Source organism: Peromyscus leucopus, chromosome 10, assembly GCF_004664715.2.
Source record: "Peromyscus leucopus breed LL Stock chromosome 10, UCI_PerLeu_2.1, whole genome shotgun sequence".
Lineage (NCBI taxonomy): Eukaryota > Metazoa > Chordata > Mammalia > Rodentia > Cricetidae > Peromyscus > Peromyscus leucopus.
In genome coordinates, this window is record NC_051071.1 from 89,839,752 (window position 1) to 89,902,510 (window position 62,759).

General features: G+C 41.1%; 1 protein-coding gene across 3 annotated transcripts; it reads right to left on the bottom strand.

The window, feature by feature from the left end:
* Window positions 1–550: 550 nt before the first annotated feature.
* Window positions 551–55,503, bottom strand: LOC114691802 (ATP-binding cassette sub-family G member 3-like). Of its 3 annotated transcripts, XM_028867328.2 has the most exons (16): window positions 55,120–55,503; window positions 44,040–44,257; window positions 41,540–41,599; window positions 40,800–40,914; window positions 40,123–40,275; window positions 36,957–37,093; window positions 33,352–33,503; window positions 31,180–31,281; window positions 29,496–29,746; window positions 28,592–28,674; window positions 20,875–20,964; window positions 19,322–19,446; window positions 15,916–16,070; window positions 4,202–4,291; window positions 3,311–3,396; window positions 551–709 (listed from the first exon to the last, which is right to left on the bottom strand). In XM_028867328.2, the coding sequence occupies exons 2-16, from the start codon at window positions 44,240–44,242 to the stop codon at window positions 556–558; spliced, it is 1,956 nt and encodes a 651-aa protein (XP_028723161.1). In that variant the 5' UTR covers window positions 44,243–44,257; window positions 55,120–55,503; the 3' UTR covers window positions 551–555. The 3 variants fall into 3 exon arrangements, with proteins under 3 accessions (XP_028723161.1, XP_037065149.1, XP_037065148.1); XM_037209254.1 differs by lacking the exon at window positions 44,040–44,257; XM_037209253.1 differs by lacking the exon at window positions 4,202–4,291.
* Between the last annotated feature and the right edge of the window lie 7,256 nt (window positions 55,504–62,759).

Consider the following 62,759-nt stretch of genomic DNA (forward strand, 5'->3'; position numbering starts at 1 on the left):
TGCCCCAGAGATCAGACTGGTGAATACCCTAACTGTCATCACAGAACTTTTCTTCAATGACTGATGGAAGCAGATGAACAGATCCACAGCCAGGCACCAGGCCGAGCTCCAGGAATGCAGTCAGGGAGAGAGAAGAAGGATTCCATGAGCAAGTGCACCAAGATCATAATGGGGAAACCTGCAGAGATGACCAAACCAAACTAGTGGGAGCTCATGAAAGTTGGGTCAAAGGCTGTGGAGGTGGGATCAGAATCCATCTCTGGTGCCTGAGTGGGCTTTTTGGATCCCACTGCCTGTGATGGGACACCTCTCACAGCCTTGAGGGGGAGGGGCTTGGACTTGCCTCTTCTGGATGTGCCTCCTCATGGGAGGCCTTGCCTTCTTGTGGGGAGGAGTTGGGTGTGGATTGGGAGGGAGAGGTGGGGGAGGGGGAAGAGGGAGATCTTTGATTGGTGTGTAAAATGAGTGGAAAAATTTTCTTAATAAAAAAATAAAAAATAAATAAATAATACCAAAAAATAATTTCAGATTAATTCAAAGAAAGTGGAAAGTGATTTAAAAATGTCTCTTTTTCTTAAGAGCTAATAACTGCACATAGGTAATTGATAAGAAGATAATCATTATACAAGCTAAGGCCACATGATTCTTCCAGAAGCCCCATGACGAGCGATCGATGCCCTGGATCATCAAAAATTCTTCACCAGTACATCTGTAATTCAACACACACAAAAATAATGTCAAAGCATATTCAGTACATTCACTGTTGCTTCTTTTTAAAACCTCCTAGTTTCAACACATCATTAAAAATCCCTCTTTATATTCAAGTAATGGTACTAAAGAAGTACTTACAATTTTGTTACATGTTATGTCAATCTAACTTACTTATATCAGGTCACTTTGCTAATTTCAAAAAACCGGCTGGAGAGATGGCTCAGCGGTTAAGAGCACTGACTGCTCTTCCAGAGGACCCGGGTTCAATTCCCAGCACTTACGTGGCAGCTCACAACTGTCTGTAACTCCAGTTCCAAGGTACCTGACATCCTCACACAGACATACATACACTAATGCACATAAAATAAAAATAAATAAATTCTTTTAAAAAAATTCAAAAAACCATCCAAAGAGGTGTAGCTATCACATCTATTTAAAAGCATAGAGGAAGTAGGCTCAGTAAACTAGGCCCAGTTTAGAGAATCATACTAAGATGCAACTTTGTTGTCTTCAGTGTGTCACTCATTTCTAAATTTACAATGCTGCCCTCTCTTCAAAGGGCAAAGGCATGGATGAAGGACTAGTTTCTTCCGAAGCAGAAAACCTCAGCTTCCTAACGACACACAGACACTCTAAGAGATCAGTCTTTGTGCAGTTCTGCTGACTCAGTAGACAGTTGTGAAAAAGAACACAGCATTGAATTTTAGAACCAGCACTGGTGGAGAGTAAGGATTTATGACAGGAGTCGGTGAATTGCCGTCAGCTCCTGTTCCAAGACAGCAATGACAACCACGACTGCTCAGCTATGGAACATCCCCAGCAGCCCATGGCTACAGACAGAGCCTGGGTAGCAGTTGGAGCACAGCAGGATGCAGGGGCCCTGACACGGGTTAGAAAAGCTGCTGCTGCTAAAAGTTCTGGATACACTACAATCACAACCTGTGTGTCTCCATATCTGTGTGTCTCCATCCCTGTGTGTCTCCATCCCTGTGTGTCTCCACCCCTGTGTGTCTCCACCACTGTGTGTCTCCACCCCTGTGTGTCTCCATCCCTGTGTGTGTCCATCTCTGTGTGTGTCCATCCCTGTGTGTCTCCACCCCTGTGTCTCCATCCCTGTGTGTGTCCATCTCTGTGTGTCTCCATCTCTGTGTGTCTCCATCTCTGTGTGTCTCCATCTCTGTGTGTCTCCACCCCTGTGTGTCCATCCCTGTGTGTCTCCATCCCTGTGTGTCTCCATCCCTGTGTGTCTCTATCTCTGTGTGTCTCCATCCCTGTGTGTCTCTATCTCTGTGTGTCCATCTCTGTGTGTCTCCATCCCTGTGTGTCTCCATCCCTGTGTGTGTCCATCCCTGTGTGTCTCCATCCCTGTGTGTCTCCATCACTGTGTGTCTCCATCCCTGTGTGTCTCCATCTCTGTGTGTCTCCATCCCTGTGTGTGTCCATCCCTGTGTGTCTCCACCCCTGTGTGTCTCCATCCCTGTGTGTCGTCTCCATCTCTGTGTATCTCCATCCCTGTGTGTCTCCATCCCTGTGTGTCTCCATCCCTGTGTGTCTCCATCTCTGTGTGTCTCCATCTCTGTGTATATCCATTTCCTTGTATTTCTTAGGATTTAACAGTTCTCAAATGTACTGAAAGGGCAGATTTCTTATTCCTCTTGTGAGAACAATCTTTTTGTGAGTATGAGGTCTGTTGAGGACCCACCTCTGGTTTCACATTACCATCCCCATCCTTCTGACAAGAAACTGGTAAGGAATTTGTATTAGAAGGATGACACACCACACCAGGAGAGAGGAGATATCAGAAATAAGATATCCCCCCATACTTGTCTTGTTATCAGTAATCCAAACATAATTTGGGTTACTATTACTCATTATTATTTTGAACATCCAAGAGAGATTTAACATATCAGCATATTCCTCTCTCACTTATATATCAAAATTAAAATCAATGAGAGAAATTGTAGAAAGAGAAGGTATTGTAATTTTAGAATAATACACTTTAATTTTATTAAATTTTTTGTTGCAATTTTAATGGTATTAGACCTAAATGGTATTTCCTTCTTAAGATACTGAAATATGTGTTTCTTTCATTGCAGGACATATCCTCTGCTAGGACATTTTACACACACACATACACACACTCACACACAAACACACGCCAGACTTTGATTTCTTGAAGTGATCTAGAGTGTGAGGCATAGGGAAGACCCTGAATGCTGGCAGGCAAAGTTCAGTCGCTTTAGCCTTGCTACCCTGACATTCTTGGGCTCTGCTCACAAGTACCATAATCTATAAATGTAGAAACAGTATGCGCTTGTTAACTATCAGGGCAGCCTAAGTCAAACTCAAATGTTCTCAAACAAAGAAGTCTAATCCGCAATCAAGACACCAAAACCATTTTTAAAAGGCCCAAAGAACCATTTCTGCACATTCTACACCATAGAGCAGTGGGATTAAAACACATCCATGTGTTCACTGGTTACAGTGATTCTCTCTGGGGAACCAGGAGAGGACAGAGTGTTAACCCTGAAAGCATGGGTTTTCCTTCTGAGTCTAGGGGCATTCTATGTCCCCATTATGACACTGAACTCCAGCTTACATCACATAGTTCTGACATCTACTGACTTCTGCTGTGTTATGTTCTGTACAGAAGTTTTGTCCCAGGAATTCACTGTGCTGCAAAGCCTGTAACACAAACAGGAACAGGGAAAGGCAAATAGTTTAATATTCCATAGGTTTCCAAAGAATAAATACAATAATAAATTCAAATTCAATCTTGACTGTAATTTGCAAAAAAAAAAAATTAAATAAACAAAACCCCACCGAGTTCAGTCTGCCCAGCAAAGCAGTGCCCCTCCCCCACACTCAGGAGGTTTAGGATTGAAATGATGGGGCCTCCCAACTACTAAGAGGTGGACCCTCTAACTAGATTACCTCAGGCACCTCCTTCTCTGTGCAGTCCATAACCATGTAAACACTGTGATTAAAACAATACTATTGATTCACAGTAACAATATTTCTTGCTTCTTTTCATCAAAACCAGTTGCGATCATGGGAATAAGAAAGTCTGTTAAGACACACTTTACTGCACAGAAAGCTTGGCAAAGCCAATATGGCTATGGCTATCACATGATTTTTATTCTTTTAATTTCCTGATATAAACTATATATCTTAGTCCCGGATCCTTTCATTATTACTGTATTGAATAGAGTCACAACTGCATACTTCTCATTATATTATCTATCTTTCCTCTTTACCCTGGGGTTTTTCTCACCCTTTATGTCTCTCAAATAACACGTAACTGGGGAAAACCCCAGATGACTCACTGAACTTTGGATATTAACAGGAAAGTTCTCATCTTTTGCTCCTGGAAGGAAAATCCTGGGTAGCTGCTGGTTAGAGATTACAGCTGGGGAAAGGACTTGGCTGGGATTCATTTTGGTTGCTAAAATTGGAGACCCCAAGTACAGTGACAGACAGGACAACTTACTATAAATCCATAATGAGGAATGTTGAAGTACTGAATCCATGAGAGCCCAGGTGCTAAGCTTCCTGAATATAGTGACAGAACTGAGAAAAACTATGAAGAACAAAACCATGAATTAGAACCAGTCAAGTGACTAAGAATTCTAGACAAGATCCTCCCTCTCCAAGACCCCTCATCCTTCTGACCATTTCTCCTCAGACCAGCGCTTTAAAACATTCTTTCAGTAAACTCTACACAGAATTCTTAATCTGCAAAGCCAAGGTTCTTTGTGGTATTTAAAAGAAAGACCTGCGACCCCATTCTATAGGAGCCAAAGCTTACAGATATTATGTTGTCTTTAAAATGGCATGCAGCCTATGAACATTCTTTATACTTTAAATACTCCCATCCAAAATATTTAAAATCCTCTTTAGATTCCTTATAATATCTAATTTGTATAGCTATATAGTTTATACTGTGTAATTCAGGGGATGATGATATTCAGAGCAGAAGTGTCATTTGTTTCCTAATTTTCAATATATGAGCCAGGCAGTGGTGGCGCACGCCTTTAACCCCAGCACTCGGGAGGCAGAGGCAGGCGGATCTCTGTGAGTTCGAGGCCAGCCTGGTCTCCAAAGTGAGTTCCAGGAAAGGCGCAAAGCTACACAGAGAAACCCTGTCTTGAAAAAAAAAAAACATATATATATATGATTGGTTGAATCTTTGACAATATGACAGGCCAACCGCAGTGTCTGTACTAATAAAACTCCTGCCATCTAGGAACACATGCTAGAAGAACACCACAGTCTTGTCTCATTTTATATCAACTTGATACAAACTAAATTCACTGGAGAGTGGGGAATCTCAAAACACAAGGAATGTCTCTAGGGAGGAGATTGGTCCTACCTCCACTTGATGTACCAAGTTTTGTTCAAAGAGGCCTGCCCTTTTCTGAATGGAGGAGGGGGAGTAAATGTGGAGGGAGGGAGAAGGGAGTCAGGGGGAGGGAACAGGAGAAGTGGAGGGAGGAGAAACTGTGGTTGGTATGTAAAATAAATAAAAATTAATTAAATAAAAAAAGAAAATGTCTCTATAAGATCATCTGTAGGCAAGCCATTGAGGTGACACTGCCTAGCCCAATTGTGGGTGTGACCATCCCTGCTCTGGTCATTCTAGTTTCTAGAAGAAAGAAGGCTGAGTGAGCCATTAGAACAACCAGTATGCAGCACCCCACCATGGTCTCTGCATCAGCTCTTGCCTCCAGGCTCCTACCCATTTGAATTCCTATTCTGACTTCCTTCAATGATGAGCAGTGATGTGGAAGTGCAAGCCAAATAAACCCTTTCCTCTCCAACTTGCTTTTTAGTCATGGTGTTTCATCACAGCAATAGAAACCCAAAGTAGGACATGTGCTGGTCATCAAATACCCACTTCTACTTCCAAGGATCAATAAGTCTTGTTATTTATAAGAGTTTTGACTTTCTATTCATGACTTTAGGAATAATTTTTGGATTCAGTTAAAATACCACCTTAAGACAACTTCAAGCTTAGAACAGATAAACCACACAATGTGGTGAAGAGCAGCAGAAAATGTGCCCAATCCCCATTTAAAAGCAGTACAAAAGTCAGAACCACAATGGAGATGACAGAAAGCACTGATGGGGAGGAACAAGAGGCAGTTATGAGGTTCACATAAAACTTGTCCTGACTTAAGTACAGTAGAATTTGCAAAGCAATGACTGTGTGTGCATGCATTCAGACTGCACCTGACAAAATGCTTTAAAAAATACATTTGGCATCATAACTAGTTTTTAAGGTCTCATTTAGAAACTTTGTACAATAACCACTTGTCTTAGTTCCTTTCCTGTGGTTGTGATAAAACACCATGACAAACATAGAAAAGTTGGGAGCTTTTCTAAGTACAAATTACAAACATATGGAAAAGAAATGAAAGAAACAATCTCATTCACAAAAATCTCAAAAGGAGGGGTGTGGGGGGGGGTCTTGGAATAAATCTAACCAAATGTAATACTTGTTCAATAAAAATTTTAAGACACTGGGGAAAAAAGATTTTGAAGATAATGGACAATAGACAGACCTCCCATCCTTATAGATTGGTAGGATAAAAATTATGAAAATACACATCCTACCAAAAGCAACAATCTTGTTTATTGCACTCTTCATCAAAATTTCAATACAATTCCAAGAAATTGAAAAAAATACTAAATTTCATATGGAAATACAAAAGACCCAAGTTAGGGGAACAAACCTTAACAACAATAAAACTATGAAATAATCCATCCCCCTATTGTAATAAGAATAATTCATCTTCTCTATGGATAAGAGGCTTTCAGTGTGCCTGCCTGCACATCTGGGAACAAGAGCAACAGACTCTCGCAAACTTTACCACCCCATGTGTCCTTCTCTCATAAAGAAGGTAACATGCCATTTGCTCTGGTAGGGCCAGGGTCCCATTCAAACAAAAAGGATACTTGAGCTTAGGGATGTGCTGTGGGATGCCCTTCTGTATGTTCTGAATGTGTGTTGCTGTCATTGTTAATAATAAGACTAATTGGCTGGTAGGTAGACAGGAAGTATGGGCATGACAACCAAACTAAGGAGGGAAGAGAGTGGTGGGGTTGGGCAGATACCAGCCAGCCAGTGAGAAAGACATGTAAAAAATGAGGTAACAAGTCATCAACCATGTGGATAAACATAGATAAGAATTACGGGTTAATTTAAATATATAAGCTAGTTAGAAATAAGCCTGTACTACCAGCCAGGCATTTATAACTAATGTAAGCCTCTGGGTGGTTATTCTAGAATTGGTGAGCAGGCAAGAACTGTCTGTTTACAGAAATGTTCTGCCACATGCTGGCATAACTGGATATCAACGTGTAGAAGGCTGCAAATAGATCCATATCTGTCACCATGCACAAAACTTAAGTCCAAGTGGATCAAGGACCTCAACATAAATCCAGCTACTCTGAACCTGCTAGAAGAGATAGTAGGAAGTAGTCTTGAATGCATTGGCATAGGAGATCACTTCCTAAATATAACACCAGTAGCACAGACACTGAGACAATCAATCAATCAATGGGACCTCTTGAAACTGAGAAGCTTTTGTAGAGTAAAGGATACGGTCAACAAGGCAAAGCGGCAGCCTACAGAATGGGAAAAGATCTTCACCAACCCCACATGTGACAGAGAACTGATATCCAGAATATGTAAGAAATTAGAAATCAAAACGACCAACGGTCCAATTGAAAAATGGGCTTTAGAACTAAACAGAGAATTCTCAACAGAGGAAACTCAAATGGCTGAAAGACATTTAAGGAATTGCTCAACATCCCTAATCATCAGGGAAATGCAAATCAAAACAACTCTGAGATACCACCTTACGCCTGTCAGAATGGCTAAGATCAAAAACACTGAAGACACTTTATGCTGGAAAGGATGTGGAACTAGGGGAACTCTCCTCCACTGCTGGTGGGAATGCAAGCTTGTACAACTACTTTGGAAATCAATATGGCGCTTTCTTAGAAAATTGGGAATCAATCTCCCCCAAGATCCAGCATATACCCAAGAAATGTTCAATCATACCACAAGAGCACTTGCTCAGCTATGTTCATATCAGCATTGTTTATAATAGCCAAAACCTGGAAACAACCTAGATGCCCTTCAACTGAAGAATGGATAAATAAATTGTGGCACATATACACAATGGAATACTACTCAGCAGAGAAAAACAATGACATCATGAGGTTTGCAGGCAAATGGATGGATCTAGAAAAAAATCATCCTGAGTGAGGTAACCCAGACTCAGAAAGACAAATATGGTATGTACTCACTCATAGGAAGATGCTAGATGTGGAACAAGGATGACTGGACTGCTACTCACATCACCAGTGAGGCTACCTGGAAAACGGGACCCCAAGAAAGACATGGAGAAATGGATGAGATCTACATGAACAGCCTGGACATGAGTGGGAGCAATGAAGGGTGAGGGTCGAGGGAAAGAGAGCGGGAGATCCTAGATGGATCAAGAAAAGAGAGGGAGAACAAGGAATAGGAGACCATGGTAAATGAAGACCACATGAGAAAAGGAAGAAACAAAGAGCTAAAGAGGCCCACAGAAATCCACAAAGATACCCCCACAAAAGACTGCTGGCAATGGTCGGGAGACAGCCAGGACTGACCTACTCTGGTGATGGGATGGCCAAACACCCTAATAGTTGTGCCATAAACCCCATCCAAGGACTGAGGATTTTGGATGCAGACATCCACGGCTAGGCCCCAGGTGGAGGGTTGGGAGTCTAATTAGTGAGAAAGAGGAGGATTTATATGAGCAAGAATTGTTGAAACCAAGGTTGGATAAAGCACAGGGACAAATAACCAAATGAATGGAAACACATGAACTATGAACCAAAGGCTGAGGGGCCCCCAACTGGATCAGGGCCTCTGAATAGGTGAGACAGTCGATTGGCTTGATCTGTCTGGGAGGCATCTAGGCAGTGGTACCAGGTCCTGGGCTCATTGCATGAGTTAGCTGTTTGAAACCTGGGACCTATGCAGGGATGCTTGGCTCAGTCTGGGAGGAGGGGACTGGACCTGCCTGGACTGAGTCTATCAGGTCGATCTCAGTCCTCGGGGGAGACCTTGATCTGGAGGAGGTAGGAATAGGGGATGGGCTGGGGGGAAGGGGAGGGGGGCAGGAAGGGAGAGAACAAGGGAATCTGTGGCTATTATGTAGAACTGAATAGTATTGTAAAATAAATAATAATAATTAAAAAAAAAAGAAAAAAAGAAATGTTCTGCCACATAAACGTAGCAGTCACTCTTTGGGCACATGTGCTGTACAGTTAACACAATTTACCCAAGTATTCAATTCTATACATCAGCTTTATAAGCACATTATCAAAAGTAAAAACAAAATGAACTCTAACAACAATATGTCCTTTAGGTAACGGGGTATTTTTAGGTTCCTTTTGAGAATTAATTAAAGACTGCCTGGATGATCCAAAGGGGACAATTTGGGACGCATGTACCTGTCCATCAGAGAAATCATTCTGGTTTTATTTTGTTAGTTTGTTTGTTTGTTTTATTTTCTTAGGTCTTTGTTTTATTTCCTGAGAGATGCTGGTAGAAATGGCTTTACCAGAGGCAATTGCAGTATACAGCAGGTAACAACTAGTATTCAACAGGTCAACCTAGCAGATGAATAACTCTCTGATGGGGAGCCCCACTTGGCAAAGCTATGGAGTCACTGACTGTAAATGACTGGTTGCTTCTGTCTGTAATTTTTCTCATGTGCCACTGCATTGCTTACCTAAAACCAAAACAAAAAAAACAAAAAAAAAACACAGCTGTGGGGGTCCTTCCATAGACCATTGGTAGTGTGTTTTACATCTTTTGGGTACACATATAGCTGTGGATGGTCAGGAAGATGATTTCTGCTTAAGCTGTATAATTCTGATGAACAGAAATAATATTAGGATATTTTTAATAACTGATATAGGAGAATAACAGTATTCTCAGCTACAAAGACAGCTAATTTTAGACTTTAGAACAAATTCAAAACAGACTAGCTGACCCTGCAAATAATAATACTCAAGAACAAATTCCCAAGTGTCTATTAAACCAAACTCAGGCTGACATCAAGACATAACCACCTGCTGCAGTATTTGGCTTTCTGCACCTAATCCCAGCCTCAGTTTATGTTACAGGCTAAAGGTTAAGTCAACTGACCATTTACTTTCTCACTGGCTGCTCAATGTGACCTCGCTAGCCTGAGGAAAACTGTGTGACTTATCACATGCTATGAACATGAGTTAGATCCAGAAAATGTAACATATTGTCCAGAGATGGCTGTTGTTCTGTGTGTGGGGGGGGGGTGTGCTGAGTGAGGGGTGTAGCTGAATGTGCAGAGAGAAAAGTATGAGAGATAGAAGAAGAAATGTGAGAGAACTGTTAGAGAGTGAGTAAAAGAATGATGTGGACCAAGTGTGTGAAGGAACTATGTAAAGAGCTATGTGAGGAATTGTGTAAAGTGCTGTATGATGAGAGAGCTGTGTAAATGAGATGTTGTAATGGTGTTTAGAGATGTATGGCCATGTAGGAGAGAGATATAGGTATGTAAAGAGAGATATATAGCTGTATGTAAAGGATGTAACTGTGTAGAGACAAAGAGATTTTTATAGGGAATTAGAACTTAGAAAGAATTAGAAGGAATTAGAAACTAGTAGGAATTAGAAATTAGGTAGAATTAGAGCTGAAAAGAAGCTATAGAATTAGAGCTAAAGAAACATAAAGAGCATGACCTGAACAGGTTGTATGTGACGTTATTAAAGAAATCCTTCTATCCAAGCCGGGCGGTGGTGGCGCACGCCTTTAATCCCAGCACTCGGGAGGCAGAGCCAGGTGGATCTTTGTGAGTTCAAGGCCATCCTGGGCTACCAAGTGAGCTCCAGGAAAGGCGCAAAACTACACAGAGAAACCCTGTTTCGAAAAACCAAAAAAAAAAAAAAGAAATCCTTCTATCCTCACTCTTGAGATGTCTTCTCTGACTTGCCCTGGATAGTGGCTTGGGAGCTGGACTCACAGGCTGCAAAATTTCTTACTTATCAAACTGAACTTTTAGTAGAAAAGCTGATTTAGTTATATTAACAAGTTTTAAATATCATCTTTAAAATAATAAACAAGACTTTTAAATCTTAATTTTAAATGTTTTCCTTGTTCTGAGCTTGTCCATTTCCCCTGGGCAATGATGTCAGCAGCCTTGAACTTGGAAGTAATATGTCCCACCACTGTAAATCTGAACTGTGCACTAGAATAATATCACAGGAAAGGGGCCTCCCAGGTCTGTTTCAATTTGTTTCTGTTTTGTTTTGTTTTTCAGCTTTTTAGCAGTATTTTTCCCCAAGCTGGAAAGCATAGACTAGAAATCTTAGCAGAGGAGTTTGGGTGAAAGCTTTGTAACCTAAGAGAAAGCAAAATGGAGAAGAAAGCCATAATACAATTGAGAAACTGATTTTAGTTTCCCTAGTTCGAAGGGCTGTGGACTCCCTAGATAGGATACGTGTAACATTCATGTGGAGAGAGGCCCTAGCCCTTCTGAGAACAACTTTAATCTTAAACAAATCTCTTTAGTTCTGAGTTACTCTAAGATAGTCTTCATTATTCTAGCAGCAGCATGGGGAAGGGAGAAGGCCTGTATACATCTGAGATGAAGTGCATTCCTACCAGTGTATATTAAAGTTTTCTTTCATCATTTCATTATAAAGTTACAGAGAAACCACCTAAGGTTTTAAAACAGCCAACCTTAATTTATCCTGTAACCTTACAGTAACTGCCAAATGATACATATCCCTCAGGCTGTATAAGAGCTGAATGGACTCCTATGCAAATATTAGATCTGAAGAGATTCAAAGAAGCGATAGTCTCATATGGCATCCACTCACTGTTTGTAAAGCAGATTTTAAATTTGTGGTCAACTTGTAAGAGAAATTATCCCTCAAGAGTGGAGAGATTTGGTTACAGCAGTCTTAGAGGCTGGTCCCCAATAACAACGGAGGAGCTGGTGGAAGAATGAGGATAAGACCAATGAACAACAAAGCAAAGCTAGAGGTCTTGAAATCTCCTAAGAACAGATTCTTGGGGAGGGCGATTATGCTGATATACAAAGACAATCTTTATATGATGACCACACACTGGCTTTGTGCTGCACAGTAGCCTTGAATGCTTGGGACAGAATTAAAGAAGTATGAAAGAAAATTGAGTCATTTGATAAAGTTGTACAGGGCCCAAAAGAAACCTTCACTGATTTCTTACAAAGATAGACCACAGCGGTACATTGAATGATACCAAATTCAGAAGTTAAACAAATAATAATTGAATCTCTGGCTTCTAAAAATGCTAATTCACAATGCAAAATTATAATTAGGCTGTTAAAGGCAAGATTAGCACTCTAGGAGGAATGGATTTGAGATACAATCAATATGAAATCTAATGATCATAGTGATGTTTGGATAGGAAAGGTGACTTCCAGAGGTTTGAAAAAAATCGTAATGTCAAATGTTTCAATTGTAGTTAACAAGGTCACCTAAAAAGGAACTGTAAACAGTAGGCATCCCTAGAAACAATATTTTTTCAAGGTTAATTCCAACAGAATGCCCCTCCCTTCTGCAGAAGGTGTGGTAAAGGCAGACATTGGACTAATAAATGTAGCTCAAAAATGGGCAGACAAGGCAATCCCTTGCCTTTGCCATCTTGAAACAGCCTGAGGGGCCTCTTGCAGGCCCCTGGTCAAATTCCATTTAGTCATTTCCTGTTATTGTGGAATAAACTCCCCCCACCCCCTGACCAAGTAAAGATCCTAATGCTTATTGTAAAAAAAAAAAAAAAGAAAATCATACTGCTTTGAATGATAGAACAGCTATAGAAAAGAAAACAATAAAATCAGGAGAAACTATAAATCAGAATTGATAAAGATTAGATTGGGAATTTCCCCAAAATTAAGGTTGGGGAAGAATTTTGTTTTTGTCTTTGCAGGAAAATAAAAACAACCATCTTGAGGAATTTAAAGACCTTTGTACAAATAAGCATCCAAAGAAGAAGGGAGAACTACCTTGAAAAAATTACCAAGAAAAGGAATAATTTGACCTCATGAGATCTCTGAAGTTTCAATGATAGAATCCCATAACAATAACTCCACATGGACAATGATAACGCCATTAAGATGACAAAGATCACCTAAAGATCAGCTTTGGACTACAAACTGTTCGGGACAATTGTGAGGTGGATATCTGAGATGATCCAGCCTCACAGACTACTCCAGTAAGGACTTGAGACAAGCACTGCACTTTCTCATTATGCAGAGACTGGAAAACAAATGATACAGCCACCTCTCCCTGGACTTGACAATTAACCCAAATTTTTTCTTTTTAGGATCCCCTAAAGATGCCTTCTCCCCCAAACAGCAGGAAGTAATTTTAAGAACATGATGCTCACATTCCAAAGAGGTGGGGTGGGTAATTTTTGGTCATTCAGTGGGTTACGGATAATTGTCATTGTATAGGATGGCTGGTTACAAGATGTTAATTGTTAAAAGTCAAGAGAAAAGCTAAACAAAAGAGATTAGAATCAAGGTTCTTGGTTGAAAAAATAGAGGATATAGATATGAAAAGATAAAAGGTAGACTATTGAATCTACTCTGAAAAGAAAAAAAGGGAATATAGATAAAAGATTAAAAAGGTAAATTATTGAATCTACTTTTTAGAAGCAACTATTTGTTTTAAATATTTTACATTGGATTGGATTTTTGTACGTTATATACAAATTTTGTATATTGATACAAATTTGAGATTATTTTTGTTAGAACATACTGTATATACATTTCTAATCTTGTTCAAGGTATTATACCTATACAAATCACTTAACAATGTAATGTAATTTTCTAGTCCTTGAAAGTTATTATTACCAACTATTTAGGATAATAAAGAAATGAAAGTTAGTAGTTAGTCATTACAATGGAACCTATAGTCATGTTAGGTATGTTTTCAGGGTCAAAAGGAAATATATTTTAGATAGTCTTCAAGCACTTCAGAAACCTGCAAAATATGGCATTTAAGATGTTTTAATAACATAGATTCTTTTTTTATGACAATGAGACATGTCTGCTCCAGGCAGCACCAATCTGCTTCAGAGAAGATGATGGGCACTGAAGAAACTCCATATGGAGTTTACTTCCTTTGTGACAAAAGCTAGCCACTGAGCAAGAAAATGCCTTTGCTTCAACTGCTGACAGTATGCCATCCAAATGGGACAAGCAGGACACAAAAGAAAGGACTGCTGAACTTTGCCAAGACAAAGTAGAAAGTCCCTTTAGAAAATCTTACTTCATGGATGAGTCTGTCAGATATGCTAGGCCTGTAGGCTAAAGATGGATGTCCCAACATTACAGAGGAAACTAGGGTGGCTGTCCAGGCAGCCAGCTGTTTCTGTCATTTCTCACATATTTTGGAAGTCGCTTGCCTGCACCTTCCATTTACTTAGATCTCTGAGGGAGTTGAATATTAGATAGTTATAGTTTTCCTTGTTAACAAATTCAGAAAAGAAACTCACTAAAGAGGTATAAAGTGTGTAAATTTGAAAGACATCAATGGTTTTCAGTTGGTAATACAAGTTACAATAGATGGTGAATTAGGTACAACATTTTGGATTCACCAAAATAGGATAAATAATGGAATATTTTCTCTGAATCTGTAAAGTGGTAATGGACTGGACATTATAGATACAATTTTTGGCTTTATATATTGTATACAATTATTGTACTTACTGTATATAGTTTTTCTTATATTAGTTATAACCTTTTATTATTTTAGAAAAAAAGGGGAAATGTGGTGATACTTTGTTGTACTCTAATAAAAAGTTGCCGGAAGATCAGAGGATAGAGTCAGGCACTGGATTAAATATAGCAGTCAGGAAGTGTTGGCACACACCTTTAATCCTAGCACTCCAGAGTCAGAGGCCCATCTGGATCTCTGTGAGTTCAAAGCCACCCTGGACTACAGGAGATTAATCCAGTCTAAAAGAAACAGCACCAAGCAGTGGTGGTACATAATCCTAGCACTTGAGATCTCATGCCTTTGCTACCAGTATTTGGGAAGCACATACACCATTAATGCCACCACTAGGAAGGTTGAGACAGGAAGTGATTTGGCTGGGTGGAGAAAGAAATACAAGGCAAGAGAAAGAAACTGAGACCGTTTCGGCTGAGGACTCAGAGGCACTCAGTCTGAGGATTCACAGAAAAAGGATTGGCTGAGAAGTTGGCGAGGTGAAAAGTGGCTGTGGCTTGTTCCTTTGTTTCTTCTGATCTTTCAGCATTTACCCCAATATCTGGCTCTGGATTTTTATTATAAGACCATTTAGGATTCATGCAACAGGTGACTTATGTCTTGACTGGGTGATTGGGTGCCGTCACTATGTTCAATGACCTAGAAATGCTGAAATATGGAGGAAGGGATTCAAGGAGACTTGGAGTGAAGTTACAAGTATGCTCAAAGACAGTGACCACCCTACCCAGATGTTTTCTGCTTTTCTTTTTCCTGGGGTGAAGGTAATACATGGGGGACACTGGACAGACTGCTATAATGACAGTGACCAGTGACTCATTTTCTGATTGTATTTATGACCTGCTCTATGAGATGGAAATCATGCCTGATGCTGTGGCTAATGAGGTCCTCGGTTCCAGAGGAGAATCTACTGTTATTCTTCTAAATAGATATGGTATTAAACTGACATTTATAGATTAGTACATCTCAGACCTTCATCAGAGAAGCTTCCTTTTGCAGGAGATGGCGATTAACACAGACCCACCACAGGCCAACATACAGAGAAGAGACTACAGAGAATCCAGCTCTGAATGAATATCTGTATATCACACCCCTCCTCCCAAGGACCAGGGATCAGATCCTGATGAAAGAGAGGCTACAGATATTGTAAAATACCTGAGAAATGTCTGGTAAAAGCTCAATAGAAAGTTAACTACATCATAGTACTGACATCAGGGCAGTACCCACAAAGCCTAAGAGGAAAGGCAGCTCCTTCTCTCCTACAGACCATAATAAGCTTTAGCATAAGGACTCATGTCCCAAGTACTGATGTGTCAAGCATGCACATGTTCAAGAAGGAACACAAGGAAAATTCCCTCTCATAAAAACACAATTCACACTCACCAGCATGAGCACAAAGTAGATGGTCACTACCAGTGTTGGCACAGCCACTGCATTCTCTCCTGCTTTGAAACACAGTGGCAGGGAACTGGCAGAATAAGCCAACATCATGATGGTAAATGACATAGCTAAGATGCTCTTCACATCTGTGTTTACTCCTTAGAAAGAAAAAAGTGGTGTCAGTTCATCTACCTGACTCAAGAGAATTGTACATATTTCAAATAATACTTTAATAATCAAAATGACTAGTTACAGCTTCACAGACACCCAACATCCCTGGGTTTCCAACTGCTACCCAATCATGTGGATGCTGGGAAACAAATTTGGCGACTTTGGAGGAGGAACAGCAAGTGCTCTTAACCAATGAGCCTCTCTCCAGCCCCATCATATGGCTTTATTTTTATACTTTTCACAAAAAATCTTTCCATATAATACCTGTTCTCCTCTATACTTAATTGAGCAAATGAGCAATTTAAGGGATCCTGACATGGAGAGCTACAGGCAACACAACTAGCCAAAAAATGACCACATTCTCTCACAGGAGAATCAGCAATAGAACACCTTCATCTCCTCATTTCCCTGTGTTTATTACAATTGCATTAGTCATGAAATTGGGATCAGGACTATGCTGGTTAGTTTTTGTCAATTTAACACAAGCTAGGGTCATAAGGGAAAGAAGAACCTCATTTTTAAAAAAAAATACTTCCATTAGATTGGCCTGTGGGGCATTTTCTTGATGAATTATTTATGTAGGGGGTCTTAGACAACTGTGGATGATGCCATCCCTGGGCAGGTGGTCCTGGGTTCTATTAGAGGAAGCCATTAAGAGCAAGTCAGTAAGCAGCACTCCTCCATGACCTCTGCTTCACTTCCTGCTCCAAGTTCCTGCCCTGAGTTCCTGACCTGACTTCCCTTCTTGAAGTACATTGAACAGTAAGATGAAATAAACTCTTTCCTTCCCAAGTTAGTTCTAGTCATGGTGTTTATTACTAGAAACTAGCACTAGAAACCTAAGGCAAGGATTAAACAACCTTCCAGTGGTTTAAATATCTAGAGGAGAGGAGGTGCCTCCAAGTTTAGTTTTCTGTTGAGAGTGCATAGCAATGGCTTTGCCAGAGGCCACAAGAATATACAGCAGATGACAACAGATAGTTCAGAAGTAAACCTACCAGATAAATAACTCTCTGATAGAGGGATCTCATTAAGCAAGGTTTACAGGACCACAGACTCTGAAAACTGGGTGCTTCTGCCTGTAATTTTTCTCCTGTTCTGCTACATTTCTTACCCAAAAAACAGCTATGTGGTTCTTTCCACAGCCCACTGTTGGTGTGGTTTGTACTTTTGGGGCACAAAAAAGTGGATGGTCAGAAAGATGATTTCTTCTTAAGCTGTATAATTTTGATGAATAGAAATATACTAGGATATGCTTCATAATTAGATCTATTATTCCCTGAGGACTGTAAGACGCTTAGGCCCTGTTTTCTATCACTAGCTCAGACTGACATAAAGAAAACAGCAATTTCTTCTCAGTTCTAGACAAGCTACCACAATTAGTTGATTTTAGGCCTCAAAACAAATTCAGACTGGACTAAAGGCCTCACAAGTTAAATCTTCACAGATAGTACACAAGGACAAATTCCCAGAGGTCTAATTGTGGAACCAAGGTCACACACAGAGCAACTTTGACACCAGTTACCTGCTTGCTATGTCTGGCTTTTAAGAACCTACTCCATACAAAAATTCCTCAGCAACTTGTCATGGTTACTCACTTCCTCAGATGTACCTTTTTTACTTTCCATGGGGTGGATATAAGAGCATACAGAACAAAAATGGAGAAGAAGAACTTGAAAGAAAATAAAGCAAATGGTCTGGTCAATGCATGTGTGAGTCTTATTCACTCAGATAAATAAGAATTATTCCTAAGTCTCACTACTTTAAAAAAATTCTTTTTACTACCCTGGGTGCAGTCCTAAGAGCTGGTCTCTCAGGCTTCAGTAGTTTTCTCTAGGAAGTCACCATGGACCTGCTATTCAGGAAGGCAATGGGTTCCACAAGCTGATTTGTAATCTTTATAGAGTTAATGCTATGGGTTATGCACAGCCCTATGTTTTTATAATAGTCCCAAGGGCACAGTTAGAGTCTGGGGGAGCTACGTGCCATGTCTAAAGGTTTTAAAAGTTATTGGTATGATTATCATGGTGTGTATGGTACATTTGTCATTATGGGTGTGCATTTATCATGGTGTGTATGTATCATGATGTGAATGTATCATGATGTGAATGTATCATGATGTGCATGTAACATGATGTGCATGTAACATGATGTGCATGTTCATGATGTGCATTTACCATGGTGTACATGTGCCATGGTATGCATGTAGAGTTGAAGGACAACTTTCTGGAGTAACCCTCTCTTCCTGAGGATCAAATTCAGGTTGTCAGGCTTGCAGGACAAGCACATTTCCCATAGCCATCCCATGACCTAAATGACTGGTTCTGAATAATAAATCTCTTATAAAACAAAGTCCAAGCTTTATCATTGCTTACCTTAATGTGTGGGAGTGTGTGTGTGTGTGTGTGTGTGTGTGTGTGTGTGTGTGTGTGTTAAAAGTACAGAAATTCTGAACAATAAGTCTAGGGTGAAGCTTAACCATATGCACAAATGAATCTGTGCATATATTTCATATAACTATTTATACTATATAATTTCAATAAACTTCAAACTCACTATCCTCTCTCTTTGTGAAATTAGGTAGCATAAGACACTGCATACATTTAAGTTTTGTAAGATGTTATTCACTTCTCCATATTTGATTTACATATAGAGACACTTACAGAGAAAATATACAGCTGGGCTGGAAAGATGGCTCACTGATTAAAAGCCTGTGCTGTTATCTCAGAAACCCTGGATTCCATTCCCAGAACCCACATGGTGGCTCACATCCTGTAACTCCAGTTCAAGGGGATCTGATGTCCTCTTCTGACCTCAACAGGCACTGCATTCACTTAGTGCGCACACACACACACACACACACACACACACACACACACACACAGACACACACACACACAAGCAAACACACAAAGGAAAAATAAATCTTTTACAATCCCTAGGGATAGATATCTAATAATTGATCTTGATCCATTGGCACTGCTTCAAGTGGTTACACTATTTCTACATTCATTATAATGCACAGAATCTCTAGTAAATTCACAGTTTCATAAAAGCTTTTGTAGTATTTTGTGAACAAGTCTTGGAGACTTTCCTTACATGAACACCTGCTTTAGATGGCACACATTGGAGATGTGCTTTTCTACTCATGCTTTTATACTTTAGACTTGCCACAGTTGTACAAACAAGAACACTCTCACCCAAGAGTAACGACACACTCTCTTCCTTTGTCACTTACCTGCTATGCTGAATACTATAACAGTAAATAAAATACTTGGCAATAACCTCCTGGGTACCAGCTCAGCCAGCAACTTGCCAAGGAAATATGGTGACACTCTGTAGTATCCACTGGTATGCTCATGTCTGGAGAGACAAAGATCACGTTAAACATCCTTAGATTAGTCCAGAAGACACAGGTTTGATGCTGGCTAAGCTGACTTCTGCCTTGACAGGGAGCCTAACAGGACAGTGTCCCCTGTGCTCCAGACTGACTCCCATACACGTCCCCATCTTAGGGACCAGCATCCCCAGGCCAGCATCCTGATGACATTCTCACTAGGATTCTCCCCATCAGAAACTCTCCCCTGTTTTGTCCACTCTGGTCACACAACAGCCCCTCCAGGGAAACAGCCCAATGTGTCCACTCTCCTCAGAGTCTCTGCCCCTCTGAAGCTGGCTCCCTGAGGAGCAGCTCATTCCTACCTCACCTCAGACAGTGGTCATGGAGACTTCTCTCCTTCCAGTTCTCATGAAGAAGGTGACACTGTCACTCTGAGGTCACAGTGCAGCTTCAGGACACTACATCCTTCTCTCCAGCAACTCTCACTTTAGGACAGATGTACTCCTTCAATAATCTCTCTTTACAACACGAATCTTTACCAGATACCAAACCTAATCCTTTCCCTTCCTCATCCTTCCAGATCCCAAGCTCTTCCACTCCCAGTGTCTTTCTTTTCATCTCTAGTTTTTTGTTTTTTGAGACAGACTCACCAGTGCAGGCCGAACTTAAATTCCATATACAGCCAAGAATGACCATCCTCCTGCCTCTACTTTGGCCCCAAGTGCTGAGATTACAGGAATACAGCCATGCTCATGTTTTGTGATACTGTGAATCTAACACAGGGTTTCAGGCACACAAGCAAGCACTACAACTACTGAGTGAGGCCCTCAATTCTCTGATGACTCCTCTCCTGGGCATGTACATGAAGACAAATCTTGGTCGTGTTTGAGAGAAGTGAATCCTAAACACAGGCTATCAGGAAAAGGTTCTTTCCTGTTTGAAAAACACAGGAGATAAACAGCCCTTTTATATTCAGCTGCTGTCTGGCTCTTTCCAGCCCCCATCAAGAGGAGACTCTCATTCTTGTGCAGCTGTGCCTCTCCAACCCCAATGTGCTGCTGAACCCACCACACTTAAGCTCTGTGAACCCCTGACATCTTTATTTTGGGGGCTCATAAATTTCCTGATTTTTCGGCCCCTACTACTGCGTTGTCTATGGCACTGACATCTAGCAATCTAACCCAAATTTTGAAACTTTCCCTGAGCAGCAGACACCTCTGCTCTTGGTTTCCTATCCATTTTTCAGATATTAATAATCTCTTTACATACTTCAAAAATCATGACACCACATGATAAACACAAAATTTCATCATTTGTTTATTTTCAACTAAATAAATAAGAAAAGGGGGGAATTACTGGTAATTCATGAGATAACATTCTAGGCCTAACGATAAATGTAATCAATTGATCACCTGCTCCTGATGCCTGCTTGTGGAGCAGGGGTTACTCACAGAAAGCGATCCTCATCAATCACAAAGAGCTCCCCAGCAGACACACTCGTGATGGTCTGGAAGATGGTGACCACGAAGAGCAGGCCAGCTCTGCAAGGACAGAATGGAGGCAAAAACAAAAGTAAATTCAACATTGGGATGTCTTCTTTCCAATACATCTTGTTCTGCAGATTAAATAATATTACACAGATTTTTATTTGGAAAAAAAAATCAGTGCTGGAGATTTGGCTCCGCAGTAAAGAGTGCTTGTTGCTCTTGCAAAGGACCAGGTTTGGTTGGCAGCACCCACATGGTGAATCACAACCATCTGTCACTGGAGTTCAAGGGGGGCCTGTGCTAGCTGGTTTATGTCAACTTAACACAAGCTAGGGTTATCTAAAAGTGGGAACCTCAATTGAGAAAGATAAAATCCAGTTGTGAGGCATTTTCTTACTTACTGATGGATGGATGGGGAAGGGCTCAGCCCATTGTGGGTGGTGCATCCCTGAACTGGTGGTCCTGAGTTCTCTAAGAAAGGAGGCTAAGCAAGCCATGGGGAGCAAGCCTGTAAGCAGCACCAGCCCATGGCCTATGCAGATTCCTGCCTGGTTTGAGTTCTGGTCCTGACTTCTCTTCAGTAATGAAATACAATGTGGAAATGTAAGCTGAATAAACCCTTTCCTCCCAAACTTGACCTATTGTCATGTGCTTAATCAGAACAATAGTAACCCAAACTAAGAGAGGAAACAATGCCTCTTTGTGATAGTCAGAGGTCTCAAGGAAAACACATGGTACACAGACATACATGTAGGCAAACACTCATACACATACAAATAAAGTAAGTATTTTTAAAAAAGGAAGATGGAAAATTTAGAACTGTTCTGGTTAAAAAGGTCAGGAAGTATGAGTCTCATTAGTTATTTTCCTCTCTGTCTCCACAGCATTATCTATTAAATGAAGTGTGTTCTCTGAAATCCAACAATTGAATAATGACCATTAATGTAATGATCCTAGAGTATGTAATTAAATGGGTTTTAGATGAAATGATGAGAGTGGAGCCCCATCTGTGTCCTCATCATGGGAAGAAACAGCAATGCAGTGTCTGCCAGGAGAGGGCTGAGAGAAGGTAGCCAGACAGGAAGAGCCTGGGAGAGAAGCCTCACCTCAGACTCTCATACTGCAGTGTAAAGACACATTTGCTTTTAAATCCACTGAGCCTGTGATATTTAGTCATGGCAGCCTAACCCATCACTCCAATTTAACTAACAAAGTTGGTAAGCATAATTCCTAATGTATAAAGAAAGAAACACAAAGATTAATAAAATTCCAAGGAGTTTTCCTATTTAGTTGACTGTGCTGATTTACAGAAGAGTAAGAATGAAAACATAAAACAATGGAAGGAATCTCTACTCAACAGTTTACTACAGACCTGGAGTATAGAAACATCTTTAAAGACTTGATGGTTATTCATAAAATAGGCCAAAAACTTCCTGCACGGTTTCCAAAGAGCTCAAAAAATGAATTCAGTCATGCTTATTTATGAAGATGTAATTTGTGTTCCTGTGATAAGGGATGGTAAGCAGGAAGAAGGGGAATAAAAGGCCCTCTGCAGTTATCTGTTTCTTGGACACACATGTCAGGTTCCTCAAGACAGATGCATGATTGGGTCCTAACAGCCTGCCACATAACACCTCAACTGACAGTCAGAGGTCAGTGACTCTCTTTATCTAGGTACACAGTGGTGGTAAGATATCCAGATCAGATAAGGGGGAGACCTTGTTGGAGACTAGTTCCTCCTACATTAAAGAAAAATTCCATTTTATAATCTACCAAAGGCCAGATTAAAGAAGAAGGAAGGAAAAGAAAAAGACAACCTAAGAATGGGTAAGACTCTGAGAACGGCAGGAAGCAAGACCTCCAAACTCCTGGACTTGGGAGACAGAGGCATGAGGACTGCTGCAGACTGAGGCCAGCCTGGGCTACTTGACAAGTTCTGGGCCTGTCAGGTCACAACTGTGACCCTGCCTCAAAGGAACAAACAAGAGCAGAGGACGTGACCTGAGTACCCCATAAACAACCACAGAGCATAGGACCTGAGCACTTCATGACCAAGCATTGAGTGGAGGAGCTGGGTTTCTCCTCTTCTCCTAATGAGTCAGTTTTGCTTTCAAGGCTTAACTCTACTGAATGCACAACTCTCCACTCTTCCATTCCCCCTCACACCTGTTACCTGGTGCTCAGGGCATTTTCCCTCTTTCTGTTTCCAATAAATTGTCCTCAAGTTCCATCTGTACTTACTTTCATATGTGTTATCAACAAATCCAAGAACTTACAAAGGGGACCTTATGGTCCTGGTTATACTTAACCATACATACTACATCTACTTTCTAATCTGAGTTTTTAGATACTATCATAGATTGACAACATATAGCTACACATTTACGGTATAAAACTAATATGATTTGTGAACAATTCTGTAAAATAATTATATCAAATTAAATTAGGTAATATCCATCACTACACATATACATCATTTTAAAGGTAATGCATTAGAAATGTAGTCTCGGGAACTTTGAAATGTGTATTAATATTTGCTGGATGGAATTGTTGTACAATCCGTCTCAAAGGAGAAAAATCTTACTTCTTCTTCTTTTTAACAGATTTTCCACTCTTAGCCCATATGTGTCTCCTCACTCCCCACTGCCCTGGCAAAGTGTACACTATGCTGCCTGGAGGTCAATTGCTTTATAATCCACATGTAAGTGAAACATGTTTGTCTTTCTGAGTTTGCATTACTTATTTGTCATGATATTCCTCAAATCTTCAATTCTATGCATATTGTTATAAATTCCCATATTAAAAATAAGCAGCATATGAGTGACATTTTCTTTATCATTTATGTGTTGACAGACAGCTAAATTCCTTAACTTGGTTACTGTGCCTAGCACTGGAATGAACATCAGACTTCACGTGCTTATTGGGTAAATTTTTTTAAATAGGCATGTAAGCATGCACAGAGTAAATGTCTGCTCTCAATTGTTTTTCAACGCTTTCTCCTTAATGTTTGGCTGCCACCTCAACCCTGTAAATCTGTTGAGTCAAAGGAGCTCACATGCCACAAAATTCAAACCCAGCTCCTAGTTGTACAGTTAGACAAAGTACAAAGGCTTTGCTAGATCCAAACATGAGAAGCATCTCTGACCTCCTGAACATTACTGATAAAGTAAATATTGATATTGACCCTGAAAATTTTAATAGCTTTATTTCATAGATGATCTTGAGGAAGTTATTTTGAACTATCCTACTTAGGTTTCTGCTGCTATGATGAACACCATGACCAAAAGCAACTGGTGGAGAATGGGATTTATTTGGCTTACATATCTCAGGTCACAGTCCATCCCAGAGGAAAGTCAGACAGGAATTCAAGGCAGGATCTTGGAAGCACGGATGGAAGCTGAGGCCACAGAGAGGTGTTCCTTACTGGCTGGCTCCTTATGACTTACTCCTTACTGGCTTTCACCTCATGAATTGCCAGCCTGCTTCCTCATACAACTCAGAACCACCTGCCGAGAGGTGGCTCTGCCACCAGTGGGCTGGCCCCTCCCACATCCATCATTAATCAAAAAAAAAAAAAAAATGTACCACAGACTTACCTACAAGCCAACCTGATAGATGCATTTTCTTAATCAAGGTTCCTTCTCCCACATGACTCTGGCTGTTGCCAAGTTGACAAAAAACTAACCAGCACACTAACCAAAAGAATCAACCACTAATCACGACAACTGAAATAAACTACACACATAGGCCATTGTCACACAGTACAACTTCTTATACAATACTGGTAGCAGCAGAAGTGAAAAATACAAACTAAGAGCATTTCACAATTTCTGAAAAGAATGTGAAGAAACAGCTAATAAAGCTCTTTTTTATGTCTGCATTTTCCAAGATCATTTCTGAGAGAGCAAGACAAATTCCATTGTAAAGAAAACTTCATTTCTAACAATACTAAGATAAAAGCTGGACCAAGTTCCAGAGACATAAACACCCAGTTATGGTCTCTGGTCAAGGCAACCCCCAGCCCAGGGTGGATAGTCTGCTGGCCAACAAATAGTTATGAAGCTAAAACAAAGGCTTAATACATCAAAGTCTCCAATAGTACTGGGACGGGTTAGGGGGAATGCAGAATCTATGAGAGCTGGATTGGCTGTGGACTGATGGGTAAAAAGAACAGTCTCAAGAAGGTTAATCAGGTCCCAGGGATTCTCAGACAAAGGGGCATTCTGAGACTTCCAGTTGTACAGGTTACTGGTTACAAAGGACCAGTAATAAAAGGGCTGGTTCCTATCATTATCAGGAGGACCAGCTGTTCTCAAGGGAAGGGCAACTGCTCCTGGATCAGGACTTTCCCCTCTCCATCTCGAGTACCCCTCGATGGTACTCCCCCTGGGACAAGGTCTGCAGGAACCAGAGGAGGCTCTTCCTGGCACACTGTATTCGGCCTGTCCTGAAAGATACTCCCCTGCCTGATGAAGAAGTCACCTGGTACACTGATGGAAGCAGTTTTGGGCACAATGGACAAAGGTATGCAGGGCAGCGGCCACCACCTCAGAGGAGGTAGTCTGGGCTAAATCAATGCTCAGAAAGCAGAGTTGGTGGCTCTGACAAAGGCCCTGGAACTAGGGCGAGGGAAAGGGTTAATATCTACACTGACAGCCAATATGCATTCGCCACCACCCATGTGCATGGAGCAATATATAAAGAAAGGGGGCAGTTGACTACAGAGGATAAGATTATCAAAAAAAAAAAAGCCCTTCTCAAGGCCCTATGGAGTCCTAAGAAAGTGGCCATAATACATTGTCCAGGACACCAAATAGGAGACGGACAAATTCCAAAGGGCAATAATTTGGCAGATCAAACTGCCCAGGAGGTGGCACTACAGAGTGGCCCAGTTCTGGCCCTGGTCCTGGTGGATCCAGGACCTCCTGATTTGCCTGAAACTCCTTAACATGGAGGAGGACCTTGCCTGAACAAGTCCCTTCCCATGGTGCAGTGCACAGAGGCATGGTAGCGGTCAGCAAACAGCAAGGTTGTTTTGCCTGAATACCTGGGACAAAAGATGCTATGAAAAATTCACTCTGAAAGCTCAGGGCCATCCTCCTTCACCTGGCTAGCCAGTGTGTTGGACACAGACCACGCCCAGGCTTGTGTGTTATTAATAAGCCCCTTTGTCCTTGCATCGGATTTTGGCTCTGTGGTGGTCTTGCTTAGGGGTCGAGCAACATGGCACAACAATTTCCACATCAGTTTTTTTGGAGTTTGTGTCTGAATGTTTCCTGTGACAGTGTCTACACCATCTATATTGTTGTCTGTTTCTGCTGGGTTAAGATGTGCTCTCTACACAGGGCATAAACCAAGTACTAGCAGATTTGGAAAGCATTCAGACCTTGGCCTTCAGGAAGGTGAAAAGAAGACAGATGGAAATAGATGTAACAATCATCTTACTGCAGACTAACTCCTGATCCACACAGAAGACAATTCATAGAAGAACTGATTTTTATGTTTCTTCTTATCTTCAAAACTAAATCAGTGTTTTCCATACATCAAAACAGATTTGTACAGCTATGGAGCTGGTCCATTCAGCAACGTGTCTGCCATGCAGCTGTGAGGATCTGAGTTCAAATGCCTACAACACATGTAAAAATACCCAGCACAGTAGTTCTCATCTGTAACTCCAGTAATGAAGGGTGGATACTTGCAGCTCATTAGCCAGCCAGTCTGGCCAAGTCAATGAGCTCTAGATCTAGTGAGGGACCTGCCTGGAAAAAGAAAGTGGAAAGTCATCAGAAAAACCTGGCATCAACCTCTGACCTCCATATGCAGATTTATGCATGCTCACCAACATGCACATGCACACACTCACATACACATGAGTGCACCCCACACAAACCTGTACATATAACACCTCACTGTCTGTCTCTTTTTATCTCTCTCATCTGTCTTTCTGTTTCTCTCTATATCTCTGTCTCTGTTTCTCTCTGTGTGTCTGCCTGTCTCAAGAGAAGCTTCCTGAAGTTCTTAATCATCTTTCCGTAATTGTCAAGCCTCTCTGGCTATAGGGAGGTACCCTGAGGCTATGGGTGTCAAGCAGGAGGCCCAGTTGAGGAAACAATTTTATGCCATACATAAATTACAGTGAAAATTCTGAAAATTATGATTCTGATGAGACACTATGTTTGGAACATGCTATGGTCATTTTAAAAGGTTTAACATGAAAGGATATCTTTAAAGTCACATTATAGCTCAAATTAGACAAGGACCACAAAGGTGGCATCTATAAGACAAGTCAGGAAAAACTGAGTCCCATTCTATTACCCCACACTCACATTCAAACAAAGCAAATATGCTCAAGAAAATTGGCACCAAAGAAACAAAAGAAGAATAAATAGGTAAACTAAAACATTTATGTACCAAGAGCATTATAAACAGAACAAAAAGGCAACACACAGAAGAGACGAAATGTCTATGTATCATGTATCTGGTTTGGGATTCTCATCTCAGGAACAAAAATCACTGTAACTCAACAGCAAGGAACAGTTAAGGACCAGTGGGATGGTTCAGCAGTAAAGATGACTGCCGCCAAGCTTGATGACCTTGAGTACAATCCTAAAACCCATGTGGTGGAGGGGTCAGCTCTTGTAAACTGTCCTCTGACCTTCTCATGTATTCTGTAGTACATGCATGCCCACACATATACACACACTAAAGAAATAAATAATTTTGGAATGAAAAGAAAACTTTCGTATTTAAAATGGGAAATTGCAGTCACTTCATAAAACATCCAATGAAATATCATTTATTTTTTCTTAAATATCTTATTCAAAACAAGAAAGAACACAAGTTTAGGTGAGGATGTGGATGTATTGGAGCCCTTGGGTTGTGCTGGTGAGGATATAAAATAGTACAGTGGAGTTGGAGACAGGACAGCAGTTCCTCCAACAATTAACCCAATGACCTATGATTTGGCAACTCAAGCTTTCTACCTTAAAGAGCGAAAGTCCAGAGCTCAAACAGATGTATTGCACACTCAACAGCATGGTTCATAGCACTCAAAGGTGAGAGCAAACCACATTTCCAGCCACAGATGAACGGGAAACAACACAGCACACACACACATTGGTCCATTAGTCTGCCTTACAGAGCCCAAGAAATTCACACACATGCCACACTTTGATGAACCTGAGGACATTAGACCAATGGAAACAAGCCAGCCAAAACAAACAAGAACAAAACCCAAAAAACACGGAAACACAGATAATTGTGTGACTCCAATTCAGGGTTCCCATATTAGTCACATTCAATGACAGAAAATAGAATGGTTGATACCAGGAATTGGGAGTGGGCAGTATGTGGAGTCTTCTTTCAGAGCTCTTGGGTTCCATTTGGGAAGATGAAAAAATGCCCTACATTTAGAGTGTGATGATACTCATATAACATGAAGCTACTCCATACACAAAAACTGCTAAAATGTGAAATGTGTTGTGTGAATAGTTTCATATTATCTACACACAAACATGTGAAAAAGTGAGTTCATCCACTCAGGCTTCAATGTACCAACACACTCTATCACATCATAAAATGATTACGCGGTTCATGCCATGAATTCCAATTCTTGATGGATTTACATAAGCGTGAACAAAGTGACAGCATTTTCTGAAAATCAGGATCCAAGTTTGCGTACCTGGTCTGGACTTCAGTACAATCATTCCTTAGGAAACAGAAAGCGATGCCCACAAGCACGGCCAGAATAATTGTGATAATTGCCTTTCAAAAAGATAATGGGGAAAAGAAAAACTTTCATTAGGAATAGAAAGTATTCTATACATTGTGCATTATTTAAGATCAGATCTCTCTGTGGTGGTACTGTGTTTCCCAAAATATTGTACACCCTAATAAATGTATCTGGGGTCAGAGACAGAACAGCCACAAAGGCTAGAAAATGGTGGCACTCACACCTTTAATCCTACCATTCCAGAGGCAGAAATCCATGTGTTCAAGGATACAGCCAAGCATGGTGAACCACGCCTTTAATCCTCAGAGGGGATCAATGGCCCTGTTTCCTCATCACATGATCAACTACAGATCAACCCCCTTTCCCTCCCCAGTTACCTCCACCCTTCCTGCTTAAACTTTCTCCCAAGTCCATTCTTTCATCTGACATGCTACAGTTTTATCTGTTTATTCAGTTACCATCCATCCACCCACATGAAAAGTTACATCAGGGCAAAAGCCTTTGACTCCCTCACTCATTCCTGGACTCTGAACTTGTAGGATGCACTGGTGAATTAGACAGGTATGAGGAACTCCCAGGTGTGCTGAATTTCTTGTTACCTTCCCTGAATTAAATTTCCTACTGGGATTAGTCATTATAGTTCCCCTAAATAAAAAAAACAACCACTAAAAATGTTTTCTGTAACTAAAAAGTTAATCATGTTCTACTTGCTTTATTGAATATATGCCGAGTGGAGATGACAAATATATGGAACACAGTAGAAGACAAATGTGACCTGAAGTAGACCGACTCAGAAACAAATTGTTCCCACTTTAGTTTTTCACAATACAATTAATATAGTTCATCAGATTACCTGATTCCTAGTGACATCTGGAAAACCACAGTAATTTTTTAATAAATGAAAGATATTCCATCTGAGTTGATGCCAGAAAGGGGTGACACACGTGATCTCCTCCACGGCTGAGCTCCTCCCTGTCCTCTGTTCCCCCAAGAGTGGATCCAGTTCAGTTCTCGTTTCTCTGTATAAGGAGGACTGGGCATACATATTGGCTAATTTTTCTGTGACTTGGTGCTGTCTCTCAGAAAGTTCTGTATATTTGTCAGCTTTGAGATAAAAGTGGATAAAGACAAGAAACAGACAGTAATTTAACTGATTTTTCTGAGACACTTTTCATGAATAACACATACATTATGTACCAGTTTTTCTCTGAGACAGTCTCATGTACCCTAGGATGTAGCATGAATCTTAAAGAGTCTTATTAACAAAAACAAACCCAGAGCCAGGTATTGGGGTGAATGCTGGAAGATCAGAGAAGCAGAACAAGCCACAGCTACCTCACCTGGCCAACTTCTCAGATGATCCTGTTTCCTCAGACTGGGAGCCTCTGAGTGCTTATCCAAAGGAATCTCAGCTGAACTGCTTCTCGAAAGACTGAAAGCTTAACCAGTCAAAAGCTTCTAGTTTCTGGTCCTCATGCCTTATATACCTTTCTGGTTTCTGCCATCACTCCCTGGGATTAAAGGCTCACTTTCTGGGATTAAAGGCATGAGTTACCATGCTTGGCTATTTCCACTGTGGCCTTGAACTCACAGAGATCCATGCCTCCAGAAGCCTAGGATTAAAGGTGTGAGTGCCACCATATTCTAGCCTCTGTATCTAGTGGCTCTTCTGTTCTCTGACCCCAGATAAGTTTATTAAGGTGCACAATATTTTGGGGAACACAATTCCACCACAGTAGACTTGCCTCAAAGTTTGCTAAAAAGCCAAGGGTGACCTTAAAACTTCTCCAGGTCCTCCTGTGTCTGTCTCAAGGGCTAAGATGACAGGCATGCACTTCACGCACAGTTATGTGGTGCCAGGAACCAAAGGCATGTACATGCAAGGAAATGATGCTACCATCTGACTTACATCTTCAACCCACCAATTTTGAGCATAATAAAATTACCCCTGTGTAATTCCTTAACAGATTAGAAGAGTGTCCCTAACTGACCTGACTACTGTCACTATCCCATGGATATAGCAATGTGAATGACCTCTTCCCATCTGGACCCCAAGTCTTCACAAAGTCTTCCTTCCCTTTGTAACATAAAGGGCTGGTCCCTGCTTTCTGCTTCATGTGAATGTATATGCAAATGTAAAAACTGCCAAGTATCATGTTTTTTAAATATTATAAACAAAACCAGGCATTGTGACATAACCCTGTAATACCTATATTTGGGAGGTGAGGTAGAAAGAGCACACATTTAAGGCCAGCCTGGCTACATAAGCAAACCACATCTAAAACAATAACAAGAATAATATGACAAACAATAAGTACATTTACTTTTCTAACAGAAATTTCCTTTACAACTGACAGTATCATATAAATGGTCTGTTATAATTTAAATATAAAACACCAAGCACAACAGACAGAAAACACTATTAGCTAATTTTAGGACACTGAATTAACATGTAAAGCTACTATCTAAAGAACCACACTACTGTGTTATAATGAAATCCTTTAGGCAAAAAATCTGACTCTAAAAGATTCACATACCATCATGGCCTTCTTCCTCTGTGTCTAATAGAGCCGAGAAACCTCCATTAATGATGTCCAGGAAGAAGTCTGCAGGGTTGTTGTGGGAATCATATTCGTAACCTACAAAGAAGTTGGCCAAGAACACAACCCTGAGGACACTCTTCAGAGAGTGGGATGGGGAGGGGAGACAGAATCTAAGAGCTTCTTCCTCTTCTTGCCTCCCCCACTAACATCCTTTCCTCTTGCATATTCATTCATAATATTTCAAAAATACCTGCTTCCCAGTACAATATAAACATATATGTACATACACATTTATGAATATAGATGTATGTTGATGTGTATGTTCTACATACATATGAAACAATCTTTTGAATTTGGCCTAAATTTTATTGGACTCCAAAGACTCACAAACATTTACACTATTAAATGACAAAGTTTAATAAAAAACAAAGAGTGATACTGAGAGCTGCTGGTACAGTGGCTTTTACAGAGGCTACAAGAATATACAGCAGGTGGCAATTAATAATTCAGGTATCAACCCTCCAGATGAATAACTCTCTGATGGAGGAATCTCGCTAAGCAAGGCTCATGGCCCCAGACTCTGAAAGCCAGGTGCGTCTGTCTATAATTTCTCTCATGTACCACTATGTTTCTTCCCTAAAAACAGCTGCAGGAGTTCTCCCCAGTGCCTATGGGCATGGTTGTGTCTGTCTGTAATTCCACATGTGCAAAAACAGCTGTGGTATCTCCCCAATACCTGCACTCTGATATGTAATCTCATATAATATGTACCAGGATATCATGATCACCTCAATCTTATGGTCACTTATATTTGTGGACTGCCTGAAGATCACTCATCATTAAGCTGTATAATTTTGATATGTAGAAAATATACTAGGATATGCTTCATAACTAGATCTATTATTCCATGAGACTGTAAGACACTTAGGCCCTGTTTTTTATCACTAGCACAGACTTACATAAAGAAAACAGCAATTTCTTCTCAGTTCTAAGACATGCTACATACAATTGGCTGATTTTGAGCCTCAGAGCAAATTCAAACTAGACTGAATGCTTCCTAAGATAAACCTCCAGAGAAAATACACAAGGTATTCCAGGGTGTCTATTTGTAGAACCAAGGCCAGACACAAAGCAACATTGGTGCCAGTTCCCAACTTGATAAGTCTGGCTGATAAAGATCTACTCCCTAAAAAATTCCTCAGCAGCTTGTCTCACTGGGCACTGTGCCCCCGGCCTCAGGTTACAGCCTGAACCTTTCATCTGGGCATTGCCATGGTTAATCATGCCCTCATATGTAACTTGCTTTACTTTTCATGGGATGTATATAAGAGGATACAGAACCAAGAAAGAGGGAGAAGCTAGAGAAAAATAAAGAAAACGCCTCAGTATGTGTGTGAATCTGATTCCCTCAGAAAAATAAGAGTTATTCCTAAGTCCTACTACTCTGAAAGTATTCTTTTTGCAACCCTGGATGCAGTTCAGGGAGTTGGTCTCTCAGGGTGCTAGAGAGTAACCAAAAGCAAATATTTAAACCTATATTTGGAGATACATTATCCATAACTATATTCCTATTTTGCTAAAATGAAACTGACAGCATGAAACATTAAAAAATATTTCATCATCAAATCTAACTATGAAAAAAAAACAGGCAGGCACAAAAACATGAGTCCACAGAAGCCAGACCTAAGCCACTCTAGCCCCTAAGCACTGCCTAAACCTGAAATGCAAAGTTACAACTAATATAAGTAACATCTCCACAGCTCCTCAGAGTCAGACCACACTAGGGGAAAACTGAAAACCACCATGTGTTAAGTGATCAAGAACAGGATGATGCTGGGCTTTCCAAAGCTGTTCCAGTGACAGATAACTGGGCCTGAGGCCAGCATGTTAATTAAGAGGGTCACCACAACTGGGATGCAGAACAAGAAGCTCAGGAAAAATACTGTAACCCAGGCATGACACAGGACAGCAGAAAGAAAAGAGAGCTGAACAACAACCTGTGCTGCACAGCTAACAAAATCCTGTCACCAAATTAACCAAAGGTATTTAAAATGGTGAAACCCACACAGTAATTCTGAAGGAAGGTCAAGCAGTACTCCTGGGAAGCCCTGTTCTCTTCCCAGATCCCTTGAATGAAGGAGCTCTCACAGCAAAAGCCAGCCATACCTGCCGATGTGAAGTACTCCAATGCTTCTTGTGCAGGCCCATGATACATGACTTTTCCTGAGGCCACTAAGGTAAGGCTATCAAAAAATCTGAAGATGGAGTACTGGGCCTGATTAATGGAGAAGATGATTGTCCGTCCCCTCATAGACATCCTGAGTTCAAAGAGGGGAAAGTCATAAGTCAATGGAACATCGAAAACTTGAAATTCTCAACAAAATATTTTATTCCTGAAGTTATACTCTCTGTTCCCATTTCAGCTTGAATTTTCCTTAAAAACACTTCCTCTCACTTGTATTATGCACCTGATAGCTGTAGATGAATTTCTAAACAGTCTTATTAAATAAGAAACACAGAGCCAAATACAGGGGTAATAGCCGAAGAGATCAGAGCAAATAGCCATGCCTAGCCTTAGCTTACCACCACACAGTAACTTCCCCAGAGAGAGCTTCTTCCTGTCTGACCTGTGTTTTTATTGCCTTCCTGTTCTGCCTTGTCATTGGCTCTAAGCCCAGCCACATGACTTCCTCATCACTGCCTGTCTGTATAGACCCCCAGGTCTCTATGGTTGGTGCTGGGCTTAAAGCTGCGTTTCACCACGCTTGGCTGTGTCCTTGACCACACAGGGACTCTGTCTGCCATTTGATCAGATTAAGGGTGTGTGCTACCACCACCTGATCATTGGTTTAATTCCTGAACTACCATTTCAGGAAGTCATATCTTCTGTTAGGAGAAACAATAACCCAAAATACTCTTTAAAACTGATTTGAGCCAGGCGGTGGTGGCACATGCCTTTAATCCCAGCACTCGGGAGGCAGAGCCAGGCGGATCTCTGTGAGTTCGAGGCCAGCCTGGGCTACCAAGTGAGTTCCAGGAAAGGCACAAAGCTACACAGAGAAACCCTGTCTCAAAAAAAAAAAAACTGATTTGAAAACACATTTATAAAAGCTAGGTATGGTGGCATATCTGTCCTGGACTGACCAGCTCATCTACCACCCAGGCACACATCCAGGACTTTGAGTTTGCCTAACCCATCATCTACCCCATCTGTGACCTGCTGTAGCACATGTAGGGAATAGTGATCCTGCAGATCCATAGCTGCAGGATCTCCATGACTCAGGGTAGCAGCAGGATATCCCAGAGGAGTTTCAGTGAGGGTCCTGCATTGATGGTGTACCAGAAGCCAGAGGCCTTGAACCTCACCAACAACTGGTTATACAAGTAAAGCTGTTTGGACAGAAGGGTCTGCTCCATGATGTGCTGCAGCTCCCAGTGCCACTAATACACATGAAGGGGTGATGGGGGGGCGGGAGACAGAGGAGTGAATGTTTGTTTCTGTTTCTTTTATTCTCAGCAGGACCACTGGTTGGTAGCAACAAGATAAGGAGCAGAATAATGGCATAACAGCTGATTGTTTTCCCTGTCAGACTGTTAATGAATCACAAAAGGAAAAATTGTAATTTCATGTGACATAACCCAGAACCACCAGCATGATTAGATGATCAAGATTAAAGCCAGGGAAATGAGATGGATCAATGGGTAAAGACACTTGGTGCCAAATCTAAAGACCTAAGTTCAGTTCCCAGAACCCAGTTGGTGGAAGGAGAAAGTCAACTCATTGAGTTGTCCTCTAACCTCTACATGTATGCTACACACACACACACACACACACACACACACACACACACACACACACACATAAAACACACACAATAAAAAAAATGTTAAAAAAAAAAATAGTATCCTACCACTAGGATGCACTTCCAGGAGTGTTGGGGACCAGGGAGAACACAGCATATCAGGCCTGAGTCTGCTCCAGAACACTGGGAGGAACCACACTTAGGATGACCCATGTGATACACTAAGACTAGCCATGGCATGAGACACAGGGACAGAGAGAAGCGTTTCATACTGAAAATGACAAGAACTTGATCTTAGAGTGTCCTGAAGCAGACAGGAGAGGGGACAGACAGGGAGGGTGTGACACCTGAGGAGTCTACAGAATGGAAGGTGACAAGGCCCCAGGTGTTGACTTCCTCACTGGGGAGGTGCAATGGTGGATGATGTGGTTCTTGGAGGGACGGGCAGGAGTGTTTAGGGTGATGGACCATGATGTCAGAACAAAACAAAGAACAAGGGGAAGGAAGGACAGACAGAGAGTGCAGTAGAGTTCAACAGCCAGGAGGCCAGGTCATGGGAATGGGACAGTCCTTATGCGGTTCTTGGGGTTATTCAGTGTGAAACTCTTATTAATTTTTAAAATGAAAAAATCTTGCCGGGTGGTGGTGGCGCACGCCTTTAATCCCAGCACTCGGGAGGCAGAGGCAGGCGGATCTCTGTGAGTTCGAGGCCAGCCTGGGCTACCAAGTGAGTTCCAGGAAAGGCGCAAAGCTACTTAGAGAAACCCTGTCTGGAAAAACCAAAAAAAAAAAAAAAAAAAAAAAAAAAAAATCTAACTGTTACATTTTTTTCTATAAATGTTTCAGCCCCAGACATCTTTCTTGAGAGAAGGAAACATCACTTCTTTTAGTTCATTCTTCCCCGGGTTCAGGACCCAGACCTTGGGAATCATTCCCTCAGCTACCACATCCAGGGTCAGTCCCTGAGATAATGCTATTTATTCTATCTTCAAAGCACACCCAAAACATACCATTCCCTAACTAAGGAACCCCCACCTCTCAGCTTCTTGCTAACACTTTATATCCCCATGATGATTCTGCACAACCTTCTCCATGATGCATGCTCTGCTCTAAACTCAGAAACCTTCCCACATCCCCTGCCATGGAAACCTTAGTCCTTCCAGTGGCCCAGGTGGTCCAGGCAATCTACACCCAACCCAAACAAACCCCTCACTTCAACTGTGAATGAGGAGGGCTGAATCGTGTCCTTCCAAAGACTCATTGGTTGAAGTCTTCACATCTAAGAATTTAGAATGTGGTTATCATGTGGTTTAAAGACTCTTGAAGACAAGAGTCTTTAAAATGGTAATTAAGTTTAAATGAACTTACTAGTGTGTACTAGTGGTGTACTAGTAGTGTCCATTTAAGGGATCAGGGCATAGACACATAAAGAGGAAGGAGACACCATCCACAGCTCAGTGACCCAGGCCTCAGGAGACACAGTCTGTGGATACATTAATATCTGGCTTCCAGAATCCATAACTGTAATAAATTTAACTTCTATCAAGTCACCCAGTCTGTTGTGTTTTTAGCAGTAAACTAGCAACTTTTCATCCCCTCAGGCTACTGGGTCTAGTCAAGTTGGGCTATTTAATGTTCCAGACACAGCAAACATGCTTTGCCTCAGAACAAATGCATTTTCCCTCCATACAGCACTCTGATCAGATCTCAGTCACTCACACCCAGCTCACTTGACACTTGCTTGAGGGTTATGGGGGCATTTATTTAAAGCAGTGCTCCACCTTCACCACAGCCATCTTTCCCTATGCTCTTGTCTCATTGTTCTTGATGTGTGTTCCTTGTTAATTGAAGTTTCCCTCTAACAAACAAGGAAGAAACTCTGATGCTTACTTCTGAATCTCCTGCACCAAACACACACAAGTGACCAAGTATTGAGTGAATAAAACTTAATGCTCCTTTAGCACTTACCTTCTCAGGACCGAGATGATATCTGTCATAGTGCTCAAGTCTAAGCCAGTGGTGGGATCATCCAAGAACAGAATGGGATGCTCGGCGACCAGCTCCATTGCTATACTGGTCCTTTTCCTGAGCTCCTTAGATCTAGGCTAGAGCACCAACAACCATCATTATCAACAAGAACAATCACAGTCATTGTCATTGTTGAACTTGCCTCTTCCAGGATTAAAATGTTTTGTTATATCATTATCCTGAGGAGCACAATGTGGGCACCTGGGAGAAGAAGGAGGATTTTCTTTTCCAAGTGAGTAGAAAGAGGCTGAGATCAGACTTGACATGAAGCCCGTGCTAATGACAGTTACTGTTTGTTCTTTATCAAGTCACATGTTCTATGGTAATGAGTTATCACACTCCAAGTCTGGCACAGTGAGATCTCTGTCGTAGGAATGAGGAAGACGGGACAGGAGAAGATGACTTATCTCTAGTAATTTGGTAGTCAATTAACACCCTCCCAACACACACAAGAAAGGCACTCTACACAACACACAGGCACATACACACACACAGGCATATAAACACACAAGTGGACACACAGACACACTATCACTTTGATAGTTAAGAATAGAGTTTATAGGTAAGCAGATGTCCTTATTTTTATGGATGAAAAGTAATTAAGTACTCAGGAGTAAGATACTCCCTAACATTGTTTTAAAATGCCACAATGAGAAACAGCTTCAGTGAGCATGCTTTTGTAAACACTCATGGGCCCAGGAGGCTGGTATTAGCAGTGTACTATAGTGCAGGCTACACAACAGTCAATCTTTTGGAGTAATGACCTATTGCCTCTACATTTCTTAAATCAAAATCTTATGAAAGGCTGAAGAGAAGTCTTAGCAGGGAAAAATCACTTGCCACGCATACCTGAACCCTGGGTTCAATCCTTGGAACTCATATATAAAGCTATATGCAGAGGAATGCATCCTTAATTCCATCAAGATGTAATTACAGTGAGATGGGAGGCGGGTCAGGAGCATCAGGCATGCGTGCAGAGCATCAGCAGAAAGAGACAGACCCTGCCTTACAAACAAGGTGGGAGGAGAGAAAGGACCTTTGACAACGGTGTCCTATGACCTCCATGTGTGTGCTATGGCATGCAAGTGACCGCCCACGCGAACATACACACATATGCACACACACACACACACACACACACACACACACACACACACACATACACACAAATGCAGGCATACACACATACACATTTTTTAAAGTATTCATAAAAATTATATTAAAGTTCTTGCAATATATTACTTTCATAACTTCAAGAAGTTAATAAATAACTTCATATGTTGTCCCTAAAAAACAAGTAAACACCTTAGGGCAATGACTAATTATTGTTAAAAACAGAACAATAGGAAGAAGTTTATTGTAGACATAAAACTATGTAAATAAACAGAGCCAAGCAAACAAAATTCCATCACTCAGGAAAAAGAGAAAGCATGGTGAATGTGAGCTTTTCTATTGTTCTTCCCAACAAAATCTACAATATCTCATAAACGACTGTAGAGAAGTATTGTGGGAATCAACAGCCAATACCTTCCTGTTCCTCACTGCCTCTAAGAAGGAACCACCACAGGAATTAATCCATGAGAATAATATTCTGGGTAGCCCATTTCCATCCATACCACCAAATGTCTGCTCAGCAGACATCTATATATAATCTTCTCAATGAGTTGATGTCACTGTGAGAGACAGGATGGTTTGGAGGACACAAGAAGAGGAAAAACTCTAGGCATATAATAAATTTAAATGCCTTATCAAGTTCTGTAAACAATGTAATCATAAGCATTTGGGGACTGCGAATGGTTAGAGACCTGACAGGCTGAGGATATCAAGATTTTAGTTAAGAATGGAATTGTTAAATCAGCAATCACTAATTTTTAAAGATTAAGAATAATTATTTAGGAATGAAGTATTACATAATAGTCTTTTAAAACGTGTTAGTCTTTTAAAACTAGTTAGCTATGACATAGTTAGCTGTGAAGTTCACCACTTATCTATTACCCCTCCTAATCCTACACAAATCCTCACAGGAGTCACCAGGTTCACTGTTTCTCTTGCTCAAGTTTGTATCATTAAAACCTAACACAGGAGCTGGTACTAAATATTGACAGACGATAAGGAAGGAGGGAGCGGGGGCAAAAGGCTATCCTATGTTTTCGTCTAGACACTAAGATAAGATGGTCTTGCAAAAAGTAAACGAGGAGTGAAAGGTTTTATTTCAGCATAAAATTTGAAAGTAGAGTCAACCATTGCAGGGAAGTCCAGGCAGGAAGCTGATGCAGTTGGTTACATCCAGTCAAGAGCACAGAGGGGATGAATGCATGCAAGCCTGTCAGTGTTCAACTCACTTTCCCCATTCTCATGACACCCAGGACCCAAACCCAAAGAATGGTGCTGCCTAAGTGGGCTGGGTCTTTCCACATCACTTAACTCAATCAAGATAGTCACTTACAGAAATGACCACAAGCCAGCTGACGACAATCCCTCATTGAGACTCTCTTCTAGATGATTCCAGGTGGCTCCAGACTGTGTCAAGGTGACAGTTAACACTAGCCACCACAGACAGGATGAGATAAAAACACAGAAAGGCTACAGAAAATAACAAGCACTGAAAAAGTCAGAACTAAATGCTAAAAGAGACCAAGTACAACCCTGGAGGGAATAAATGCAGAGTGAAACACAGAGCCAGAGTCCTCAATCCCACGTCATATGTCAGTCCAGAAAACATTCTGAAACAACAAAGGGACAAGTCCTCGGGGAAGAGACAATAAACAGAAGAAAGCACTTGTCAGATTCTCCATGAGTCAAGAGTTTAAGACTGAGGAGGAGGAGGAGGAGGCTCATGTGAGGAAACTTGGAAATGGCCATGTGAGGAACACTTTTCCCTCCTGGATCACACTCCATTCCCAGGTTTAACCACTGCTAAGAAGGCTTCCCAGCTCAATCTCCACTTTACATCTTGTAACCAGTCACTTACTCATTAATACAGAGAGCAGCCACCTGGACCACACACATTAGAGGAAACTGATAATGGAGGGTCATTTTATCAACATGAGGATTTTGGGGGGGTTGGGGGGGACTCTGAAATTTTCAAGATTTTTCTTCACATTACCTTGACATTTGCCACTTTATCCAGATGCAGAAGTTCAAGGACCTCATCAATTCGCCTTTTTCGTTCATCTCTCATTACAGTCATTGGGAGTCGAAGAGCTGCTGAGAACTCTATATTTTCTCTCACAGTCACCGTGTACATCACCACATCTTTCTTAAGGTTAAATAGTATATCAATTAAATATAGTTATCACTAAGACAATCATTCTAACAAATGTAACCTAATCCTCATATAAACCACACACAATGTAATACTCTACTGAAAAATAAGCTTTCAGTGTTACTAATCTCAATCCAGAGCCTGAAGCAATCATTTCACACACATACACCCTCCCATTTGCCTTCCAAGAGATTTAGGTGACTGCTACATGCAATTATTTGCAGTAAACAACTTCTAAGCAGTGGAGAAAGATGAAGGAACAGCAAAGTCAGATAACAGTAGTCAGATAACAGCTGCAGTTACTAATGCTGTTCCACTGCTGTCAGAATCCAATCCCTCCCCATCTTCCTATTTAATAATGCCAACCTCGGGCTAATGAGTCATTAGGAAAAGCTGGTGTAGAGAAAGTTGGGACTGTATTCTGTGATATAATTAATTGGAAACACAACAAATCTATAAGCTGAGCATCTAATACAGAAGCAGGGGAAATATAAAATTACAAACCCACCAACACTTACTTGTGGTACATAACCAGAAATACATTTGAAATTAGCAGGTCGAGGTTTCCCATTTATCAAAATATCTCCTGATAATCCACGTGGATCTTTCCTTGCAGCTAAGACATCCAATAACCTACAAAGGGTTATATATGTTGTATAGTTTACTTTCTCCCTTCAGTAAAAGTTATCACCTTTGAGCTACTCAGAAAACAAAAATTCTGCATATCATAAGTTGAACTGAAATCATACACACACACACACACACACACACACACACACACACACACACACTTCTGCTCATTGTGTGCTCTAACACAGCCCAGAATTATGAATGCAAGACGTGATCCACAGGACCGCCCCTCCCTGCAATCTGACCTGGGACTCAAACTCATAATGAGCTGCTGCATTTTGAGAATTGGGCCTAGTGATGATTTCTCATTCCCAGAAAACTTTGCTCCATCTTTCTAATTTTAATACTATCCCCCCACATTAATAATATGACCCAACACCATATACAATCACTCTATCACTTCCTATCAGTAAAGTGGACCTAGTAAGACTGTTCTGGGTAGAAAATTGAATGCACCATTCTGCACATTATACACAGCACATGGGTTCAGACTCACACATATACTCACACAATACTTACAGACTCACACTATACACTCACACAGTACATAAATAACCCCTGTGGAAGTGATTTTACAGCACAGAAAACTGGATACAAAGGGCTTGCATGTGCTTTCCGTTATACTCACCAAGATCTGCTCCCATCTTCAGGTCCCATGATGGCATTGAGGCCAGGTCTCATGATCCCACTGCAAACACAAAATCATACTGGGTGATATTTTATTTAATAGACGTTATATTAGCTCAGTGTCTACACTGAATATTCTATTGAAATTGGATGGAATTGTACACACATAATAAGTACAAACTCGTAGGAAAATTTTAAATATTAATAGAGGTTTATTGTTTATGAGAGATGCTGAATGCTAGTGGTGACTCATGAGGAAAATGCCTCAGATATCACAAAATCCTTTTTCTTTATTATTTAAATGACTTCTCCTTTTAAAACATGATGCATCTAAGTTCATTGTTCCTTGAAGCAAGCAGCAGGATCTCATGAAGTCTCTATTACACATATGGCCTTTATGTATCAAGTACACAACAGCTTCTTGCTAATGTTTGATGATCAGTATCTTCATACAGCCCTGCTTGCTGCCTCGTAAACCTCATCACAACAAACCAATGATTCACGGGATATCAGTAGCAGTGTCATATGGTGATATTTTATTTGTACTGAAATGTGATTTTATTTGTATATTAATAAATAAAGTTGCCTGGGGGTCAGAGCTAATAGCAAGCCATAGCAGAAGCTGGGCAGTGGTAGTGCACGCCTTTAATCCCAGCACTTGGGTGGCAGAGCTAGGCAGATCTCTGTGTGTTCAAGGATACAGCCAGCATGGAGACACATGCCTTTAATCTCAATACCAGCCATAGAAGACCTGGAGATCTATACAGACAGGCAGTGATGAGGAGGTCATGTGGTTGGGTTTACAACCAATGAGAAGGCAGAATAGAAAGTCAATAAAAAGGACAAACACACAGGATGTAGGTCTCTTGCTGAGGAGGACAGCAGTGGCAGTGAAGAGTAAGGTTTTTAGCTCATAGCTTTTGCTCTGAGCTCTTGGGCTTTCATCTTTGCATTGGCTCTGTGTTTCTTATTTAATAAGATTGTTCATCTACAGTGTCATTACTATTAAAATAGGATCAAACAAAAATCAATGCATCTTAAATAGAAATCCAAAGACTAGAAAAAAGCTCTCCAGAGGACAGGAGAGCATTGCCAAGTTTAACATTCAAAACAAAACAAACCACCACCTTAATCAAAATAGGAAAGCTAAATACAAACCTACAAAATGATGAGTTCCTTTCCTGGTACAGTGACTAGCATATGCTCAGTTTAGAATTGGGAGATATCCTTCAAGTAGAGGACATTCTTCATGGATGTATAGGTACAGCACAAACACAAGGTATGTCAGAAAACTGATTGATTGACAGTAGTGAATATTCAGATTAAATATTTCTTATAGAGAACTTAGGTATGTTCCTATTTCTTATTATTTCATATTCAGACAATGTGTCAATCCTTTCCCCTGCCCATTTCCATCTTATAAGAAAATGATGGAAGTTCTGGTAGAGGAGCAGAAATGACCAGTGCCCAAGAACAGAGACCATGGTTGGGATTGGGAGGAAGAGTCTAACAGACTGAGGGCGGAAACCTTGGTATGTGTGCTCTGTCCTCAGAATTTGGTCAGAAGCAAGTCTTCTCTGTGTTATGGAACAATGTGTGGAATGTTGGTTTTAGCTCTTCTTAGCTCTTAATGAATTTTGAGCAAATACACAAGGACCCTAACGTTCTGCTGTTGGGACTTCCTAATTGCTTCCATCTCATCACTTGTAACTGGCCCAGACAGCCTGTTAGAAACCCTCAGTTCAGTTATGAGAGTGCATGGTACAGACACATATACAACTCCCTTATATATTCAAATTTCTAGGTATTAAATTTTCAATATTCCCTCATCATATGTTGATTTTAATAGTGTGTCTTTGGTATTATGTTTTCATCCCTAATTTTATTGAATTAAAATCATTTCTCAGGGTGTTTTTGGTGTGTAATATGTCTAAGGGAGTGTCAAGCTTGTTTGTGTTTTCAAAGAACCAACTTTTTGTGTCATTAATCCAATAAGTTGTTCTTTTAGTCTCCATCTCATTAATTTCACTGTGATCATGAATCTATCTGTATGTATGACAAGGTGTGGCTGGGGATGGTTCACTGGGTGAATCACTTGCTGTGTGAGGGGGAGGACCTAAGTTAAACATCCAGAATTCACATGACGTTGGGTACAGTAGTGGGCACCTGAAACTCCATGCTCTATGGAGAGATGGAGACAGACAGGAGAACCCCAGGACTCTTGCAGGCTGCTAGCCTGGCGCACCCAGCAGTGAACAGTGAGAGACTCTGTCTGCAACATGGTAGAAGGTGAAGACCAGTGCTCAAGGTTGTCCTGTAATAGCCTTGTGCCATGGGTGTGTCATAGCATGCACACATCTGCACATGTGAACTCATACACACACTAAACAGATATAAACACTGAATATACACAAACACATACATAAACACACAGCTGATTGATGATAGACAATTTGTTGAAAACGTTGTTCAATGTTGTGACATTTAGTTCATGCACATACTTGATATTATATAGTCTTCCTATCTCATATGTTTTTTTTCGAAATGGAAAGCCACTCTGCACAGTTTCTCGATAGCTGATGTTATGAAAACTCAACACAGCTTCTCCAGTCAATGTGTCCGGGTCACCGGTGTCCATTCCAGGAAGGTCACTGGGATTTCTTTCTATCATCGGGATTGCAACAGGGTCATCATTGGAAGACATCTCCAGCGGTTCTTCCTGTAGAAGGAACAGCAATAGTGAATTGATGGTCCACACAAACAACATTATTCCAAGGTCTTTTCTACATGCACTTCAGTTCCACAGCAAGAGTGACACAGAACATTATGCACTCATAATGTGGAGAGCTAATCCACCACTGGGAACTCAGGCAGGAACTGAATCATACAAGATACCTAACTCCTTGATATAATAATGCATACACTTCAAAATGATCACACTATCAATACACCTAGGGCTTTCTGCAACTACAAGGTGGTGGTCATGGAGAACACAGCCCCAGTGTCAACAGAAAGCAGCCACCACCTCCTGTGTGTCTTCTCTTTTTGCGTATTTTCTTCTTCATTTTTCTTAATCAACTCTGCTGCTGCTGCTGCTTCTTAGCAAAACTGGTAAAAAAAAAAAATGGTAATCATTGAACATAGCACTCTGGCAATCAAGACGTTTATTATACCCCAGGTGGGATTTTTAGATGGTCCCTGGCTTAAGTTTTTTTAGGTCATAAGAATGTGGTCTCCTTATTGGCATGAACTGTGGACGATAAATGACAAAACTGAATGTATTACATGAAAAGAATTCCGTCTCCAGGGGTGGTTAGCAGAGAGAACCCATAAAATAAAATCTTGATGGAACCGGTCGGCTGTGCGGTGCACTTTAATTAGCTTTAATGGAGGACCTGCCATGCTTTCACTGACTTATTAAGTAGTGGCCGCAGGAAGTCCACTAAGTCGAAGCAGATATTTAATCCTAGACATTCTGACCTCGGTATGTGCAGTCAAATTTTAACCTATTGCCACCAATTTCTACTAAAGAAAATTTGATTCAAAGGAGAGTCTGTGGCATTTCCATCTGTGATTTAGAAGTTGTAATTTTTTTTTTTTTTTTTTTTTTTTTTTGGTGATGCATGTGAGCAACTTAGGGCACACCTGAAAGCTCTAGAACAAAAAGAAGCAAACTCACACAGGAGGAGTAGATGACAGGAAATAATCAAACTGAGGGCTAAAATCAATGAAATAGAAACAAAGAGAACAGTACAAAGAATCAATGAAACCAAGAGTTGGTTCTTTGAGAAAATCAACAAGATAGATAAGCCTTTATCCAAACTAACCAAAAGACAGAGAGATAATATCCAAATTAACAAAATCACAAATGAAAAGGGAGACATAACAACAGACACCAAGGAAATCCAGAGAATCATTAGCTCATACTTCAAAAGCCTGTACTCCACAAAATTGGAAAAATCTAAAAGAAATGGACAATTTTCTGGACAGGTACGACATACCCAAATTAAATCAACACCAGATGAACAATTTAAGTAGATCTATTACCCCTAAGGAAATAGAAGCAGTCATTAAAAGTCTCCCAACCAAAAAAAGCCCAGAGTCAGATGGTTTCAGTGTAGAATTCTACCAGAATTCCAAAGAAGAGCTAATACCAATACTCCTCAAATTGTTCTACACAATAGAAATAGAAGGAAGATTGTCAAACTCTTTTTATGAGGCTACAGTTACCCTGATACCCAAACCACACAAAGATGTAAGAAAGAAAGAGAATTGCAGACCAATCTCCTTCACAAACATTGATGCAAAAATACTCAATAAAAAACTAGCAAACCTAATCCAAAAACACGTCAAAAATATCATCCATCATGATCAAGTAGGCTTCATCCCAGCAATTCAGGAATGGTTCAACATACGAAAATCTGTCAATGAAATCCATTATATAAACAAACTGAAAAAAAAAAAAAACACATGATCATCTCATTAGATGCTGAAAAAGCCTTTGACAAAATCCAACACCCCCTTCATAATAATGGTCTTGGAGAGATCAGGGATACAAAGAACATATCTAAACATAATAAAGGTAATATACAGCAAGCCAACAGCCAACATCAAATTGAATAAAGAAATTCAAAGCAATGCGACTAAAATAAGGAACAAGGCAAGGCTGTCCACTCTTCCCATATCTATTCAATATAGTACTAAAACTTCTAGCTAGAGAAATAAGACAACAAAATGAGATCAAGGGAATACGAATAGTAAAGGAAGAAGTCAAACTTTTGCTATTTGCAGATAACATGATAGTATACATAAGTGACCACAAAAATTCTCCAGAGAATTCCTACAGCTGATAAACAACTTCAGTAATATGGCAGGATACAAGATTAACTCAAAAAAATCAGTAGTCCTCCTATATACAAATGATAATCAGGGCTGAGAAAGAAATCAGAGAAACATCACCACTCACAATAGCCACAAATAATATAAAATATCTTGGGGTAACTCTAACCAAACAAGTGAAAGACCTGTATGACAAGAACTTTAAGTTTTTAAAGAAAGAAATTGAAGAAGGTGTCATAAAATAGAAAGATCTTCCATGTTCTTAGATAGGTATGATTAAGAAAGAAAAAAAAGTCAATTTTACCAAAAACAATCTACAGATTCAATGCAATCCCCATCAATACCCTAACACAATTCTTCACAGAACTAAAAAGAACAATACTCAATTTCATATGGAGAAACAAAAAACCCAGGATAGCTAAAACAAACCTGTATAATAAAGGAACTTCTGGAGGCATCACTGTTCCTGACTTCAAGTCTACTATAGAGCTATAGTAATAAAAACAGCATAATATTGAAATAAAAACAAACAGGTGGAACAATGGAATCAAATAAAAAACCCTGACATTAATCCACAAACCTATGAACACCTGATTTTGACAAAGAAGCCAAAATTGTCCAATGGAATAAAGAAAGCATCTTCAACAAATGGTGCTAGTATACTGAATGTTGATGTGTAGAAGAATTCAAATAGATCCATATTTATCACCATGCACAAAATCCGAGTCCAGATGGATCAATGACCTCAACATAAATCCAGTTATACTGAACCTGATAGAAGAGAAAGTGGGAAATAGCCTTGAACATACTGGCACAGGAGAACACCAGTGGCACAGACACTAAGATCAACAACTAATAAATGGGACCTCCTGAAACTGAAAAGCTTCTGTAAGACAAAGGACATGGTCAATAAGACAAAACAGCAGCCTACAGAATGGGAAAAGATCTTTACCAACCCCACATCTGACAGAGGGCTGGTCTCCAAAATATATAAAGAACTCAAGAAACTAGACATCAAAATACCAAATAAACCAGTTTAAAAATGGGGTACAGATCTAAACAGAGAATTCTCAACAGAAGAATCTCAAATGGCTGAAAGACATTTGAGAAATTGCTCAACATCCTTAGTCATCACAGAAATGTAAATCAAAATGACTCTGAGATACCACCTTATATGGTGATATTTTATTTGTACTGAAATGTGATTTTATTTATATGTTAATAAATAAATTTGCCTGGGGGTCAGAGCTAATAGCAAGCCATAGCAGAGCCGGGTGTTGGCGGCACACGCCTTTAATCCCAGCTCTTGGGAGGCAGAGCCAGGTAGATCTCTGTGAGTTCGAGGATACAGCCAGCATGGAGACACATGCCTTTAATCTCAATACCAACTGTAGAAGACCTGGAGGTCTGTACAGACGGGCAGTGACGAGGAGGTCATTGGGTTTACGACCAATGAGTAGGCAGAACAGAAAGTCTATATAAAGACAAACAAACAGGAAGTAGCTCTCTTGGCTGAAGAGGCTAGCTGCAGCAGACGGGTAAGGCTCTTAGCTCTGACCTCTTGGGCTTTCATCTTTGCATTGGCTCTTTGTTTCTTATTTAATAAGATGGTTGGTTACATCTACAATCTTACACCTGTCAGAATGGCTAAGATCAAAAACAATGATGAGAGCTTATTTTGGTGAGATGTGGAATAAGGGTAACATTTCTCCACTGCTGTTAGGAGTGCAAACTTGTACAGCCACTTTGGAAAACAGTATGGTGGTTTCTCTGAAAAATGAGAGCCAATCTACCTCAAGACCCAGTGATATCATTCTTCAGCATAAATCCAGAGGATGCTCAATCATATCACAAGGACACTTGCTCAACTATGTTCATAGCAGCATTATTTGTAATAGCCAGAACCTGGAAACAACATAGATGTCCCTCAACCAAAGGATGGATAAAGAAAATATGGTACATTTATACAATGGAGTATTACTCAGCAGTTAAAAAAAGTGATATCCTGAGTGAAGTAACCAAAACCCAGAAAGACAAACATGGTATGAATTCACTAATAAGTGGATATTACATGTAAAGCAAAGGATAACCAGGATAAAATTCACAGCCCCAGAGAAGCTAGGTAACAAGGAAGACTCTAAGAAGGACACATGGATTGCTGTGGGAAGGGGAAATAGATGAGATCTCCTGGATAAAATGCAGATGGGGAAGAGCAGAGAGGAGGGGATGCAGGATGGGATATGAGGAAATGGGATGGTCCAACTAGGGAGAGACAGAGTGGGAGAGCAATGAAAGAGAAATCTTAATAGAGGGAGCCATTGTGGAGTTAGGGAGAAACCTGGTGCCACAGAAACTCCCAGGAATCCACAAAGATAAATTCTAGCAATAGTGGAGAAGGTGTTCGTTATTTGGCGGCGCTCTTACCCTGCAAGGAAATGTCATGAAACATGAAAGAATCCACTAACAAGAGTTTTATTAAGATAAGAGAGAAAGACAGGGGTGCTCAGGCCTGTTAAAAAGACACGTGCATGGGAAAGAAGAAGAAGCTGGGAATGTGGCACTGACTTATAAAGGTTGGGTGGCGCACGTGTACACAGGTAGATCACATGGTTTTGTTGCACACTCTTACACAACCATGGAAAGCCACGGGGTCCTGGTCACATGAGACACCTTAACCTGGAAATGGCTATTTTGACTTGGAACTGGATAGGTGGAAGTGTCTAGGTCCACCGGACATGCCCAACCATGGGGGCGTGTTGTGAATCTATCAGAAGGTGCCTGAACTGGCCTTCTCCTGTAATCAGATTGGTGACTACCCTAATTGTCATCATAGAACCTTCATCCAGTAACTGAGGGAAGCAGATGCAGAGATCCACAACCAAACCCTGGGCCAAGTTCCCAGGAATCCAGTGGAAGAGAGGGAGGAAGGGTTATATGAGCAACAAGGGTCAAGATGATGATGAGGAAACCCACAGAGACAGCTGACCCAAGGTACTGTGAGCTCATGGACTCTAGACTGACAGCTAGGGAGCCTGCATGGGACCAACCTAGGTCCTCTGCATGAAGGTGACAGTTGTGTGCCTTGGTCTATTTGTGGGGCCCCTAGCAGTGGTGCCAGGATCTGTCCCTGGCTCAAGAGCTGGATTTTTAGAACCCATTCCCTATGATGGATGCCTTGTTCAGCCTTGAGGCATGGAGGAGGAGCTTGGTCCTCCCTCCACTTGATATGCCAGACTTTGTTGATTCCCCATGGGAGGCCTTACCCTTTCTGAGGAGTGAGTGGGGGGCTGGTAGAAAGGAGGTGGAGGGGAGGGAATGGGAGGAGATGAGGGAGAGAAAACTGGTTGTTATGTAAAATAAATTTTAAAAAAAAGATTTAATTGCTCTACTATTTATTAAGAAATGTGCTCTTTTTGCTTTTCTTCTGTTTCTTTGAAATAGGTAATAGAAAGAAAGGTCGTAAAAGTCACAGGTTTTGGTAATTGAACCACATGGCATTCTATGGCCAATAAACCTTGGCTCCTGCATGTAGGGACTTATGGTACTGGTACCTCAGTAGGCTGGTACCTCAGCCCTCAGGTGGCTGCTAAGTGACGGGAGCCATAAGCCTACGCGACCCTTGACATATATGCTGCCATATTTGGGGTTCTCTCCTCTTTTCTTAGATCTAGGCCTTGCTTAAGTCTCCATAGCACCAGAACCTCTTCCCACAGATACTAGAACCTCTTCTCAGATATCAGGTGAATGAGCTACAGTTAGGCAATTAGGCAGTTAGACAAGGGTAGATAGATAACCTTCAGAGCAACATTTCCTGGTGGCTGAACAGCCCATAATTAAGTCCCTTCCTGCTTAATTAAGTCTTTTCCTGCTCTCAACCCCCTTTGCCTACCTATATATGCCTTGAGAGTAAAATAAAATTTTGGAGCTTGCTCAGACATCCTGTCTTGCTCTCATTCTTTGTGTCTCTTGTCCCTCTCATTCGCCGGCCCTCCCTTTAGGTCCCCGTTGAAGACCCCGCTGGCCGAGGCAGCTAAGAGCACACAGGCTGAAGAGGACAGGAGCTCTCCTGCAGGCGTTTCTAATCAGCCTTTGCCTTAGTGTGCTGCTTTGTTTAACCATTGTCAGAGGTCAGAGTTGAAAAGCTAAAACCCTAGATACCTGTGGAATGTGTGCCTGGGTGCAGTTACTCATTCTCGGTGTGTCCTTTCCTCCCCTGGCACAGCACTCCAGTGTGCCTGTGGACCTTCTGCTGTTGACAGCCTCCTACCCAAAGGAAACACTGCAAGCATCTTCAAGTGCACTTCCTCTGTGTGCACATCAGCCTTGGGTCAGAAGTGAATACTAAGCCAGCAGCCTGTACCAAAAGTGTTCTGGGGCTGTCCTGCCCAAGAAATGGACTGGAATAAAATTGCTTTTTTTAATATTAAGTCTGAAGTTTTTAGGTGTAGAGAAGCCCTTGGTACTCTTAGGGTAGTTAGTTATAGCTTTACACTTTGAAATAAAACAAAAAGAAATGTCAAGATCCTCGAGATGCAGACAGTTCAAAGAGAATTATTATTCTGTACCTAGTTCATGAGAAAATATGTTGAGATAAATAAGACATAAAGGGAAAAATACACAAGTCCCTAACATAGCCACTGAACTATCTTCTATTTTAAAAATTAATTATATTTCTTTTCAGATCCAGGAGAAACATAAGGTAGTTTTGTTTGCCTAGCATTGGAATGTTTTGTTGATGTGTGCCTGTGATGTCATCATTGGTGTTTACCTGCAAAGAATGAAGCCAGTGTTCCCCTGGGCACTTGACTTCTACCCTCAGAAACAGGAACAGTTTCTGGAGAGCCTTTGCTGAGGAGCCAGGGTTCTAGAGAGAGCTGTGAATGGGGGAAGTTTTTCTAGGATTCTTAGTAATGTCTCAGTTTTCAAAGGCAGGGAACTGGCCTGTGTGACTTCCCATGCTTTGGAGTAAAGCTTCCTAGTTGTACCTGGGCTGATGGTGTAGTTTTCGATCCCTCTGGAGGAGTGTGTGAGGAGCCATTCCAGACACTGTGACAGTCATTCCTTCAGGCTTGCTGTGGAATCACGATTGACATCTGTCTGTCACTCCTTCAAGGTAGGGTTCATAGACGTGTCATGTTAGAGACTCTTTCCTATCTTTTTTTTATTTTATATGTGTATTCTTTTTTATTTTTTTTTTTAGAATTTTATTTGTTTATTACATATACAGTGTTCTGCCTGCATGTATGCCTGCAGGCCAGAAGAGGGCACCAGATCTCATTGTAGATGCTTGTAAGACATCATGTGGTTGCTAGGAATTGAACTCAGGACCTCTGGAAGAGCACCCAGTGCTCTTAACCTCTGAGCCACCTCTACAGCCCTCTTTCCCATCTTGTATGGATAAATTCTGTAATTTCATTTGTGAGACTAGAGGTAGTCTTTGCCATGGTGACTTCATGGCTAAGCAATACAAGTTTAGATTCTATTATTTCTAGACATGATTTAGTTCTGAAAGAATTCACGTGCTGTGCATCTTTAAGTGTTCAGTGTAGATGGATTAATATATGTTTATGCGACTGTGTATTTTACATTCATTTGTAGCCAAAAGTCTTCAGTGAATTTTTAAAGTACAATGTTAGGTGGAATGAGACCTTGGTGGTCTTCATTAACTCAAAAGAAGTGTGAATCCCAGGGTCCTGGGAAGCGAGGGTGTTCTACTACACATGGAAACCTAGACCTCTTTTCCAAAGCTTTGTACTTTTTTTCATGAAATAGATTATTTTTCTCTCTAAAAAAAAATAATAGAAAGAAACATGCTCTTAGAGAACATTAATCTTTAAACTTTACTGTTACTGAAGTTTCTTGGTCCCACCAGGTCCTGCCAGGGTAGCAGCTGTTTTTATAAAATAATGACTCAGAGGTTTAATATTAATTACAAACTTCTGGTCTATGGCTCAGGCTTATTGGTAGCTAGCTAGCTATTACCTCTTAAATTAACCCATTTCTTTTCATCTATATTTTGCCATGTGGCGGTGGCATTGCCGGTCTGCTGGCAACTTGTTCCTTGGGCAGCTGGATGGTATCTCTCCCGACTCCACCTTTCTCTTTCCTGTCTCTCTCCTCAGATTTCCTGCCTGCCTCTAAGCTGCCTTGCCATAGGCCAAAGCAGCTTATTTATTTATTAACCAATGGGACAACATACATCCACAGCATACAGAAAGACATCTCCCAGCACTTTACCAACTATCACTTTGCTGACTTATTTTGTTGTTGTAGTTTATTTCTGAAATTGTATTTTAATTACAACATCTCTCCTTCCCTTTCCTCCCTCCAAACTCTCCCATATAGCCCTCCCTGCTCTCCTTCAAAAGCATGGGCTCCTTCCAAATATAACCTGTTGAGTACATACAATGTTAACTGTCATGGTTTCAGGGCAGACTACACACACACACACACTGAAAAGACCGAGAGAAGCTATGGTAAAGCATCTCTGCATTTAAATAAGCAGGGCAGATTGTGAAAATAAGCTTGCACACCTCTGACTATACCCAGAGAATTCCTCACTGTAAGTCGATGAGGTGTATGATGCTAATTGTACTATAAGAAAGCCCTTCCTCAAGAGAAAAAGTGTGAAGCCAAAGACATCTAGACTATTAATTTTTATTTCACATCCTAAAGTGAGCTGGGCAGTAATCTTTGTGGAGAAGAAATTTTAGTTTTCTTTGTACCAATGTAGCTTGTGTGTGTGTGTGTGTGTGTGTGTGTGTGTGTGTGTGTGTGTGTGTATGTGTGTAAGGTAGGCTTTCCATTTCTTTAATTTCCATCTTAATCCTAATTAATTTCCTCAAGCAGCTGATTCTGAGACTTCTTACTTCATATGGTTTTCATATAAAACCAACCTAAAATGAAAAACAGTCAACAGAATGTCCTGGGTGTCAGGAAACCTGCCCTGAGCTGATCATACACTGTGTTCAAATGCACTGAAATGACACATGGTGCTCCCAAAATGTATGTGATGTGGTATAAGGTAAGTACTTACCAAATACTTAACATGAAATTCACATAACTAATATAAAATCTTGGTTTGTCTTTAAGTAAGACCTGTTTGTTCATCAAGGGTGTCTGTAACAGGGTAAGGAACATAACATCTACAGTTTCCCTTAGCAGAGGCTCTGCTGCTGGCATTATGGGATGGTTCTAGACAGCCTTCCTTTGAGTCTCCTCAACATCCCAAATCAACACACACAAAAGATGGTCCCTCAAAGGCAAAGGCCAGGAGAAGCTTCTCTGAAAAGCCACTATGTTTCCCCTTCTTGTTCCTGAGCTGTGAGACTGATGGGGACCCTCTTGTTATGGTCTCAAGAATTCAACTTAGGTTCTGCTCCTGCAGAATTCCTGGGTTCCATTCCCAGCTTCCACATGGGGACTTCCAGCTATCTGCAACTCCAGTTCCAGGGGATCCAGTGCCCTTTCTGGCCTCCATGGGCACCAGGTATCCAAGCAGTGCCCTTACATACATGCAAGCAAAGCACTCATACACAGTAAATAAAAATGAATAAATCACTTAAAATGTAACTCAATTCAGCTTCGAGGGCCCCTAAATGTATTTATGTCGATTCCGATGTTCTTTCTCACAACAATTCTCCATTCTAGTTTGTATTTTATTTTACTCTCATCCTTCCAAATGTTCCACAGATCCTTAGACACAGTTATGTGCAGAAAAGGTTCTACATGTGTGTGCATTTTAACACAGGTTGATTGAAGAGAATGCACTGTTGGAGAGGCCTGTGTTAACACCACAGGAAGGGCTCTTCTGTGCAAATGCCCAGGCCTGGACACATGGTGCTCAATAAATATGTGTGACTGTTAAACTTTCTGTGTGTGTAAAACTAGACTAGTGATTACATTTCTGGTGTTACACAAGAAAAGAAGATAGCATTATAGATACACAGTCACCGAAAGGTATACAATCTAGTTATTTTGGCCTTTAATTTTTCTGTTCAAAGTTTTTCCGCACTATTTGAGTAAGAGTTGTAAGAAGTTATTGAATATGTATAGCAAACTAGAGATTTTTGAACAAATTTTAAATCATGAGATAAAGAAAAAAAATAAATTGTTCTACATGAACTATGAACCAAAGGCTGAGGGGCCCCCAGCTGGATCAGGCCCTCTGAATAGGTGTGACAGTTGATTGGCTTGATCTGTTTGGGAGGCATCTAGGCAGTGGTACTGAGTCCTGTGCTCATTGCATGAGTTGGCTGTTTGAAACCTGGAGCTTATGCAGGGACACTTGGCTCAGTCTGGGAGGAGGGGACTGGACCTCCCTGGACTGAGTCTACCAGGTTGATCACAGTCCTCAAGGGAGGCTTTGCCCTGGAGGAGGTGGGAATGGGGGTGGGCTGGGGGTAAGGAGAGGGGGTGGGAGGGGGAGAACAGAGGAACCTGTGGCTGATATGTAGAACTGAATGATATTGTAAAATAAAATAAAAGGGAAAAAAAAAGAATAAATTGTTCTGGTTCCTAAAATACCAGTGCTAACAAATTCCTTTTGCACTGCTTGACAAAACTTTACCCATTCAACATCAACTTTATTTACCTTCACACATTTGGAGATCAGAGGTTGTACATCCTCAACCCACCCTAAACACCATACCCTCTGCAGACAGATGACATGGCCAGTAGTCTGCATTTCACACTTGAAATGAAGCTGCAAAGGATTTCCCAGCCCTGCCTGCCCACACTCACCAGGGTCAGATGCAGGGGCCCAGTCTGCTTGTGCACAGGACAGGAGGAGAGCTGCAACTTCTCCCCAAGGCTCTGGCTTCTGCCCCTCAGCGTCCTGGAGCCTCTGCTTCTGGGCCACCTTTGCAGCCCTCCTTCAGAGGCCGCGACCTGGGCGGCTCCCAAAGAGGAAAGGAAGTAGCCTGCCGGGACACCACGGGGTGGGATCAGGGGGCATGGGAAAGGAACACCGTGGGGGAGGGGCCCTGTGGGTCCCTGGGTTTGGGGCTCCCCAGCTCAGGGCGAGCTTCCAGAGAGCTGGGCAGTCTGCACAGCGCCTCAGGTCGGGCCCACACTGGAGCTGAGGTGCTGAAAGAATCCCAATGGCGACAAAAAGAAAGTAACGGTTTGGGGCGGGTTGGGGGGGGGCGTGTTTAGCAGATGTGAGAAAAGAAACAGGAAGTGAATATATGCTTAACACAGAAAGGGACAAACACGGGGGGGGGGGGGGTCAGGACAGCCCAGGATATGGCTTGTTAAGCGCCCAGGTTGTCAATGTAAATTGATTTATAGTTTCATTTTATATCTCAAGAGACCAATTGAGAAATAGTTCACTGTTCACGATTGTAATCCCTATAACCGAGAGACTGAGGCAGGAGGATTTGTGGTTTGGGTGCCTTAGCTAAATATTGAACTCCATCCCTAGAGAACAGGAAGAGGGGAGGGGGGACTAAGTGTAGACTGTGACCCTGCAGTCAGATGGTGCAGTGTGTGCAGTACAGGACACTTCCAAAATCTCAAAGTTCAATGTTGAAAACAAGTCAGGTTCATACTCTAATAGTCTCTGTAACATTCCAGCATGAAGCGGGGAGGGTCACAGGAGCCTCCCTCTCCAGCGGAGGAGCTATGGACAGTTGATGACTGCCAGGAGAGGGAAAGTCGGTTTTCTTCAGGAGTGTGGTCCTTGGTGTGTTGACTATCCAGGGGATGATTCTACTCCATGTGTACATGGGCAGCACTGACTGGACTCGGTGGTCACTGAAGAAGGGGAGGGAGAGAAATGGGGAGGGAGGGAAGGAAGGAAGGAGGGAGGGAGGGAGGAAGAAGTTGTTGGGAGGGGGACTTCGGGGTGAATTCTGTTGTAAGGTAGCAGTGGAGGGTGAGTGAGGCTGAGTATGATTAAAATACATCCTATGTATGAAGTTCTCAAAATTGTTAAAGAATAAAAATTGTGAAAGTTTTTGATAAAGTTAACTTTTATCAGAGTACAAGATACACACAGAGAAAGTGCAGGCTGGGCAGTGGCCCGACTCTGTAGGCATGAGGACCTGAGTTCAAATCCCCAGCACCAGGTGAAAATCCTGGTAGTGGGAGGGGGAGCCAGGGGCATCCCTGGCACTTGCTGACCAGCCATTCTGACTGAATCAGAAATCCCTGGTTCATACCCCAGGTTCAGTGTGAGAGTGAGGATAACTCTATTGTTGACCTCCACAGGGATGCACACCCACATACAGCCACACATGCACATACATACAAAATCACAGAAAATCTGACTAGACAGCTTGATGTATATTCACAATGTGACATATTGTATTAGTGAAACTCAGATTTTTTTATAGAACATTTCGAGTATTTAGAAGGAGGAGGCCCAAGGTTTGCAAGTTGAAGGACAGCCTGTGCTACATAAAGGTTGCTGGCCAGCCTGGGCTACAAAGTGAAACTGCTTCTGCCCTCTACCTTGAAAACAAAAGAGCAGAAAGAAAAGAGAAGATGGAGGAATGGAGAAGGACAGAGGAGGGAGAGGGATAGAGCAGCAGTGAGACACACAGGAAAGACAGAGGACCACAGGGCTTCCCTCAAGCTCCATCATGGCCGCCCTTTCCAAAGGTCACCATATTCTTCCTTCTGTGTGTTTGTTGTCTACTTCTAGTTAGTTTTTACTTCTATTGTGTAGTAGTGCTGGTACCTAACCCAGGGCTCCAGGCCTGCCCCAGGTGTGCCAGAGTCACATCCCCAACTCCAAGGATTTGATAACTATGTAATCAAATTTCTGGGTGATTCTCTTCAACCCCTAATCCTAACCTGGCCTTACTCTAAACCCAAGTGGATCTGGGACACCTGCCCTACACTTCTGTGACACCTGGAGTTTCCAGGGTCAACAACTAATAAGGAGGGATCCCACATCTGTGCTAGAATTTTTGTTTAAGAACCCATGACTCTGGGAGCAGCATTATCCACTCATACATGTCACCACCGTTCAAACTCAGTTGTAAAATTCTTCTTGTTTAATTGACTTAAAAATTATACATTTTCACATGGCCTTCTCACACAGATCTTGATTCAGATGAACTTCTCTCCACTTCCTTCCTCCTCCCTCACCCCCATGTGAACCTTTATACTCTAGTGTTCCCTCTCATATAACCTACATTTACTGTCCTGCCCAGCAATGGCCTTTCACACTTCCTGCCTTCTGCAGGCATCTGACTTAAACACACAATCTAAAAATTTCAAGGTAGGACAAACATTTGAGAGAGAACATTGGTCTTCCTAGGACTGGATTACCTCACTTGGCATAATGTTTTCAAATTCCATCCATTTTCCTACAAATTTCATTTTCTTTACAACTGAATACAATTCTATCGCACACTTGTACTGAAGTGACTAAGGCAAAGCCATCCTGTCCTGATTCCATTTTGGTCTCCTCAGACACTTCTCAGTCCTTCACCCAACAACAATGATCACTGCGTGGAAACACATTTGGGACTCCCATGACCACCATGGTCCAGATTTATTAACCAAAATAATTAGTGATATAAGAACTTAAACTAAAATAACCAAAGAAAGTGTAAGTCAAAATTAATTGTCATGTTGCGTCTGAAATATCCATGATCTGTCAAAACAAATGATGCAAAGTAACTTTGCCTCTCATCCAATATCAATGAAATTGTAGGTTTTGCCTTTAAAATGCTGTACCTCTGACCTTCTGCAGCAGGAGACTTTGAACCCATTCTTGGTCAATGGCCAAAACTAAAGGACTTTATAAACCTAATTGTCTACAATAGTGTGGTGGTCTGTATCTTCCTCACATGGATTATTTCAGTGCTACATTTCCATTAAGTTCATCACTTCTGCCATCTTATCACTGGACATCTAGACAATTTCCATTTCCTCTAGTATCTAGAGCAGCAATGAGCACAGAGGGGCAAGTTTCTCTGTAAGGGGAGACAGAGTCCTTTGGATTATGTGGGGGGAGAAAATCCTCACTAGCTACCACCTTGAAAGAGGAATAATAGCCAGAATACAGAAGAACCTGAAAACATCAAGAAAGCAAATGATACAATAGGCTACGGAAATAAACAGAGAGTTCTCAACAGAAGAAACACGAAAAAAAGAAAGAAAAAAAAAAAGAAACAAAACTCAATGGTTAATAAATATTTTTTAAAGTGCTCAAATCCTTATCCATTGGGGATTTGTAAATTACTTGATTTGAGGTCTGTTTCACTTCAATCAAAATGGATATCATTGAGAAAACAATTGGCACCAAAGATGGTGAGGATGTGAGGGAGGGGAAGCCCTTCCTCTCTGTTGGTGGAAGTGTAAACCAATACAGGTGCTGTAGAAATCAGGGAGGAAATATCTCAGGGACTGAAAATACAACTACCATATAAGTTAGTTTATTCTGGTCCCTAGTTCTATTCCATTGATTTACACATCTATATCTGTGCCATTACTGTACTGTTTTGAATACTATGGCTCCATTGTATATCTTGAAATCAAGCATGATGATACCTGTAGCATAATTCTAAGATGTTTGTCTATTTCTATGAAAAATGGTAGAATTTTTGTGGAGATTATATTGAACCTATAGACTTTTTTTTTTTTTCTCAAAAAGCGATTTTCAAAATAGCGCTTTTTCCAGTCTGCATGCATTAAAGGTCTTCTTTCTGGGATCTTTCTCAATTCCTTTGTCAGTTTTGAAGTTTTTATTGTGGGGATCATTCTTTTCCTTGGTTAGGTTTCTTGCAAGGTGTTTTGTTGCTTTTGAGGCTGCTGTGGTTCATATTGTCTCCTTGACTTCTTTCCCAATCCATTTGTCATTGATTATAGGACAGCTACTGATTTTTGTTGTTAATTTTATGTCCTAGCACTTTACTGAAGGTGTTCATTAGCTCTAAGAATTTTCTGGTGGAGTCTTTAGTCTGTTCTGTGTGGGCTCCCGTTATCTGCACATAAGGACACTTTGACTTCTCCCTTCCTGTTTGTCTCTGTCTTTCTCTTGTCTTACTGCTTTAGCTAAGATCTCAAGCAGTGTATTGAACAGGAGTGGAGAGTGTAGACTGCCCGGGCTTATTCCTGATCTTGGTAGAAATGCCTTGAGTTTTTCTCCCCTTATCATGATGTTGGCTGCAGGTCATTAAATCTGTATCATTCTGAGATGTGTTTCCTCCATTCATATTCTTTGGGATTGTTTTTATGAAAGGATATTGGATTTTTGTCAAGGTCCTTTCCTACATCTATTGAAATGATCATGTGATTTTTGACCTTGAGTTTATTTATGTGGTGTATTACTTTATTGATTTGTATATGTGGAACCATCTCTGTGTCTCTAGAATGAAGCCAGCTCAATCATGATGAAAGACTGTTTTCATGTGTTCTTGAAATCAGTTTGCAGGTATTTTATCAAGAATGTGTCTATGGTCACCCATCATTTGATATTGTTGTGCCTTTGTCTGGTTTTGGTATCAGGGTAACACTAGTTTCATAAAATGACATGGGGAGAATTCCTTCCTTCTCTACTTTAGGAAATCTCTTGAGAAAAGGTACTGTTCTACTTTGAAGGCCTTGTAGAATTCTACAGACTCAATCTGAGCCTCGACTTTTGGAGCTGGTTATTACAACTTCTATCCCATTTATATTCTTTATCTCCTCTGTGTATAACTTTGTTAGGTCATAAATGTCTAGAAATTCATTAATAACTTTTGGATTTTTCCTAGTTAGGAGAATATGTTTATAAGACATGTCTTTATGATTTTCTGAATTTAATTGGTATCTGAAATAATATCTCCTCTTTGTCTATAATTTTATTAATTTTAATTGTCTCTCCTTTTCTTTTGGCTAGTTGGGCTAAGGGGTCATTGACCTTGCTTATCTTTTCAAACAACCAGTTCTTTATTTCACTGTTTGCTGTTGTAGTATTTTATTTTCTGTTTCATTTCCTTCATTTCTACCCTGATCTTGTTTCTTTACATCTGTTTCTGCTGGGCTTGATGTGTCCTTGTTTGCCCAAGGACATAAAAGGTGAATAATCAAACATTACTTTAAAAATGAAGACAGAGGAAAGCATATAGCAAGGCAAGGGGGATTCAGAGTTTAGACCAAATGTCATGTCAACAGCATCTAACCATGTCCCACATGGATAACCTACAATGTATTCCCAGATAATGACTTTTTCACTATATCAACATTACCTCATAATTGGGAGAATGAAACTCAACTCTGACCTGGTTATAGTCAGTTGAATTTTCCAAGTCCTTATATTTAACAGTTTTTGCTAAAACTGATATCACATTAAATAAATGAGTCTTTATTACAAGAAACTAATGAAAATCTATCGCAATTCTTAGTGAGCTTTTCCTCAGGGCCCAGTGAGGAATGGAAGGGGATGATAATCAGCAGGCAACTCTAGACACCCAACACCTGTTGATACAGGTTCCTGAGTGTGTCTTTCACCTCCTCTGCAGACTCCAAGGATAAACATTGTGGAGGCACTTACTCCATTCCTCCACTCTATATTAGAGGATTCTGAAAGTGATTGACAAGGTCAGGACCACAGAAGGCCACAGAGTCACGACAGGACACACAGGGATCACTTCCTCCCAATGCTGAGGCTGTTGGGAGGTTCTGCTTTCAGTGTTGCTCTCCTGGGATTTCGGTTCTCACACCTGCTCTCCAGCCAATCAGCCAGGAAAGAAGGACAGGACAGCTGAGGGGAGGGAGGGAGAGAGAGGTGGCATACCTGCTGGGAGCACAGGGCAACCTGGTGCAGAAGGTTTTCTCTTTCCTCCTTTACACATGTTCTGGGATCAAACCAGGCTTTTGCAGCACATGGCTTTACCACTGAGTTACCTCAACAGCTCTGGGTTTATTTTGCTTTTGTTTTTGTTTTGTTTTTTCTTAAAACTTATGGTCTTTTAGGACTCCAAGCTCTTCTGGCTTTCAAAACTTCCAAAGTCCCCATTGAGAAATCAGCCATTACTCTAGTGGATTTTCCTTCGTATGTGACTTGTGTTTATTCTCTTGCAGCTTAAGGTGCACTCTCTTTGTTGTGTGTACTTTAACTATGAGAGGCTGTCGGGAGTCTCTTTTCTGGCCTTGTCTCTTTGGTTTTCTGTGTACTTCTTGTGTTTGTATGGGCATGTCTTTCCTTAGTGTGGGGCTGGAGAGATAGATGGCTCACTGCTAAGAGCATTGGCTGCTCTTCCAGGGGTCCTGAGTTCAATTTCCAGCAACTGCATGGTAGAACACAACCATCTATAATGGGATCTATTCCCTCTTCTGGCATGCAGGTGTAAATGCAGACAGGGCACTCATATACATAAAATACAAGAATAAATAAATAGTTTTAAAACACTTTTTAAAAAGAAGTTCCTGTAAAAATATTTCCCTGAAATAGTAAACGTCTATAATTAGGGTGTTACGTACTATGAGTTTTCCAGAAAACATTGGCTTTCCTTATTCATGCACAAATGCAATATTTACAAAGTAGAGAACATCAGACAGGGGTTTAACTGGGGTCACTGTGCTAAATTCCTGAGGATCCCAAAGCTCTCACGTCAGAAATAAGATGTCTGAGCTGAATGTCTATGAGCTCACTTGAAGTTTAGATTAAACCTGGGCCTCCTCCCCAGATAACAAATGGCACCCAGTCTCTTATCTTCTACACTATTGCAAGATCAACATGCTTCCCCCACAGTGAGACATCCTCCTAGACTGGGGAGAGGTCAAGGCTACCCTATGTGTGGGACTACTTTGGAAGTTATGTGTCCTTAGAATCAAGCTGCAGTTTTAGCTCATGATAGAAGAAACTAATTCACCACAGCATTCATGGAAAACCAAATACTACCTCTCTGCCAAACAAACGTAGAAATAAGATGGTTCCTTATGACATACTGCAATACCCATGGTTCAGGGCTTTGTTCAATCCATATAAGAGAAGCTTTCTCTTACAGTAGATGGAAACTGACACAGAGTTCCACAACTGGACAATGTACAGAGCAAGAGACTTTGGAACACTCAGTACTAAATGGATGTCTTCATCAAACCCCTCACCTCAGAATTCAGGGAGCTATGTAGAAGAGGAAGCAGGGAAAGTGTAAGACCCAGAGATGATGGATGACTCCAAGGACTCAGTATCCTCCAGACACAGCAGGAGTGACACACAGAAAAACTCACAGAGACCATGGCAGCACTAACGAGGCCTGCACAGGTTCAAGCCAGACAGGGGGCAGTGGACACTGGTCCCCACCCCCACCAAGAAGCTATCTGTACTTGACACCCACTTGCAAAGGAAAAATTAGTTTTCTCCAGTGGATACAAACCACACGTAAGGGTAGGCCGCATGCTCAGCAGTGGATGGTCAACACAAACGAACCCAATGGTGTCTT

What these genes read in the sequence shown, in the direction of transcription:
- LOC114691802 (XM_028867328.2), bottom strand. Translation starts at nt 44,242, where the DNA reads ATGTCTTCCAATGATGACCCTGTTGCAATCCCGATGATAGAAAGAAAT. An exon ending in GAAGATGGGAGCAGATCTTG is followed by an intron (nt 40,915 to 41,539) that starts GTGAGTATAACG and finishes AACCCTTTGTAG; the next exon opens with GTTATTGGATGTCTTAGCTG. An exon ending in TCTACTTTGTGCTCATGCTG is followed by an intron (nt 4,292 to 15,915) that starts GTGAGTGTGAAT and finishes TGTTCTTCATAG; the next exon opens with TTTTTCTCAGTTCTGTCACT.